This window comes from Durio zibethinus, chromosome 25 (genome assembly GCF_047325235.1).
Source record: "Durio zibethinus cultivar Kanyao isolate XHJ-2024 chromosome 25, ASM4732523v1, whole genome shotgun sequence".
NCBI classification, from domain to species: Eukaryota; Viridiplantae; Streptophyta; class Magnoliopsida; order Malvales; family Malvaceae; genus Durio; species Durio zibethinus.
Genome location: NC_143186.1, coordinates 80,817 through 152,905, shown reverse-complemented (window position 1 = coordinate 152,905; position 72,089 = coordinate 80,817). Strand labels below are relative to the sequence as shown.

At 30.6% G+C, this 72,089-nt stretch overlaps 2 protein-coding genes across 9 annotated transcripts; one reads left to right on the top strand and one right to left on the bottom strand.

Moving 5' to 3' along the window:
* Positions 1–9,508: 9,508 nt before the first annotated feature.
* Positions 9,509–10,663, top strand: LOC111276668 (small ribosomal subunit protein eS19x-like). The gene is made up of 4 exons (XM_022862423.2): positions 9,509–9,694; positions 9,900–9,990; positions 10,083–10,266; positions 10,400–10,663. The coding sequence occupies exons 1-4, from the start codon at positions 9,611–9,613 to the stop codon at positions 10,470–10,472; spliced, it is 432 nt and encodes a 143-aa protein (XP_022718158.1). The 5' UTR covers positions 9,509–9,610; the 3' UTR covers positions 10,473–10,663.
* A 22,530-nt stretch (positions 10,664–33,193) lies between these two features.
* LOC111276104 (uncharacterized) lies at positions 33,194–47,515 on the bottom strand. 8 transcript variants are annotated; one of them, XR_016333476.1, is made up of 13 exons: positions 47,188–47,463; positions 46,658–46,719; positions 43,593–43,676; positions 37,494–37,630; positions 37,079–37,137; positions 36,917–36,940; positions 36,275–36,357; positions 36,088–36,152; positions 35,805–35,854; positions 35,307–35,435; positions 34,699–34,758; positions 33,690–33,891; positions 33,194–33,521 (listed from the first exon to the last, which is right to left on the bottom strand). XR_016333476.1 is itself a non-coding variant. In XM_089754081.1 (13 exons), exons 4-13 carry the CDS (start codon positions 43,631–43,633, stop codon positions 33,402–33,404), a joined length of 768 nt encoding a protein of 255 aa, XP_089610207.1. In that variant the 5' UTR covers positions 43,634–43,676; positions 44,029–45,051; positions 46,658–46,719; positions 47,188–47,514; the 3' UTR covers positions 33,194–33,401. The 8 variants fall into 8 exon arrangements, 6 of the variants coding, with proteins under 6 accessions (XP_089610207.1, XP_089610204.1, XP_022717651.1 ...); XR_016333477.1 differs by having other exon boundaries at positions 33,690–34,400; positions 47,188–47,461; XM_089754081.1 differs by lacking the exon at positions 33,690–33,891 and adding an exon at positions 44,029–45,051 and having other exon boundaries at positions 47,188–47,514.
* Between the last annotated feature and the right edge of the window lie 24,574 nt (positions 47,516–72,089).

Genomic DNA, 72,089 nt, shown 5'->3' with positions numbered 1-72,089 from the left:
TAAGATCAAAAACCAACTTTTTCACGTTTAAAGAATGTTTTATACAAGTTTGAAAAGAAGGGATCGATCCCCTAATTGACCGGATTGATTTTTTATTGAGAAAGTCACAAGATTGCAAATTGTCTAAAAGAGATCAATCCCCTACAAGAAGGGATAGATTGAGCCCAAAAAGGGATCGATCAGTTCTTGCCCAAAAAGGTTTAAACGGCTAGTTTTTCAAAAGTTCAACGGGTATTTTCATCAGCAATCCATCCTTAACGGCTAAAAACTCATTTTCTCTATAAATAGGGCATTTCAACACACCATAAAGCAAAAAAAAACAAAAAATCAAGCACCAACAAGTTTTACATTTGTTCTCTAAAAAATCAAAAGTTCTTAAAAGTTTAATTCCATATCTTTTAAATTCCTTGTATCCAAACTATATTTTGTTATTCATTCTTTATTCTTTGTACTTCATTAGGCAAACTAAATCTTTGAGAGGTATATTTAGTTAGCAAAACATTAGAGCTATTTTATAATCAAGAGGTGAGGCATTCTCTTAAATAGTTTGAGAGCTTTTGTAGAAACTCATTTGGTGATATTAAAGGTTACTACCTTAGCCTAGAAAGGTAGGGAATTAGAAGTTCCTATCTTAATCTATATAGATAGGGAATGAGAAGTTACTATCTTAGTCCTTTAAAGATAGGGATTGTTTTTTGATTCAACTAGTGGATTAATCTTGGCTTGAAGAGCAAAAGGGAAAGACATAGGTGTCTTTGGAGAATGATCAAATATCAATAAATCATTGTGTTTGATCTCTCTATCCCTACACTCTTCACCTTAATAGCTTCAAGTTCATTAATTGTTGATAGTTGCATCATATTTTCATATTAATTTTAATTTTTCATTCAAGTTTATTGAAATTTATTTTTGGGAAGAATTTGAAGAAAATCCAATTCACCTTCCTCTTGAATTACTATCTACACTTAAGCTAACAATTGGTATCAAAGCTTAGACTCTAAATTTGTAGATCTAACAACCTTGAGTAAAAGATCCTATGGCATAACATATTTTTCAAAATGGTGAGGAAGCCATCAAAGTTTCCAAGATAGAAAAATATCAATTTTATGAATGAAAAATGAGAATGAAAGTACTCATCATGACCCAAGATTTTAGAGCATAGAATGTGATAGAAAGAGGGCTTGGTACTCCTTTAAATATTGTAAAGTATATGAAGTAAATGATATATGATGCCAAGACTAAGTGCATTCTATATGATGCTCTTAACTCCCACAACTTCAACTTGATCTCAAATTGCTCAACCTCCAATAAGATATGGGAGAAAGTAGATGAAATTCATGGAAGACAACAATCTAACCAAAATGCATCATGTCTCATGGCTCTTGAAAAGCCCAAGGTAATCTCTAACTTTAATGATTCAAGCTTTTATACTTTTGATGAATTGCAAGATGCATTTGATGATTTAGTTATGGAATTTGAGTTAATAAGTTTGAAATACATGAAAATAATTTCAAAATTAAATGTTGATAATGATTTTTTGATGAATACAAAGAATGACTTAGAAAAACAAAATTAAAAATTAAAAATGAATTTTGAAGCTTGCCAAAAGAAAAATGAAATGCTTGAAAAAGAAATTTTTGATTTGAAATGAATTTTGAAGAATTGATAAATGAAAAAAAAAATCTTTTAAAAAATTGTTTAAGTACTAAAATGACAAAATGCAATTTTTGTAATTTTTATGGTCACACCATATCCACTTGTCCTATAAGAAGAAAATTTTCATTTAGAATTAGGCAAGTATGGGTTCCAAAAGAAACAAGAGATTTGGTCACTAACTCTTAAGGACCTAAAGTAATTTGGGTACCAAAAATCAAATGAGTAACTTCTTTTTTAGGTGTACTAGAGCAAGAAGCTACAATATAAGTTTGAATAATTGAACTTTAAACATACAATGAAGATGGATAACCTTTAAGCTTTTATTTAAAGCAAATTTGAAATTTGGTTACGTACTTTTGATTGAATTTTATGTGCTTTATATGTTGCCTAACAGTTTTAGAAACTTGTTGATATATCTTGATTTTTTTTAGATGATATATGAAAATGTGAGCTTAAGTTAAGTATGCATTTGTTTTGCTCTTAAATGCATAATTGTGATACTTGTTTGAAATTGTGAGTTTGAATAATGGAATTCTTGATACATAATGGAGATGAGTAATCTCTAAACTTTTATTTAAAGTGAATTTGAAATTTGGTTACTTATTGTTCATTAAATTTTATATATGCCTAACATTTTTAGAAACTTTTTGATATATCTTGATTTTTTTAAAAATGATATTTGAGAAAATATGAGCTTAAGTTGAGTATGCATTTGTTTTGCTCTTAAGTGCATGATTTTGATGCTTGTTGAAATTGTGTTTGGTGTTTATTTGCTTGACATATATTTTTAGGAAAATGTTTGCTATGGCTATGAATATATTGAATATATTTGCTATGAATATGTGCTATTGACACAAAGAGGTAGAATTTATGAATGCTTTTGAGAATGGGATTGCATGAAAGATCCTGATATATTCTTGTAGTTAGTGAAACTGGTTTTTGATATATATATATATATATTTATTTATTTTTAAACTTGTGCTTAAGCATGAATTTTTTTATGAATGTTTGATATTGATGACATCGTGCTTTGTGATTGTTATTGGTGCTTGATGTGATTAATTATATGATTAATTGTTTTCATATTTATGCACAAACTTAAGGGGAGCATACAAAGCTTAATGATTTTGAAATTTTATGTTTTACTTTGAAAATAATTTTTGCTAGAATCAAGCTTTCAAATGTGAAATTTGGTTTTAACAAGTTTTTAAGTGTAAAATGAATTTGAATATCTTGAGTTCAATGTTTTAAACTTGCTCAAACAAAGAAAACTTGATAACTTGCAATTTTTTTAATTTTTCATAGTGTTACATGCAAGTTATAAAGGATTTTGAAGCTTAAAAAAATCAAATCTCGTTTTTGAGCATATGTGAGCATAAAAACCATTTGGACAATTTCAAATTGTGATATAAAACTTTTCTAAATGGTTTAATGAGCTTAAAGATGAGTTTAAACATATTTGCCCATGTTAGTAGCCTTTTCAAGGAAATATAGGGTTTAAGAGTTGACTATTTGATTTCCTTGTTTCTAAAGCCAAATAACCGCTTGAATAATTTTGTTTTGTCATTTGAAATTTGTTGGAATAGTTTAAGATGGTTAAAAATGAGCTTGACTTGTTTTGAAATTTATCAAGGCCTTTTTCAAGCAAAAATGAGCTACAAAGTTTTCAAATATCAAAATCTTTGACATATTAAATTTTGAATGGTTTATCCTATTTTACCTAGTATAAAAAAATTTGCTTACATGAGTTTGGTGCAACAAATATGATTTTTATGGCTTTAATGCATTTTGTATGACATATATTGATGTTTGAATTATACAAGGCCTAAAGAGCTTACTTGAGAAATTTGTTCATATTACACATGTTTTATGACTTAAACAAGTTTGCTTATATGAGAAAAATGTTTATGAATTCTATATCTAATGCCATTTGAATTTGCATTCAATGCTTATCTGACCATGATTCTTGAAATTGCTTAACTTGTATCATAATGCTTGGATTTTGTAAAATATGCTTTATTAAATTTTGTGAAATATATTTGAAATTTGCTTGATCTTGTGACTCTTGATTTGTGATTTGGATTTGATGTATGATGAACTACTTAATTATATTGTTAGTTCATGTGTTATTCTTGTCAAGTGTATGCTTAGATGAATATGATCTTTCTTGACTTGACATGCTTGCAACATGGCTTAAATGAACGATTTTCTTATGATGTTTATCTTAAGTCATTGTTCATTGTGGCCATAATTTGTGTAGACATATTTATGCTTTTTGTGCTAAATTTTCTTGAATATGTCTTCTTTGTATTCATTATTACTTCTATATGGCCTTGAAGGATTTATTTTTGCATATTACATGAGAACTTTAGCTTTTGTGCCATTCTTAAGCTATTTGATGTTTAATTTGATACATAACCTTTAGCTTAAGTTTATAAAGTATTTTTTAATATATCCCTCTTGCAATTAGCAACTTATACTAAATGATCGAATTTTCTTTTGCATATAATGACTTAGAATATGAAATTCATTTCCTAACATTGATATAATTTTTATTAATTGATATTCTTGATATTTCTAATGAACATTTCTTGTAAAAAATTTTTCTAAATTTATGCAAGGAAAACTTGAAATGATTATGAATTGGTCAATATTCTTTTTGGAGTTTCAAGTATAACAAGCAATGCATATTATCTTTATCAATCATGCTCAAATACCTTAAAGACTTGCTCAAGATATTTGGAATAGAGAACTCAAAACCAAATGAGCATAACAACAAAACTTGACAATGATGGAGGTAAATGTGTTGAATTTAAACTTTGTAGGTCAATGATCGATTCATTGTTTTATCTTGCTATAAATAGACCATATATAATGTTTAATGCGTGATTTGATAAATGTTTGCTTTGATAAGTGCTTAAAAGATTTATTTGTTTTGAATGCTTTGATTTTGTGTAAAAATGAGATTTTGTGCTTGAACATTAAGCTAAATTCATCAAACAAATTTATCTTTAAGTTTGGTCAAATAAAAAAAAGGGAGATTGTTAGCCTTGAATTGATCCTTATTTTGAAATGACGAAACATTAAGCTAAATAAGCTTGATTATGATTTTGCAAATAGATTTATTTAATACTTTTTTTAAAGTTTTATTATTTGTGTACTAAATGTATAATATGTTTTTGAAAATGATATTTGATTTGCAAAAACTTGGAAAACTTGGAAAAATGTTTTGAACTCAAAATGAAAATGCTTTTAAATAATTTACAAAGTGAAAAATGATATAAGATCAAAAATCAACTTCTTTCCATGTTTAAAGAAGGTTTTATACAAGTTTGGAAAGAAGGGATCGATCCCCTGAGATATAAGATTGATTGGGTTTAGAGTTCAAAAAAACCAATTGATCCTCTAAGGAAATGGATTGATCAATTTTTTATCCAAAAAGCCACGAGATTGCAAACTGGCTAAAAAGGATTGATTCTTACAAAAAAGGATTGATTGAGTAAGGTAAGGGATCGATCGGGTCCAAAAAGAGATCAATTGGTTCTTGCTTAAAAAGGTTCAAATGGCTAGTTTTTCAAAAGTTCAATACGTATTTTCATCACTAATCCATCCCGAACAGCTACAAACTCATTTTTTCTATAAATAGGGCATTCCAACACACCATAGAACAAGAAAAAATAAGAGAACAAGCACGAACAAGTTTTACATTCACTCTCTTAAGAAATCAATAGTTCTTAGAACTTTAATTCCATTTTTTTTTTTTGTATTTCTTGTATCCAAACTATATTTTGTTATTCTTTCTTTATTCTTTGTACTTCATTACGCAAACACCAAACCTTTGAAAGGTGTATTTAGTTTGCGAAACATTAGAACTATTTTGTAATCAAAAGGTGATGCATCATCTTGAATAGTTTGAAAGTTTTTGTAGAAACTCATTTGATGAGATTAGAGATTACTAACTTAGCCTAGAAAGATAGGGAATTAGATGTTGCTATCTTAGCCTATAAAGATAGGGAATGAGAGGTTGTTATCTTAGTCCTTAAAATATAGGGATTGTATTTTGATTCAACTAATGGATTGATCTTAACTTGAAGAGAGAAAGAAAGGACATAGGTGCATTTAGAGAATGACCGAACCTTTATAAATTATTGTGTTAATTGTATTTTGATTCAACTAATGGATTAATCTTAGCTTGAAGAGCAAGGGAAAAGGACATAGTGCAATTGGAGAATGATCGAACCTCTATAAATTATTGTGTTTGATCTTTCTATCCCTATTTTCGACACTCTTTATTTTGATTGTTTCTTATAATTGCTTCAAGTTCATTAATTGTTGTTAATTGCATCACATTTTCATATTAATTTTAATTTTTCATTCAAGTTTTATTGAAATCTTTTTTTGGGAAGAATTTAGAAAAAATCCAATTCACCCACTTTTTGGATTATTATCTACACTTGAACTAACAATGATCAATAAATGAAAAGTGTATAGTGACGTAAAATGCAAAGATACTCGAGAAAATGGATTTTTTTTATGTATAATGCCCAAATGATTAGAATCATATTATTAATGAATGCAAAATGCATTCAAAAGATTGAGGAAAAGAAAAAGAAAAAAACTTCTAACATGTCATCAAACTACCTTTTTTAAATTTTTTGCTAAATCATTTTTTCAAAATTTTCATTAGATCAATCCAAATTTCCTTTTCTTTAAGTTGCAAAGACCTTTGAGGAGGAACCAAATTAATTCTATTGTGTCCCTCAACCATTTTCATCAACTTGGTGAGCTGTTGTTCATCTCCCAAATGTCATGTCAAAAGTTTTCATTATTACCTTCTAAAACAATGATTCATTCCTCCGATTGATCCCTATGTTAAAATTCTTTTGATGTGAACAAAACAAATGTCTTCTTTCTAATGAGATTTAGCAAGAAACTTACATTATTGTACTCTATGTATTGAAAGAAGTAAAATCAAACCGAACTTGCATAATAATAAGTGCACATGAATGTTCATGAATGATGAATGCAATGATGATTAATAAATGAAAAACGTAAAGTGATGTAGAATGCAAAGAAAATGATTTTTCATATGTATAATGCTCAAATGATAAAAAACATATTACTAATGAATGCAAAATGCATTAAAAAGATTGAGGAAAAGAAAAGGAAATAAACTTCTAACTAGTCATGGAACTACATTTTTTAAAAATTTTTTGCCAAATCATTTTTTCAAAATTTTCACTAGATCAATCCAAATTTCCTTTTCTTTACTCCTTCTTAGACTTCTTTTTTCACATTAGATCACTTTTTCTTTTTTGAAAATTTTCACTAAACCATTTTTCAAAGTTTTCATCAAGTTATTTTAGCATTCTAAAGTTTTGTTTCAAATTTTTTTAACTTTATTTTTTCGCACCAGATTATTCTTTTGAAATTTTCACCAAAGCATTTTTCCAATATTTTCATTGGACTAATTAAGCAATCCAAACTTTTTTGTTTAAATTTTTTAACTCTACCTTTTCACACTAGATTATATATATATATTTTAAAAATTTTCACCAAATCATTTTTCCAATATTTTTACTAGACTACTTAAGCAATCCAATTTTTTTTTCTTTTTTACACTAGATTGATTTTTTTAGAAAATTTCCACAGAAACAATATGAATTTTTTTTTTACTTAGACTCTTTTCATTCTCTCATTTTTTCCGTCTCTTTATTAAAACAAATTGCTTTTTTCTTTTAGGTTGTTTTTGTCTTATTTTAAGCATAAAAAGGAATAAAAAAATTTTTCTTTCCTTTTTGTTGTTTTCTAATGGAAATGATTCATTTTTTGACATACAAGTTAGAAAAAATGAAAAGAAAATCTTTTGCAAAAGTAGAAACTCTATTTTTTTAAGAAAAATGAAAACAAGTCCTATTTTTCTTTTTTTTTTTTTATGGAAAAAATTGTTTTTTAGAAAGAAATTTTTATATAAAAAAGACTTTTTATTTTTTTAAACAAGAAAGAGAAAAATAATAAAAGGATTTTTTATTTTAAAAGAAAATGTTTCACTTCCCGTTTGAAAGGATAATGCTTTTTTGTTGAATAAAATAAAAAGAATGAAAGAAAGTTTTTATTTTGTTTTTGACTTTTAAAAAGTGCTCTCGATATGAAAATATTTTGTGATTTCTTGTTTTATTGATTTTTTAACAAATAAGATGTTGTGACAAATACATGGTTCCTTTGTGTTCCTTAATTTCAAATACCCTCTATAAAAGGGATTGATACAACTCTACTTAAAATTAGCACCTTAAGGTTCTTTATGTGATTGATTCAGGTTACACATCTAAAAATTCTTATATTTCTTATCGCTAATAGCCACACAAGACTACTAAAGCACTTCGATTTTCACTCATTATAGGTTGCAAATAAAAATGATTGAATTTGAATAAGAGTATTTCGTTAATCATTACAAAATCTATAATTTCATGAAAACGTAAGTACTTTCTTTTTTAAAAAGGAACAAAATTCGAGTATAGAGCTTCTGCATGAAGTATAATGTACCAGTGTGTGTAAAGGAATATGTCAACATTTTATTAAGAAAATTAAATAATTAAGATCAAAGACTTAGGTGATCTTGGGCCTTTTCAACCCCAAAAGCTAGCTCTAGAGGTGAGGCTTTCCTTTACACACTTATAAAGTGCGACTGAGCCCTTTCACAATCGATATGGAATAATCTCAACAATCTCTCATTTGACACATCATACCATGGGAGACAGTTTTTATACTTGGTTCACAAAGAGATTTTGGTAACTTGACTTTGATATCATTTCTAGGTGATCTTGAGTCTTAAACCTAAAAGCTAGCTCAAAAGGTAAGGCTTTCCATCGCACCTATAAATTTATCACTAGCTCTTTCCATAACCGATGTGGGAGAACCTTAGCATATTTAATAATTAAAATGAATAAATATAATATTATTATTCTATCCCTAAATTATATTTTTGTTTAAAATTAATAATTAATTTTTATATTTATTACTTATTAATAAATATTAATAAATTAATAAATTTGTATATATATAATTAAATTAATTCATTTATCACCTTTGGTCTTTCTATATTTTTTTCTTTCCGAAACTAAAAATGTAAAATTTCAACAAAAACAAAAAAAAATCTCCAATTTAATTCCAACCATAAATTTAAGGACGGATTATTCCGAGTGTAGATTTGATAAATCTCACATAATTTTAAATTATGATTAATTAATTATAATATAATTATTATAAATGATATGCTCTTAATCATTTCAAATTTGAGTTAATTTTTATTCATATCAATTTAATTTCGTATTAGACCAAATTTGAATTGTTAGTATTTTAATCTAATCTAATCAAATCATTTAAATATAAATTTGAGTGGATCAACTTGTACCACCTCTAATATTACGGATGCGCTAATAAATTGTCTAAAACTACAATATTGGAGTGACATGCCTTTCTCTAAAAAAAGTTCACGGACACAATAGGTCCTATGCCTGCAATTATTCATTTATTTCACTTATAATTTGTGTTTGTGTAGTGAGTGTACATATATAAATTTATTATTAACAATGCAATTTAAAAACCATATTAAATGCCTAAAACTTAAAAATTTGATTATCAAAGCTCAAATGACATATTCTAATTGTTTTTTAAGTTCTTCTCATTTGAATTTAGCCAAATATATATATATATATATATATATATATAGAGAGAGAGAGAGAGAGAGGGGTGCTCTTTGTCCGTTTTGGGAGTTCGGGTAGGAAGGCGGGCGGGGAATATGGAAATGGTTTTAGGAAGGGGTATTTAAGTAACTGAGACAGACAGGCAGCGCAGCTTAAAACCCTAATTCCCTCCAAATCATATTTAGCGTTTTTTCTCCTCCCAGCACGCCGCAGAAAACATATCTCGCAAGCCGCAGCGATAAAGAGAGAAAATGGAGGCCGCAAGAACAGTTAAGGACGTTTCCCCCAACGAATTCGTCAAGGCTTACGCCGCCCATCTCAAGCGCTCTGGCAAGGTTCTTTTGCACTTCTTCCCTCTACACTAATCTTTCCAAATTTTATCTCATTTGATTGTTAGAGATGCAACTTAGGGCCTTTAATTAATTTGTGATTTTGCCACACTGAATCTTGGAATCCGACATGTCTTGTTTATTTTTCCTTGACGTTAAAGAGAATGGGGTTTGTTTTTTCTTCATAAAAAAAAAAAAAAAAAAAAACCAGATCGAGCTTCCTCCATGGACTGATATTGTCAAGACTGGTAAATTCAAGGAGCTTCCTCCCTATGACCCTGATTGGTACTATGTCAGAGCTGGTATGCCTATTTATCGCCTCATCAATCATAAGTAATGTGCCATTATATGCATATTTATGTTGTAATGAACGCCATATTCTTTTACTTGGTAGCTTCCATGGCAAGGAAAATATACATGAGGGGAGGTCTTGGTGTTGGTGCCTTTAGAAGGATTTACGGAGGGGCTAAGAGAAATGGAAGTCGCCCACGCCATTTCTGCAAGAGCAGTGGATCTGTTGCTCGTCATATACTTCAGCAATTGCAGAATGTTAATATCATTGATATTGATCCTAAGGGGTGAGTTTTCTATGGTACGATTGTTTCATTCATAATCTCTGATTGCTACCGTCATCATGCGTTTATTGTATTGCATGTTATCAACATATGTCATCTGTTAATATATCAAACTAAAATTTACCCGGTGTATCAGCGGTAGGAGAATCACATCAAACGGCCAACGTGATCTGGATCAAGTAGCTGGAAGGATTTCGGTTGCAATATGAGAAATTTTAACAGATGCTTTCCTCTTCTTGATATTTAGTTGTTTGAAAGGACAATCACATCATTTTTCTTCCTAGTATACACCGCACTGAGATATGATTTTTTTATTATTATTTTAAAAACCAATATGCTAGTTGTTGAGTATCACCGTCGATTTTGAATTCTATTGAAAACTCGATCTCGAGATTGCTCATCTGCTTGTTCTGTCGTCATCATTTCATTGTCCAGAACTGAAACCTTCGTTTTGATGCCTATTGGTGTTTTATAAATATCGGGCGGTAATTTTTATAGGCGATTTTTGTCGTCTGATTTGTTAGGGGATCTACCCTGTGAACGAATTTTGTTTGATCCGTTGGTAATGAACTTGGAATTAGTGATGAATGGAAAATTTTCTTTAATGCTATGGTTGGTAAGAAGAATGAAATTTTTTTAATCTAACAATTGATAGCTAGTTTTAAGTGTGATGCACGTAATTTTGTATAACAAGAACTTTAAGTAGTGTGATATTATTTTCAAAATCGTTCGTAATCTGATTATGAGGGTGATAAAATATTTTTTTAATCTAACAATTGAGAGTTAGTTTTAACTGTGATACATAGCATGTAATTTTGTATAAAAAGAACTTAAGTAGTGTTCGGTATCATTTTCATAGTTACTGTAGTAATTTAATTATAGTGAAAAATCAATAAGGTGATTTGATCACCAGTGATCATATATCATTATATTTAGTACAATATTATAAATTACAAGTGATTTTAAATTATTATGTTTAGTTTTATATAAAAAAAATTATTTAGTACAAAACATCCAAAATAATGTTGTAAAAACAAAAAAATTTTTATATTTATTGAATCAACAATTTATAAAATAATTAAAAGATATTTTATAAAAAGATTACAAAGTAAAATTCAATTTCGATAAAAATAATTTTTTTAAAAATTATTTAATAAATTTATTATCTTTTTTCTAGTTAATATAAATTTATAATATAAATTTTTTTTTAGAATAAGTAATTAAAAATTTTTAGTGGTTAGCTTGTTAGAGTAGTGTAAAACCTTTCCATCCTATAAGTTGAGAATTAGATTATTCCCCAAAGAAGTCATTTTATCACCACAATAATTTAAGATCAATGACACAAAATTTTCAAATTACTATAGAATAAAGTAATATAATTATTGAATATAAATCATCATAATTTTTAAACGGATCACTTCATATTACTCTCTCAATGTAAAATAAATAAGAAAAAAAATAAAAAATTAGATATTAATACATAGCTATAATAAATTTTAAAGTAACATTCTTTTGGATCATGTCATACAATAGTATTATTTACACAAAATTTAATAATGTCTTTCATTCCAAACAATTGGAATTTATTCTTTTTAAAATCAATTCCATTTATGAACTTTTTTTCATAATTTTTTTATAAGTGCTTATTTTATAAAATCAATTTTGTCTATAAACATTTTTTTTTATGATTTTTTTTCATAAGAGATTATTCTATAAAATGTTGCAATTGATTATTTAATGATTTTTATTATTTGTGAATCATTTTATTTGATGGCCCCATAGATAAAATAACTATAAATGATAAAGTCGAATATTTTTATTTATTTACTTTAAATTAGCCAAATATGCTCTAATTAAAGTTTTATTAAAAATTTTTTAGTAGAACTTTCTAAGACATAATCTTAATTAATTTATACCTACTTTTTTCAATAATTTTCCACTCAAGTTAAGTATTAAAACTTGATAAACATGAATTAGCTTATAAAGTAAAATAATTTCACAAAAACATCAATTAGTTTAAAGTATATAATGAAAAGTAAACAACATAATAAATATTAATTTATATAAAATGGAAAAACTACTATTAGTTTATGCAAACTATTATGATAAAAAAATGCTAAATCTAAAAACCATAGGAACATATATATAGTAATACGTGAAATGCAAACTAAGGCAAATGGAGTGTTTGAAGATTTGATGCATGTTAGTAGAAATTTTTGGTGCTCAAATTTTATCAAAATAAAGGCCGTAAGGTTTTTTCCAGTTAAAAACCTTGAATTGAATGCTAAAAATATGAAAAGTAAATCAACTTTATCATAAGAAAATGTTAAGGATATTAATGTTATCTACACTTAATGGAGAACCTGACTTTTTACAGGAATGGAGATAAAGATAGGTATTTCATTGTGAGGATGAGTATAATTTTAAATTTTTTACGAGGTATGGGATGGGGATAGATGATATAGCATCCATCTCGTACCTATATCCATATTTTACGTATATATATATATATATAGTAAATAGATTTTTTTATTAAATAATAAAAATTATTATTTTGATTAATTAGAACTAATATATTTTTATTATATTAGTATATTTATAAAAAAAATTACATAAATATGCAAGATAAAATTTTTTTTAATAAAGTTAAAAAAAGTTGTTTTTATTATTTTTTTAAACTATAAATATGGAAATTGCTCATATTCATTAGATACCTACAGGGATTCCATGGGGATGAGAATAGAGATAAATTTGAAATATCTATGGGTACGGATATGAGATGAATGTAATATAAAAATTCGAGAATGAGATAAGGAATACTTTATCCACCCTATACCCTAGCCATTAACATTTATAGAAAATGTTATAGTCCCATTACTTTTATCTCGAATGTTTTGTATTCTTTGATAGGACATATAATTATTGATTTGATTATATGTTAAAAAACTAAAAAATAGGCTAAATTAAATGTTAGAAAAAAAGTACGCTACACAAATATTTAGAAGCGTGAATAGAGAGTAGTTATAGCTAAAACTAAATAAATGTATAAACTAAAAAGAAACATTTCGTAAGTGTGATTATTGTTTTAAAGGCTATTGAAAACACTTTGTACATAGTTGCATGAAAGTACTTGAGTAACAAATATGAAAGAATATCACTATAGACATTTATTTTGTCCATAAAACCAAACTTGTGTCAAATAAATTTGAATCGATTTTTTTTATTTGGTTTCGTTCAGATATCTTAATTGAGTTTGTCAAAGTATTTTTGAGGTCCAATTAAATTTTTAGGCAACGATCTAAATCTATTAGGCAACTCAAGTTCATTCTAAATTTTTAACCTAATCTTGACAAATTTAAAATTCAACAAAAAAAAAATAAATTTATTTTTAAAATTTACATTTTTTTCATTTATTTTTATTATTATTATTATCATCATCATCATCATCATCATCATCATTATCTTTCTTTTCCTTTCTTTTTCATTTCATTTCTTTTCCCATTCCCTCATCCCTTCCCCAAAGTCTTGGTGCATTAAATGCACCAAAAATCAACCACTTGCTAGCATCGATTACCAACCACCATGACTTCCAACCTTTGCAGCAGAAATCATAGGGTAAAAAAAACCACATTGATGCCTTAAAAGTCATTGATGATGCCCAAAATTCTACAATATTCCCAAAAAATTTGGCATCTGATTTCCAAACAAGCTTTATAAATTAAGAGCAAATTCACAAAGCAAAGAACAAGGACAAAACCTATAAAAGAAAAAAAAAAACCCAAAAAAAAAAAACCCCTCCAAATTGAAAAAAAAAAAAAGAAAATAGAAAAAATTTTACAAATCAAAGCTTACTACCAAAGGTTTTTTCAAGTTTTTTTTTTTTTTTAATTTTCCACCACCATAAAAACACAAACACACTTCCCTTTAAATAAAGATCATAGTGCCAAAAACACACAAAAAAAAAAGGCCAAAACTTTTAAGCCTGATCTACGGCTTTTGAGCCTATTTTTTATGAAACAAAGGCTTTGTGTTCAATAGGTTGAAAATAGCAAAAAGGTGAACTTTTGGGAATTTTTTTGACTATCGGAGACGGTGGTCGATGGTGGTGATGGTGATTGGCAACAACAAAAGCTACCAAAAATCGGGTTTTAGATAGAAAGAAGCAAAAGAAAAATAAAAGAAAAATTTTTTTACTTTTATAGAAAAAAGAACAAAATGACATTGTTTTGGGATAAAAGATTCATGTGCCAACCTAAGACCTAACCTAGGATCCACAGACTTGACCTGAAAACCTATACCCTATGAGGTATATCAGCCAAATCGGCTCAAACTGGGTTAGATCGGCCTGAACCACTACAAACCATATTGAATTACGAAAAATCGATATCGAACTACACTGAACCATATTGAACTGCACGAAACCACTCCAAACCAATTGAAAAGCACTAAACTGGTTGAACGAACTTTGGACTGTTGACCACATTGACCAATGGCATTTTCGATATTTTCATCATAATTTTTTATTTTTTTTTATTTTTTATTCAAAAATTTTTTATATATTTTTTATATATTTGTCTATTTTTGTGATTTTTATTTTATTTTTATGTGAGCTTTGATAGGGAAAATAAAATAATGGTGAAAAATATTTAGGAAAAATAAAATATTTTTTAGTTAAATTTTATTTAAAATAATTATAAAAATAAAATTAGGAAAAGGTTGATATATTACTTTTCCTAAATACTTTTAAACAAAAATAAAAAGCAAAAAATGAAAATTTTTGTTCAAAAATGCGAAGGAAAAAGTTGAACTATCAATTTTTCCTAAATTCTTTAACATTAAAATAAAATAAGATAAATATAAATAAAATAAATTTTTAAAAAAATCTATGGAAAAAGTTGAAATATCAAATTTTTCTAAAATTCTTTAGGAGTAAAAGTAAAATAAAATAAACAAAATCAAGTAAAGAAAAAAGTTAATATAAAATTTTCGTTATAATAAATTTTTAAAAAAAATGTTTAGAAAAATATTGAAATATTAATTTTTCCTAAAAATTGAAAAATAAAATTATTGGATCTTCCAATGATTGAATTACTAGAAAGTTGCAATAGCAATTTATAGGTAAATTCATAAGGAAGATATTTTCTAAATATTACTAAAATATTAAAGTATTTAGAAAATTGTTTAATATCAAAGATTCTAATAAGCAAATAACTAATAAAAATATATATTTTTTAAATCTAACGCCAAAGCCCCTTCAAAAGTATCAATAGATATCTTGAATACTCTTAAGGTGAAGAAATACTTTTAAAGTTTTGCTAAAATATTAGAGTAATTTAAAAATAAATTTTAATAATAAATTTTCTTAAATTAAAAAAAAACCTTTGTTAAGCTTACTGGATAACATAAAATCAATTGGTACTATTTTTGTATAGGCGTTATAAAGGTATTATAACATTTCTTAAATGTAACCATATTCTCGAATCCAGCTTTAATTCGTAGACCAAAAAAATTTTTTTAATAACTTTTAATTAAATTTTGGGTTTATTTAAAGATAAATTTTTAGGTGGCCAATCACACCTAAAAAAAAAAAAAAAACTGATGGCGGTTCCTAATTTTTACGTCTGGCGATTGAGTCTCTGGATTAATACATTATGATAGCTTAGCGACTCCACTGAGGAGATCAAGAGTTGGTTATCCAAGCCTAAGTTTTTCTAAAAAAGAAAAAAAGAAAAAAAAATCCTTTTCAATTTTCTTTTTAGTTGTCAGTATTTTAATTTCTTTAATTTGTTAATTTTAATTTCAACATTTAATATTTTGTCATTCATCTTGCATGTGCATAACATGGGCTCTATACCCAAGTTCCATCCCTCAATAAGGGAGTAGAGTACCTAAACTTTCATGAAATTTTAATGTATTCAAAATGACTAGCGAAATACTCCCACTCAAATTGAATCATTTTCGTTTGTAGCCTGTCATATGTGAAGATCGTAATGCCTTAGTAGTCCAGTGTAGATGACAGTGAAGAGCAATTTGGGAACCTTTAAAGTTTGAATTTGAACCACATGTAATAAACCTAAGAGACCTACCATAGGTAGAACCATGCCTTCTTTTTTCTTAGAATTAACCAAAATTAAGAATCATATTTTATGACATGTGTTGCTATAACTTGTTTCTTTCAACTTATCTTTACTTTATAACACTAACAACTCTCATTTTGTCTTGTCTTTGTTTTTGGTTTTCTTTTTTGCATGATTCATATCAACATTCATAGGGTTGCATCAAGAATATTTGTGATTGTTGCTTTTTGTATAGCGTACAAGTGCACAGATCAAGTAATAAATGGAAGTATTCTATTATCATCTCTTAAGGGATTATGATTGTAATAGTTGGGTAGCTTTCAAGTACCAAAGTTGAAATCTTAGAACTTTATATCTATACAAATAAAACTTTAAGGTTGATTGCAAAATAAGAAAAGAAAGAGTAATGCAAGCTTAAATCTCACTTATCCAACTATTACTTGTAAGCTAGAGACAAGAGCTAAAACAAGATCTAAATACACAATAATTGCAAATTTGAAAATAATGAAAACTTGAGATTGCCGAAAGTAAAAGACTAATGGGATCAAGAATTGTAGCATGGAACTTAAAATCTTGTAGGAAAATAAGTGTGGTTGAAACTAATCTTGCCTAAAAAAAAAATTTAAAGAGTAAGGGTTGCATGAAATTAAATAGATTAAAAGAAAAGAAAGTGAATACCAAAAACTTACAAGTAAAAAATAACAAGAATTAAAACCAAAAGTAAGAAGAAAAAGAGATCTTGAAAAATAAATACTTTGTGGATTTAAAAAAACTAATTTAAAGAAATAAGCTTTTGTTATTAGCAAATCTGTCACCTAAGCCAATAACTAAACTAAAGAAAAACTAAAGAAGAACTAAAAAAAAAAAAAAAAAAGAGAAGAAAAGAATAGGTTGATGAAACAAGTGAGAATGTCCTCTTTATTTATAAAAAAGGTTTGGTGATAAGGGGATAAGTTTACAAGAATTTAATTTTAAATCCAATGTTAAGAAATATGGTTGATCTTTATCTTCAAAGTGCTTTAACTGAATGAGACTCTTGCTTCTTGAAGAGGTGTAGCTAAATAGGTGTCTTGGGAAGCAATCTTGGCCATTTGATCAACTTTGTGCAATCTTGATTCAAAACTGCTTGGTAGATTTGGCGAAGCCTTGGATTACAAGATAATGTATTTGAATTTCATCCAATCTCTTGTAATTCAAATAACTAGAATCCTTCTTCATGTGTGACTATTCAAAGAGCAAGCAAAAAAGTCCTTGTCCATTACAAATACCCTTAACCGAATGCATCTAGTGTCTTTGTTGGTTTGAAATTACGTAAAGTCATCTTGGATTTTGTCTTAGTCGAATGGATATGAGAGAATAAGAGTCTTTGTGCTTGTCAAATTCTTTAATTGAGTTTTTTCTTCTATTAAATTTGAATTGGCCGAATGGTGTAGAAGTCCTTTATGGATGCAAATTCCTCTCCTGACTACATGAACAAGTCTTAATGCAATTGAAATTCTTTGAATGTGCATGCAATCTCCATGTAAATGATTTAGGTGAATGATGATAAAGTCCCTTAAGCATACAAAATCTTCCTTTTGGTTGAATGGATCAAATGTTGTAATGCCACATAGGCTGGGCTACATCTTCACACATGGTCAAAAATCAACTTTGTATATGGGCTTGCATGAAAATCACGTCCTAACAATTTAAATCCCTAAAAATCATAAAATTAGCATTAAGGCAAAAAAATAACCAAAATTTAAATTTTTTACACCATTTTAATATGCAAAATCACTATATAATTAGGTGCTATTATATACCCCCACACTTGTCACAAACCTAAAGAAGAGTCTTGAATCTTACATCGACTGCGTACTAGAGTTGGTCATAGGATATAAAAGTTTACATTACTTTCAACTTGTAAGGCACCTTTTATGAGACAAAACTGTGAGACTAAAGGGGTTGAAATAGACAATACCTCATAAGGGTATGAATTATAATAGTTAGGCTAATCTAAGACACCAGATGAGTCCATGCTTGGATCCTAGAGCCACACGAGCTTAGAGGTTGAGTCTCAACCCATAACAAGTGGTATTAGAGCCAATTTTAAGGGTACTAATAATGTGCCACCAAGGATGATAGGCCTTCGTAAGAGTGGGAGAGGATGTCATAAACCTAAGAAAGAGTCCTGAATCTCACATTGACTGTGTACTAGAGTTGGTCATAGGATATAAGAGTTTATATCACCTTCAACTTGTGAGATGCATTTTGTAGAATAAAATTATGAGGTCAAGGGGGTTAAAGTAGATAATACCTTATAAGAGTATGAACCGTGACAGTTAGGTTGATTTGAAAAGTTGATGAGTCCATGCCCAAGTCTTGGAGTCACGTGAGCTTGGAGGTCGAGTCTCAGTTAAGCTTATAGATTGAGTCTAAACCTGTGATAAGTGGTATTAGAACCAATTTTGAAGGTACTAGCGATGCACCCCTGAGGATGGTGAGCTTTCATTAGAGTGGAAAAAGATATCATGGTCCTAGAGAGGAGCCATAAATCTCACATCAGCTATGTACTAGAGTTAGTCATGAGATAGAAGGGTTCACACCACTTTCTCATTGTAAGTCACCTTTTGTAGGATAAAATTATGATGCCAAAGGGAGCCAAAGCAGACAATACCTCACAAGAGTGTGAACCATGACAGTTAGGCTGATCTAGGATACTAGATAAGTTTATGCCCAGGTCTTGGAGCCACATGAGCCTAAAGGTTAAGTCTTGGCCTATGATAAGTTAAATCTTTGCTTATCCTTAAGCAAAATGCTGAAAGCAACAAAATTAAACATCATTATACATACTCACAAAGTCAAAAATTATATAAAATTCCTTTCATGTACTATAGCATAATACAGAGCTAAATTATAAATATAGACTTACAAAAAATTCCTTAAAAAACAAGCTTCCAATATCTTATGCTTCTTACATATATGTAGTTACTCAATATTTAATTCATGCATATAACTCAAATAAAAAGAATGTAAAACATTTCATTACATTTCAACTCAAAGACATAAGAGACTTTATATGTTCACTTTCCCCTTCCCTCTCCACTAATATTAGACTCACATACTTGACTCAAGATCAAAAGGTCTTTTAAGCTTATAATGTAAAGATTGGGTCAAGGTAGGAAAAAGGAAATTTTAGGCTCAAAACCCTTAGCTTACTTTCTTGAAATTTCTTGAGCTTGATTTGAACAATTGAGAGCTTTAAAACTTTGAATATTTGAGGCATCACTTTATTCTTTTGTCATGGCATTTTCATTCTTTTTTTTTTTTTTTGAACTTTAGCCATTTTTATCTTTATTAGTCTTTACCTTGCATTTGTCATTTTTTCCTTTTTTTTTTTTCAGTATTTGTGCCTCTATTCGTCTTAAATACATAAAAATGTCCATAATGCATAAGTCAAAACAACTGGGTTAGGTAAAAACAAAAGAAGGGATAATAATTAAAGAAAAGGCTTATTGGGCTTATTATGTGGGTAAAAAAATGGAATAATATAATAGGTTCAAAATATAGGTACTAGGGATGTATTATAACAAGTGGGCTCTAAAAAGGCTCAAACGGTCTAAAAAATTACCTAGATCATCTCTTGAGTCGAATACAATCTAGGATTTCACCTCGAGGATTAAGTAGGTGAATTCTAGAAAACTTATTCAAATCTTCAAATTTCATGCAAATCTACATCTCACAAAAATTTCATAAGAATCATAGCATTTCATTAAAAAAGAATAAAAACATATGTACAAAAATTATATCTAAAGAAAGTATGTTTAAGAATTCATTTCAAGTTCCATTATCTCATATTTAAACTTTATATCATACTCAAGTTAATTTTGAAAAATTATACAAGATCAACTAAATGTGCATATTAATGAAATCTAGTACGTTAATTTGGTTTGAAATGAAAAATGGGATCACAATTTTTGAAAAGCATTTAAGTTCACATAGTATTCTTTCCACCCTCCCTACACTTAAGTTGAACAATGTATTAAAACAAAAAGTAAGGAAAAAAGAAATACTCCTTAAAATTTTTGCTCAAGGCTAAATCTTCATTTGCATGAGGCATATCCTTACATCCATTTCTTCCTATCAAAATAAACTCAAACAAAAACATCAAGACAACATGTCCTAATAAAGATGAAGAAAACATAAACCATGAAAGTAAATCTTAGGTTACCTCCAAATAGTGCTAATTTTGATCAAGCTTGACCATCCCTAAATCTAATAAAATCATTTTATCCTTTTAAAAGGGAGTTTGCCTTGTTGCATTCTTCTTTAAGGAATGACATAAATAGAACTGGTCTTAAAAGGTGTACTAACTCTCTTAGCTGGTATAATATAGACAGAGATTGAGTTCTTCATGGGTTTGGCACTATTGGATCTAGGGGTGGTAAAGTGGTTTTGTATGAAAAAATCAGGAGGTTTACCAACTAAGTCAAAATCTCTAAGGCTTTTATTTACCTTTATTGCATTTACATCATTTTCATCCTAAAGATACCGTACATTCTAGTTACAAACTACAATTTCTTGTTTTTGAATCTAAGGGTAAGGTTAGAATTGTATGATCAATTATAGTTTTATTAGTTAATAAGAAAGGTCTTCTTAACAATAATGGAGCTTCAGCATCCTCCATATCTAATATAGCAAAGTTTATAGGGAATGCATACTTACTAACTTTCACATACACATTTTCCAACATTCCTTACGGTAGCTTAGTAAACTAGTTAGCAAATTTCAAGTTGAATCTAGCAGACTTCAACTCTGCACAACCTAGCTGCATAAAAACATTTAAAAACATCATGCTAGATCTAAGATTACAAAAAGCTTCATCAAATTTTAAATTTCTAACTTTTCAAGAAATAGTAAAACTTCTTGGATCTTTTTGCTTTTGAGCAAAAGTTGTTAAAGTTCAAGGCTGTAATCTTTCATAAATGTGGCATTTTTCAATTCTTTTAGCAACTCTTTAAGAAGGCCTTAGGGAAGGTTGGGCTATATTAAAACATTGCCTATACATTTTTATGGTTATCCTTGGCTTTGTTTAAACTTCCTATTGTTATTTTCTCCTTTTGAGCTATTTTTTCTTGATTTGCCTCCTCTTAAACTCTTCCTCAAGCGTAGGTTGAATGTTTTCTAAGAGTGTTATTCTTATTTGCAATAACATTTATCCTTTTTTAGTAGAACCTTTAATGTATTCTTCAGGGTCTTTTTCATAGTCCATCTTAGCATTTTCTTACTCAAGATCTTCCTCATAAGGTTTAATGCTTTCAAGAGCCTACAATACCATAAGGTCACTCTAAAGTTTCTTTTCCAAACCTCAATAGTTCCTCATCATTCAATATGTCTTCTTTTCCTACAAAGTCTACCTTCGGTTATTTTACAAAGTTGAAAAGGTTTATCGCTATTGGTTCACCCATGATATCATCCTCATTATAAGATTCATCCATCCTAGCATCTCATAATAAATAGATAGTATTACAAGTTTTTTTGACTTGTCTTTTGGGATTAGATTCAATATTACTAGGTAAAGTACCTATAGGGCTATTGACTATTACTTGGGCTAGTTGACTGATATGGTTTTTAAGGTTCTTGACTGATATAACTTAGCTTTGGATATTGGCATTATTAGCTTGTATCAACTAGGTCAACATAACCCCAAAACTTGTTTTCTTTTCTTAGGGCGGATTGTAGGTTTGTGGAATGGGGTAAAAGTTATATTTTAAGTGTTGGTGGTTGGGCTGATTCCAAGAAAAGTTGGGGTAATTTCTCTATCCAAGGTTGTAAGTGTTGTTATATAGGTTATAGTTAGGCTTAGATTATTGGATAAATTAGATAGATTCAATCCTAAATTGACATTTTTCACTTGAATAGGACCCTTCACAAATATCATTTGACACAAAGGGAATTTTTATTACATTCACATGGTTGGTTTGGGATTGGGCTCTTAAAGCTTTTACCTTTTTAGTTAAGGTGGCTGATTGGGAGTTTATGAAAGTGATTGCATAATAATGAAATGAATGTTCAATAGTCATGCAAATCTCAAGAAAGGAACATGTTTCATTCAAGTTCAAGTCCAACTCTAAGTCAAAGTGATGATGGTGAGTGTTTAAGTCCACTTGATGGTGATGGTGCAAATTTTAGTGGTGATATGGATGCAAATCGGACTTGTAGCCCATTCAGGGGAGAACTTGAGCTAGTTGCTATTAGTGGACTTTTCATTAACATGATATAATCTGGAGTAAATCTATCTACTAAATCTAGTAAAGGCAAAAGTGCACGTATAGCTCGATCAAAAGAAAAAGTCAAGAAGCACCATTATGATATTTCTAGTGGTTCTTCATTTTCATGTAAAGGATTTAAATTTTAGTAACTTTAGGTATAGTAAATCATCTGCTAGTACTCAAAGATGTTATTATCCATCAAAACCACCTAATTTTCAACCTCCTTATGGTTATCTGCCTCAACATGGTTATTATTCACCACAAATGTATCCTTTACCACAAATTTATTTCCTACCATAAATGTAACATCTTTAAATACATCCTCTACCTCAAATGTAAGGGATATGGATGGGGTCAACTTGGCTCTTAAAGTGAAGATAAAGAATTTGATCCTCTTCTCATTCTAACATACGGTAAAATTTGAAATTTTTATCAATAATTATAGTTCATGTAATTTTAATTATTATATTTTTAAGTTTGTAATATTATTAAACATAGATGCTTGGCATTTAACATATTGTGTTTTGTTAATATTTGATTTGTTTAGAGTTAATATTGAATATGAACTTGGCTTAAGTAAAGATTTGCTACTAAACTAAATTTAAATGCTTTATTATAATCTAAATAAAAGTGTGAATAATTTTTTTAAGAAAATAAAAAACATAAAGTGTCATAAACTATTGTAAAAAATCATAAAATAAGAGTTTTTATGATTATAATTCTAATTATTAGATTTTATAACAAATTGTGTAAAATTAAAAAAAAAATACGTGCCTCTTTTGACCATAATGGTATCCATTATATCCAAAAACGTAATAAACAACAAATGACCAAAAAAGTAACTGCAGCCATAATTTAAATCCTTGCTTGGGACAACAAGGAACACCCTAAACTCATCTTCAACCAGTTTCGATTTTAAAAAGGTAAAAACCTAGACCCTATCTCGAATTTTGTAAAAACTCACACATATTAGATCAGGGTAAATTGAACTTCATGGGATATGGGTTGTTTTGTTATCCCTACATCCATTGTCTCTTTTTCTCACAAAATATATCTAATTAAAAAAGGTCAAAACCTAAAAAATGAAGGAAATGGCAAAAAAAGAAAAGAAAAGGAAGTTAAATAAGGATGACATGTGGATTTATTAAATTAAGATATTAAATAATAATTTTATTAATATAATACATATATAAATGTAGAATTAAAATAAATAATAACATATATATTTATATATGCCTAAGTAGGGGAAACACCCTAAACTTTCATCTGATCTAATCTTGATTTAAAAAAAAAAAAAAACTTGATCCAATATCAAAATTAAAAAAATGCACTTATTGGATCCAAACAAAGTGAAACTCATCAAATACATACCTCACACATAAAAAGAAAAAATGAAAATTTATATATTTATTTTCAATTAATAATATCATATGGTCCCTCCATAAAAATTTTAAAAGTATATAAAATATTGACCAAATATTAAAAAAAAAGAAAGAAAAATAAATAAAAAAAGAAAAAATAAATAAAAAAAGCAAATGCATTGAAGTGCCACATGGCACCTCTAAAACCTATGCATATATGTATGATTTAAAATATAGACAAAGAAATCATGAAAAAAAAGAAAGAAGCCAAATGGGAATGGCACATGAATTTATTAAATCAAGGTAATAAATAATAATATTATTAATATAATACATATGTATAAATGTAAAATTAAATAAATAATAAAACATATATTTATATGATGGATTTTTTTAACAAAACCAAAAAAAGATCGAAAAAAAAATTCAAATCTTGATGTAACAATAACACATTCGTAATATCATTTTTTAAAATTATCAAACCAAAAAAGGAAAAAAATAAAAAATATATCTTTTTAATCAATAATATCAAATGGACCCCATTTTAAAAAATTTAAAATATTAAAAAATATTTATGAACTATTAAAAAGGAAAAAAAAGAAATATAAAGTAGAAAAAATGAGAAAAAAAAAGATGCAAATGATTTGACACATGGCATACCATTATTATCAAGTGAGTCATAAAAAAATAATTTTAAAATTTTAAAATATTCTTGAAATATAAGAAAAAAATAATAGAAATTTTTTTTAAAAAAAAAGCAAATATGTAGTATACCCTTAGAATCAAGTGGATCACATACAAAAATAAATTTAAAATCTAAAAAAAATTAGAAAGGAAAAAAGAAAAGAAGAAAAAAAGCAAAAGGAAATAAAGAAAGGTATAAAGTGAGTCCTACCTTTAAAAAAATTATATCTTAAAAAATATTTATTAAATACTAAAAAATCTAAAAAATAAAAAACATAAAAATCGTAAAAAAATGCTAAAAGAAAGTAAAAGAAGAAAAAAAAAAACATAAATCAAATGAGGCCATAAAAAATAAAAAGTGACTAAGAATATATTTTTAATAATAATATCAAATGAGCCCAATATTAAAAATTCAAAATATTCATTAAATAAAAAAATGAAAATTGTAAACATAAAAAAATAAAAAGTAAACATGAAAAAAGAATCAAATTACTTGACACATAACATATATTTGATATCAAATGGGTTACTAAAAAGTTATTTATTAAATATATAAAAAGGAAACAAAAGAAAATTATAAAAACTTAAAAAAAACATACCTTTTGTATCAAGTGGGTTCAATAAAAAAATTAAAATATTAATTAAATGTTTTTACAAAAAATTCAATACAAACAAAAAATAAAAAAACATTTATTAAACATTAAAAAATAAAAATTACGTATTTAAAAAAAATTTTAAACTTAAAAATGAAAACGAATCCTACATAAAATATAATAGAAAAGTGGGTCACGTATGTAAAAAATTTAGGAATTATTAAAAATAAAAAATGAAAAAGAATTAAAAAATGAGTCCATTAAAGAGGTTTTTTTAAATCTAAAAAAATGAATATAAAAATAATGGGTCCCATTTAAAAATTAATAATAAAATAATAAAAATATAAAATAATAAAAAGCTTAAAATAATAAAATGATCCTACATATAAAAGCTGTGGCCCTTATCATTTTGAAAATTTTAAGTAGCTACAACTAATAAAAATAAGAAAAAAGAATTCTCGCTTTCAAATTATAAAACCCTAAAAATAAAAAGGTTTACTCATTACTCAATCTCCCAAGAAACATTTTATCGGTTCATCTTTCTTTTATTGGTTTATATTTTTTAATTCTTTATTTAATTCAAATAATAAAAAATAAAAAACTTTGTTTAACCAAGTTTTAATTTAATAGAAGTATGTATTCCACATGTTTAAACTTTTTTCTCTCGAATGATCTCACTTTTGAGTTTTGAACTTGAGACATCATATCAAAGTTGTGAATTATCATATAATTAGGTTTTACAAAATAAGATGAACATGGCTACGTAATTAAACTATCACATCTTATTACAGGTTACAAAAGAAGAGAAGAAATGACATTATATGTGAAAGTATAAATCCCAATGATACTTTGATCCTTTTGATTATGAATCTTATGGAACTTGTGAATCATGTTTGCTTGCAAAGATAACCAAATCACCTTTTAGTGGAAAAAAAAATACCTAGTGTGGTTTTTAGACTAATACATTCCAATGTATGTGGTCTAATGAACACAAATGCTAGAGAAGATACTCCTATTTCATTAATTTCACTGATGATCATACAAGATATAATTATGTGAATTTAATGAAACACAAGTCTAAATCCTTTGAAAAGTTCTCAAAGAATTTAAAACAGAAGTTAAAAAGAAAACTGGTAAAAGTATCATGACACTTGGATCTAATCAAGGTGGTGAATGCTTAAGCTAAGAATTTCTAGGTTATTTGAAAGATAATGGGATTCTCTTACAATGGACTCCACTTGGAACACCACAACACAATGGAGTTTCAGAGAGGTGAAATAGAACCTTATTGGACATGGTTCAATCCATGTTGAGCAATTTGAATCTTTCTATATCCTTTTGGGTTATGCACTTGAAAAAGCCACTTATCTTCTTAATATAGTTCCTATTATATATGTTGATAAGACATCATATGACATGTGGAAAGGTAAGAGACCTAACTTGTCATACATAAGGATTTAGGGATGTGATGCTCATGTGAAGCATGCACAAGCCGACAAGCTTGGAGCTAGATCAATCATGTGTAAATTTATGGGATATCCAAAGGAAACTATTAGATATTATTTCTACAACTCAGAAGAACAAAAAGTGTTTATTTCTAGACATATTGTTTTCTTGGAAATAGTTTATCCTTAAAAAGAATAATGGGAGTAAAATAAAACTTGAAGAAGTTCAAAAAACAACATTTGACACAAAGATGGGACTTGAGCTAGTGCCTAAGGCATCAAATGTACAATCAAAAGCTCAAAGTATAAAAGAACTCTATAAATCAAGTAGGACTCACCGAGCTCCTGAGAGATATGAATTTCTCGTGGACAGGGATAAGTTAACCATAGATGATGATCCTACTAAATACCAAGAAGCAATGTTGGGCATTGATTTTGAAAAAAGGCATAAAGCCATGAAATCGAAAATGAAATTCATATATGCAAACCAAGTATGAACTTCGGTAGAACCACTTAAAGGGATAAAACCTATAGGGTGCATGTGGGTTTTCAAAAAGAAAATTGACATGAATGGCAATGTACAAACATACAAAGCTAGGCTAGTAGCAAAAGGTTATAATAAAAAAATAATGAGTTTATTTTGATAAAACTTTTTCTTTGGTAGGCATGTTAAAATCCATTAGGCTTTTGCTTGTTATTGCAGCATACCATGACTATGAGATAGGGCAAATGGATGTCAAAATGGTATTCCTAAATCAGAATTTGCAAAAAGATGTGTACATTACACAACCTGAAGGTTTTGAATCTAAGGAAAATGCAACATGGGGTGTAAGCTACAAAAGTCTATCTATAGACTTAAGTTTGATAAAGTAATTATAGAATTCAGATTTGCCAAAAACATATATGAACCTTATGTATACAAGAAGACAAGTAGGAGTGCAATCATTTTCATAATGTTTTATGTGGATGACATATTACTTATATAAAATGATATACCCATGCTACAATCTATTAAGATTTGGTTATCAAACAAGTTCTCCACAAAGGATTTGGGAGAAGCAATATATGTGTTGGGTATAAGGATCTATAAAGATATATCAAAGAAGTTGCTTAGTCTCTTATAATCCAAATACATAAAAAAAAGAGCTAAAGAGGTTTAGTATGGAAGAATCTAAAAAGGGATTTTTACCAATATGGCATGACAAAAATCTTTCCAAGGACATATGTCCTAAGACATAAATTGAGAAAGATCACATGAATAAGGTTCTATATGCTTCGACAATTGGATCCATTATGTATGTAATGCTATGCACAGTACCTAATATCTCATATGCTTTAAGCATAACAAGTAGATATAAGTAATCCAGGTGAATGTCATTGGAAGGCTGTGAAAATAATCTTTAAGTATTTGAGAAGAACTACGGATGTGTTTCTTGTCTATGTTGGAGCCGAACTCCTAGTTAAGGGCTTTTGTGATCCAAGCTTTTAATCCAACAAGGATGATAGCAAGTCTCAAAGTGGCTATGTTTTCACTCTAAATGCTAGAGTAATGAGTTGTAAAAGTTCTAAATATAGTACAACTATAAACTTTGTAACGGAAGCCGAATACATATCTACATCTTAGGCTATAAAAAAGGTCATTTGGATTAAAAAGTTCATAACGGAACTAAGTGTTATTCCTAGCATTTTTTATTTGATAATATTTTATTGCAACAACAATGAAGCAATCGCTTAAGCTAAGGAATCAAGGTCTCATCAAAGATGCAAACATGTATTGAGGTAATATCACCTCATTAGAGATTTTGATTCTAAAGGTGATGTTAAAATTGAATGAGTACTCACTAAAGATAACATTATTGATTTTTTTACTAAACCTATGTCCCACCAAAAACACGATAAACATGTAATCAAATTTGGTATTAAATACATGATTGATTGACTTTAGTGGAAGTGAAAGATTGTTGGTATTTTTCCTTCAAGCTGAATCATATTTTGATTAAGACATTGTCATATTTATAGTATTTTGATATTTTATATCTTATAAAAGTCTTGTTTATTAATCATTGAGCTTATTTACATGTATTTTATTGTTAATGCTTATATGATTAAGTCCTTAGAATATAAATTAAACTTTGCAAGAGAATTACAATGACATTGTAATTATGAGATTATCATTTGCATAAAAGCCATACATTCCAAAATAGTTCCTAGTCAATGCTTTATCAATAAGAAGACATTGACAAAAGCTATTGAGGTTAACACATGGTTATGCTCTTACTTATGAAGCAAGCAACCAATCTCATAGGTTAAAATTTGGGTAAACTTAAGTTAACATGTGGGTGTTTGTTAAAGAACAAGTTCACTAAACATAATCCAATATGAAAATACTATATGGTAGTTCACATAATGCTTATAGCTACATTCTTATGTGATGGTTGTATAAATGATCTTTTAACTTGAGATTACTTATGATCTTATATGATGAATGTCATACTTTGACTTAACTTATGATTCTAACTAAGAATGCTCTAGTCGAGTATTGTTAGGTATAATATGAGGCATATGAAGATGTATGAAGTAATCAAGATGGGATTCATCACCTTGTGTGATTAATATAGTACCTTAACTAATCTTGATTGAATTAACTGGAGAAATCTTTTGGCAAAATGTAATAAAAGTTTAGAATTGTTCTAAAGCTTATTTGTGAGTTAATGTTAAAGACAAGACTTAACATGGTTGAACAAGATTAACTAAACACTAAACCATACTTAATGTTCAAACTAAGATACTATGTGATGAAAAGATATTAATTATAAACTAAGACCATTCACGGATAGGTTGTCAAGCCATATTAACTTTTCTTTAGCAATTGAGGGTCATGGCAATGAAGCTAGCATTGATCATAATCTATAAACATAAGATTAGCTAATTAAAGAATTAGTGAAAAAGTTAAATAATTATTTCATCCATAGCCGAATACTTGGCTCACAATGCTTGTATTTATTACCAACATGCTAAATAACCTAATGGATCACACACAATAGGACAATTGTGAAAGATTAAAATTGAGATAAATTAAGTTTGACTTAATTTGGTTTTTGTATGACTAAAAAATAGAGGAAATAAATCGAAAGAAAAAGACTTTCCCCATTTAGTGCATTCGGCCAAGCATGGGATATTTATGAAAATATGCATGCCTTGTAATGTGGCTGGATGTCCTTCTATAAAATAACATCAAGCCTCTATCCCTCTTGCAAGTAATACTTAACACAAGGCATACATGATGCAAAAATAACCTAAGAGAGTCTAAGCAAAAACTTGAGAGAAAACAAGAGGTTTTGTAAACACTCACTAGCTAGAGTGTGGTTTATGTTCTATCATACCTTAGAGAAGGTTCTTTCACAAGCGTTTGTGTGAATCACTATTAAAGGCTAAACACTTGAGCAACTTTTTTGGCTTGAGAAACTATTTGGAAGGTTACCAATTTGAACCAAAAAGATTTTGGCATTCAAGATAACACCGAAGCTTAAAACCATGCATGCTTATATAAATTGTGTATTTGTTTGATCTTGTTGATTGATCTTAGCTTTAAATAATTAAAATTTTTAAAATTTTGTCGCTTTAACTCTATATATTGATGCATAATTCCCTTCACTCAATGTGTAGATATCAAAAAGTAAAATGCATAAGATGTAAAAGGAAACTCCCTTATCATTATGAAAGCAAGATGGTCAGCCATTAAAACTCCTAGTCTTCAATCCTTTATCCATCCTACAAAAAAAAAAAAAAAAAATACATACAATAAAAGCAAACACATTATATATAAAAACATATGCAAAAATCACAATATTGAAAGGATATTGTAAATAATATTGTAAATTGGCAACAACAATATCCAAAAATCACTACTGTTATGACTTTCTTGAAGTTTAGTATAGAGAATTGGTCCATTCTCTCCAAAATCCATTTAAATCATAATCCTCTATGGAAGGTATTTCTTGAGGAAGCTCAAAGAATAAGGTATCTAAAGTTTCAACCATAGGATAAAATGAAGAAGCTACTAGACAAGTAAGTTCTTTGTTAAACAGTTCCTCCTCATCCTTCAACTTAATATGGAATTTAATCGGACAGATTAGGAATGCTACGAAATTGAGTTGATAATCAAACCTACTCAACATTGTGTGGGTCCCAAGGTGAAGAAGTGTGGGGTTCGAATAGTGTACATCAAAGATTTAGAAGGGATGGAAGAAATACAACACCAGTATAGTAGTCCAACAACTTCTGCAAATATTGACAATATCCAGCAAGACATTGTTGGTGATCAGGAATCAACAAGGAATGGTGCTGCCCTTGTAAAGCGACAACATAACATCCCAGAGAGGGCAGAACCAAGTGATCAAAGTGACAGTCCTGAAGAGAGACCCCAACCAAAACAGCTGGAAAAACTTCTAAATTTTATAATTGAGAAGAAACATTTTGGTAAACTATAAACACAAATCACTACTTTTTCTGGTCATTCTTTTTGCGAAACCTTTACACTGTTGATTTGATTTATTCAATTAACTTTTTATACTATTGAAAACTTGGACTTCAACGCATACTTTTATTTATTTATTTATTTATTTGCATGGTATTCAAGAAAAAAAAAGATCTATGCTATTGTCCAATTTGTTTCCGTTCCCTTTGCTTATAGGCCTCGTTTATATGATTGGTTTTGCAGTTAATATTGTTGTTTTGTTGTGATTGAGTGCTTGCTTTAACAGCACTGAAATTGTGTGGTTTAGAGGGTCTCTAGTAGCATTTAAATAGCTTTAATTCCTGTGAATAAAAATATCATTTAAATTACTCTATTAAATTTTAATTCTTGTTGATTTTCAGTTTTGAGTTTGTTATTTATATTTTGCTCTTGTGCTTTCAATAGTTTCTTGGATATTGTTGTTGCCAATTTACAATACTTTAACACTATTCCATCAGTGTTGGGGCTTTCCACTAGCGCATTGATGTTAACATTTGCAAATGTAGGCTTTTTGCACTCAAAAAAGTTAATGTGAAATTGTTTGCTGTCCAAAGAGATATATCTCTAATGACTCCATTGCTAATGAAGTTGGATCTTACATTCTGTGAAATTTGAACCTGCAATTTTATTATAACTGTAGAAGTAAAATGCTGAAGACATTTAAAAAAAAGCTCTATATGATCTTAAAACGGGAAGTTTGTTGCACCTAATCGTTTTCTTTGCAATCATTTAGTGCCCAAGCAGTATTTGTTTCCTCCTTGGCCATCAAAGGTTCCGGAACCAGATAATATGAATTGATCGATGTGCTGGAAGGTAACCCAACTAGGCTCATCGTTTAATGTGCCAGGATCTTCTGGAGCCCTTAAATTTTTCTGTCGAACATGTCATCTGCGGCAGATGCAGTTTTTATTCCATTTTATAAAAAAATTACGTTAGCTTCAATTTCTTTAACTACCACATTACCTTTGTTCCAATTTTAATAACATTTAAGGATAACATTTGTCTGCCTTACTTTCTACATTCACACTTTCTGTAAGATTAAGAATCAACTTACACAAAAAAATTTTATACTTTTAACTGTTAATTTTAATTAATCCAAGTGATCAAAATTACATTATTTAAATCTCATTTTCATTTGTCTCTTTCATCTATTAGATATATTAAAATCAATAATTAATAAAATATAAAACTTTTAAAATTATTTTATAATTTTATATTGATATAAGTTGACACCTCCCCCATACATAAATATATAAAGAGAATATGGATCAACTTAAACAATATAAAACTAAAAAAGTTTTAATTTATTCTAATCCCTTCTCTTAATATTGAAATCTTGGATCTATAGGCCTCAGAAAATTTATGATCATTTTAATTCAATTATGCTATTGATTAATAAATTACATTTTGAATTTATATTAGATGCATTATTAATATTTAAATTTTAATATAAAATTTATACACTATCAATAAATTAGATAATATAACTCCTTTAATAAAATAATTCAAATGATAATATCTTATTAATAAATAATTTTTTTAAAATATTAATTTTTATATATTTATTTTAAGAGATTATATTAGTTCCTTAATAAAATAACATTTAATTCACTAACAATATATAAAATTTTTACATTAACAACACATCAAATATAAACCCAATCAAAGTATCAAATATGCAGTTATTTCATACTTTAGATTAATACTACATGCAATAAGTTCAGAACGCAATTGTAATTTGTTTTTTAAGCATTAATTTATACATTTTATTTGCACTCAAGCATCAAATAACTCAAAATCCAAATCAATGCTTCAATAGATCATCAAATCCAACCGCCACCTTGGATTTCTTTTTTTTTTTTAATTCCTATTTGGAAAATAAATTACAGATCCTAGGATTTGAACCACAAACTACTTAATGTCAATTTTGCCAATTTGTAAGGATCCTTGTTATTCATTTAGTATCATAGAAAACATCTACTTCAAAGAATTTTCAAGCCCAATAATAAAACTCAGACGATTAATTTAAAAGAAAATGCATATACCACATCAACTATCCCATCGACTAAAAATGTTCATGCATCTTATTTTCAGAAAGATCAAACAGTTACTTCACATTGCCATCACAACACAAATCACACTAACGACAGACTCTGAAAATTCCAGGATGATATATTATCACCCAGCAGTGTCCTTTCATCGTTCTTGGCTTCAATCACTCACCTCGCCATTTTGAATGATGCCATTCTCGTTCAAGTATTCCACAAATTCATCTATAAGATAGGGCCAAGCACCTTCAGCATCGTAATTTGATAGTGCAGGGTCTACCGTCTGCAAGATAACAAACATTACAAGAATTAGCTTTTTTTTTTTTTTTTTATTACTAACATTGCATCATCACCATTAATGATGACACAAGCTCTACACGTACTCCCTGTCGCTCTGACAAAATTTACAGAATAATACACACTTCTCGTTTAAACTTTTACAAGTACACACCATATATACAAAACCTCGAGAATTCCTTTCCTCATGAAGGTTGATAAATATATTTCATGCTTAACACTCTTGCAGGTTGAGATTTATGTATACCCTCTTCTCCACCTCAGACTTAGAAATGATCAGATTCCATATAGACCAGTTGACTGAAAGGATAGCTCTCTCTCTCTCTCTCTCTCTCTTTTCTTTTCCCCAATTTTCTCTGCAGCCAAAATGCAACAAATGATTGCAGCAAGTAATTTGGACAGATCATTACAAGTTCCAAACTGTTTCTGCGGCAAGAACTCAGTAACAAATGCCAGTGCGTACTACCCACCAATCAACAGCTTCAACAACACAGATGAAAGATTTTAACAAGACTGGCATGATGAATTAATGAACCATCAATATCATGCACGTGCAACTAAGGAACGGAAGACAACACAAACTTTTTGTACAAATGAAGCAAATATTCTGCCCAACAGCCTACTTGTAAGCTCTGTTGCTCAGACTGACTGTTCCCCTAATATGCCCTTTTCATACAAAGGAAACATAACATCAGTGTGGAAATGGCATTGAAACATCATACACCTGCTCGATATGTTGTGCTCTTGTAAGCAAACCGTGGTTGTTTGCAGATATCTGATGAGTAAAGGGGTGGAGAGAGGGACAGAGATGGAGACTGCAATTTGCAATCTTTTGGAGAAAAGAGAAATGCTATGTCATCAGTGCCTACACAATGAAATGAAAAGCAGCTACTTAATCTCGACCGCTATTTTGGAAGAACAAATGGATCCAAGTACATCTGACCAGTTTTCAAAGAGAACCCCTGTAAGATTTTGAATTTTGGCAAGACAGACTCTTAGATCTTATATCAATGTATGACACTTAGAACTGAGTTGGAGCAACATAGTCTGGTAGCATTAAGTTTTTAATATAATGTGTGGTTTATGACAGGATATAGCTGATTCAAACCGCATATGCAAGCAGGAATATCCCAGGCGCAATGATGTTAAACCTTTTAACATACCCTAGCAAACTCCAGAAGTTGAGACCACGTATCCCTAGAGATTGCTTTATTATGTCGGGCCTGGAGTGGCATCAGAGCATAAAATGCAGTTAGAAAAACAACTAAATGTAGAGATCAATGCAAGAAATACAAGCAACCTCGTAAAATTTCATAATATCTGACAAAGCTTAACAGACACTAGTACATCCAATCTTATTGAGATTAACATCAATGCAAAAAACTGCACCTTTTATGAATAAATACAAGCACAGCAAGTTCCTAATTTTTCTAAAACTTTTAGATGTAAGTTCATGCCACAGATATTCCTACTAAAGCATCTATAGGATATCTACTTAACTTTAACATTAGACCTTGGACAGCAGAGAAATTACGCATTATTACCCTTTGCAGCAGAAGTGGCATATCACATTTGTTCATAATTTAACTTAAACCTAAACTATGGATATCATACCTTAGAATTATTACCTCAAGCAAACAGTTTACTTTATTGCATGTCAATTAAAAATGATTACTCCCGAATTAGTAACTACATATTTTTCAAAAGCATAATACTACAAGATTTTCTCACAAAACTAGGAAGGAAAGAGCACAATATATTTCCATGGTACCTGTAAGAACTGGCACCAATGGTCAACCAATGGCCATTGCTTCTCAGCAAACAGCAATTGCCACATACCAATTGCAGTATCCAATGCCAAAGATTTCTGGCCCTGATACAGACAATACAAGATCAGTACCTGCATACAGCTAAAGTACCCATTACTATAAAGGGTAATGTATATTTTCACCACATTGACATTATATTAAAATACTGAAAGCATTAAATCACATTTTAACATAGATTATTAATAAACATACAGCCGACAACCAAAAAAATGACACTAAAGGCTGAAACTTTGATTTTTGTAAACAAATCCAAAAGTGGATCTAACACTCGATTATAACTATGTCAGACAATCAGTTGCTTACAAGGAAAAAGAAATATCATTCACGAACTATGTAATCCAACAAAATTTACTGAAACTATTAATTCATTTAGCAGCAAATTATCTATCTTCCTAGAGATAACTTACAGTTAAGGATGTTGACATGAAAAGATAGTATACCTTTTCTTTTGCCCAGCCAAATGCAAAGTTATATATCTCACGAAACTTTTCTGCAGTCACAGTAAGCAAAGATGAAAAAAAATTTGCACTACCAACAACACAATATGTTTTACTTACGGGTTGCAACGTATTAATAAACCTGACCTATTTAACAAAAGATAATTGTCCAGCATAAATATCTAAATAAAAGAAGCTTTTACTTTCAAATGCAGAATGCATGACAAGTTACAGTAAATTTTTGATTGAATACGGAAAACTATTCTCTATGAAGCATTGAATGTACGTTCATCTTTCAGCTCAGCACGCATAAATGATATCCTCTCACGAAACTTCTCCAAAGAATCTATCCTGCCATGAAAATGTATAACCTTCTGTCAGTATTCTCATCATAGTATGTCAAATGTCCAACCTAATATCATTTCAAGTTAGAAGATTTAAATAAAAAAATAAAATAAAAACTAAATCCTCACCCGAGTGCCTGCAACCCAATGAAGAACTCCTGCTTGGAATATTCACACATGGTAGCAGCCTTCATGTGCCATGAAAGAACTAACTGCAGTTTACTACAATATTAGCATAATTGTCCATATTTATTGAAACCAGATAGTCCATTGACATCTTGTGAAACCTCCTACAAGATTCTAACTATTTATGACGATGTCCATATTTCCTTTAATAGTTTAGTATAATATTTAACCTCAAGTACCCTAAATCTATCATCATTTTCATCAGTCATCAGAACGGGAGATCGAGCAACTACCGGAGCCAAAATTGATAACTAAAAAGTTCAGAACCCTACCATTCTTATACCTCATTAGCTTCTACCAAAGCCAAAATCCTGCTGTTACAGCACTCTAAATTGCAAATCGTTTAATTCCAACCAGGTATTTAAAAGATAATTTAGAATGATTTGTATCACCATTTGTCAAGATCAGAAGAAAAGGTGATAAACATAGCCAACAACATTAGTAAGATTTTAAGACCTTTTGTTAAAACTTTGGAAAGTTGGGCAAAACGTAAAATAAAAAGGAGTATATATGCATAAAAATAATAAATCTTCTTCTTATGAATGCCTTTTATCACAAGAGATACACTTCCGGATGCAGACATACCATAACAATATCTTGGGGATCCACCTGTCAAAAAATGAAGGCTACCACATGTCATCCAAATTTCAAAACAAAACAATTTAATCTATCCATGAAATAATAGAAAAGTAAAGCAAAGGATCTAAAAATGTCAGGCATCAAATCTTAATAGAAAAATAAGGCTACCTGAAGGTCATTGCATAGGAGAGTAATGCCATCAGCCAGTATCATATCTGTGTAGGGATCTGCAAAATATATTGAAGTATGTATTTTTTATGAAAAGAATTGTACAAGCTACTAAATACAGCCAAGTTATTAATATTTACAAGGTAAGCAGCAGATAATGAATTTCTGGTCATCAAAATGAAAATACAAATATACCAATATCTAAAGCAAACAAGAAAAGTTCAGCGGTATTCTCTGTTAATGTTACATCTACAATACTAAAATCAAACAAAACCACAAAATTAAGGCAAGTCTCCATCCGGACTATCCCCACCTTTATAGTATTATTTTTTAAGGGCCTAAAGAAAGCCATACAGCAAGTACAAAGTACGAATGGGAAGTGAAACAAAATAGACAAAAGAAAAGAAAAGCTTGCCTTTATATCTGTTATAAAGCTCTTCCAAATATCTAGTATCAGTATAACTTTTAATGTGAGGCTGGTTGTAGAAAACATCAAAAGCTCCTTCAAGATGCCAATCACTGGCTTTCAAAGCTTGAAGAGCAATCTTTTCACTGGAATTAAATAAAGAAATGAATGACATTTGTGAACAAAAAAAAAAAGAAAAAACTGAAAAGTAGACCACCCGCTGACACATACAGTCTTGATTACAGACTGCAAAACCATATATTTAATACAGTGACTTGAGAAAATAACATTGGCATGCATGTGAAGATAGAGTGAATAGTATTACAAACAGAGAAGTAACATAAAGCACCAATAGTAAAGCATCTATCTGTTTTCTAGGAATATGTTATCAGTGTTAGATTTAGATGATTTCTTTTCACTTAAATCTAAATCAAATGTGAATAGTGTGTTTTTAAGCTTCCAAAACATGATCCAAAATCAATTTGGAGTGAGAATCAAGAGATTTAGGTGTGATAATGCAAGAGACTATTTCAACCAGAGTCTATCCACCTATTTTCAAAAAGAGGAGATTATCCATGAGTCATCTTGTGTCAATACTCCACAACAAAATGCATTGGTAGAAAGGAAAAACAGCCATTTACTAGCCACAACCCAAGCCTTACTTTTTCAAGCAAATGTACCCAAATCTTACTGGGGAAGCTGTTTTCACTGTCACACATATTATAAATAGGTTACCTTCAAGGGTTTTGGGATTTAAAACTCCAACAAAATGTATTGGCAGAAAGGAAAAACAACCATTTTACTAGACACAATCCGAGCCTTACTTTTTCAAGCAAATGTACCCAAATCTTACTGGGGGAAGCTGTTCTCACTGCCACACATATTATAAATAGGTTACCTTCAAGGGTTTTGGGATTTAAAACTCCTATGGAACTACTATAATAATTCTATCCCAACCTTAATACCACAAACAACCTCACACCTAGAATATTTGGTTGTACATCATTTGTTCATGTTCACAGTCATAATAAGGGAAAGTTGAATCCAAGATCGATTAAGTGTATATTTGTGGGGTATTCATCAACTCAAAAGAGGTATAAGTGCTATTATCCTCCTACCAAAAAATTGTGTTTGCAAATGTTACTTTTAAAGAAAATAAACCATTTTTTACTCAACCTTATCTTTAAGGGGAGACTTCATTCATGGAAGATAAGAATAAAGACTTCTTTTTGCTTGATTTGTCCCATTCTTCAACATGTTCACCCATTAATTCTTCTGAATCGAAACTTGTTTCTGCTGAGCCCAAGTCAAACACTGAATTTGAGTCTGAACCTATTCCAAATACAAAAGATGTGACAAAGGATAATATTGTTCTTGATTCTACGAAGTAATTACAGGTGTACTCAAGAAAGAAAGTTCCAAATCCTGAACAATGCCAGTTCAAGAACCTAATCCTAACTCTGAAATGAGGTAACTACAGTTTTTGACTCTGTTTCTCAAAATGAGCATGAATCTCCTCAAACTATATCTAGTGATTATGATTTGCCTATTGCCATTAGGAAAGGAACCAGATAATGTACTAAGCATCCACTATACCCAATCTCTAATTTTGTGTCATTTGAAACATTCTCACCATCCCACAAAAATTTTCTTGTGAGCCTAAACACTATTTTTGTTCCAACTACATTATCCGAGACATTATCCAGTGAGAAATAGAGGCAAGCCATGGAAATAGAAATGGAGCCTTAGAGAAAAATAAGACATGGGAACTGGTAGAGTTGCCTAAAGGAAAAAATCCAATGAGGTGTAAATGGATTTTCACTGTAAAATACAAGGTCGATGGTACTGTTGAAAGGTATAAAGCCAGGTTAGTGGCTAAGGGTTACACTTAAACCTATAGAGTGGATTATCAGGAAACCTTTGATCCAATTGTCAAGATGAATACAATTAGGATTTTGTTATCATTGGCTGCAAATTACAATTGACAACTTCAACAATTTGATGTAAAGAATGGTTTTCTACGTGGTGATTTGGAAGAAGAAATATATATGAAGGTTCCACCGGGATTTTGAGGTCATCTAGAAGCAAACAAAGTACGCAAGTTGAAAGGCTTTATATGGCCTTAAATAGTCTCTTAGGGCTTGGTTCGAGAGATTTGCCAAAATGATGCTAGCAATGGGAAATAAACAGAGTCAAAGAGATCACACATTGTTTATCAAGCACTCTGATTCAGGGAGAGTCCCAATTCTATTAGTGTATGTTGATGATATAATTGTAACTGGAGATGATGAAAAAGAGAGAGAATCTCTAAAACAGTGTTTGGCTAGAGAATTTGAGATAAAAGAGCAAGGGAGATTGAAGTACTTCCTAGGAATTGAAGTAGCTCACTCGCAACATGGTATTTTCCTCACAACAGAAATATGTGATGGATCTTCTGAAGGAAATAGGGAAGCTCACATGTAAACCTGCAAATGCCCATATAGATCCTAATCATAAAATTGGAGAAGCTAATGAAGATGTTGCTGTAGCTAAAGAGATGTACCAAAGATTAGTTGAAAGACTCATTTATCTCTCACACACTAGACTTGATATAGCATATGCTGTGTGTGGTAAGTCAATTTATGCATAATCCTAAAGAAGTGCACCTACAGGCTGTCTACCATATATTGCACTATTTGAAGGCCAATCCTGGGAGAGGTATTTTAGTTAAAAGAAATTTAGGGCTAGCTCTAGAAGCATACAGATGCTGATTATGCAGATTCAGTAACTGATAAAAGATTCGCCTCAGGCTACTGCACATTCTTAGATGGTAATCTTGTGACTTGGAGGAGTAAAAAACAGAATGTGATGGCAAGATCAAATGCTGAAGCAGAGTTCAAAGCAATGGCTCAAGGAATTTGTGAACTACTATGGTTAAAGATTATCCTAGAAGACTTGAAGATCAAGTGGGATGGACCAATGAAACTCTACTGTGATAACAAGTCTGCAATAAGCATTGCGCACAATCCTGTGCAACATGACAAAACAAAACACATTGAAGTAGACCGACATTTCATAAAGGAGACACTAGACAGTGGGTTGATTTGTACACCTTATGTATCAACCAAGGGTCAACTTGTAGATGTGTTGACTAAAAGTTTCAGCAGTGCAATATTTCAAGAAATTATTTTTAAGCTGGGAATAAAAAAAACCTATTCATCAATATCCTGAAACATAGTGCTTGGCAGCCCCTTTGTGAGTACATCTACTAATTGATCCTTTGATGAAACAAATGGAGTACATATTAGGCTACTATCAATTTTCTCCTTTATAAAATGTTTGTCAACTTTTATATGCTTCGTTTGATCGTGTTGTACAAGATTATGAGCAATATTGATGGCAGATTTGTTGTCACAATATAATCTCATTGGTCCTTTCCATTTTATCTTCAAATCATCAAGAATTATCTTCAACCATAGTAGTTCACATATTCCCATTGCCATTGACCTAAACTCAAACTCTGCACTTGATCTTGCCACCACGTTTTGCTTCTTACTCCACATTACAAGATTCCCTCCTAAGATGGTACAATAACCTGAAGTTGACTTCTTGTCCACTAGAGATCCTGCATAATCAGCATCGGTATAGGCCTCTAATGTCATGCTTTCTCCTTTCTTGAACAAAATACCTCTATTAGGGTTGCCCTTCAAGTATTGTAATATTCTATGAACTACCTTGAGATGCGTTTCTTTAGTATTGTGCATAAATCTATTAACAACACTCATGGCAAATGCAATATCTACTCTCGTATGTACCAAATAAATCAGCCTCCCAACTAGCCTCTAATAAAAGCCTCTATCGACCACGAGATCCACTAAAAACAAGATCTTTTAGCAAATCAAGCACGTACTTCTGCTAAGAAATAAAGATCCCTTGTTTTGAATGCGCCACTTCAATACCTAGGAAGTATTTCAATTTCCCAAGTTCCCTAATGTCAAATTTTTTCAGAAGGCATTGTTTTAAATAGTCCATCCATCCCACATCATTGCCTATTACAATAATATTGTCTACATACACCAACAAGGCTATCACTCCTGAAACAATCTCACAAATAAAAAATAATCGTCTTGACTCTGTTTATTTCCCAAGTTATTCATCGCCTCGGTGAATCTTCCAAACCAGGCTCTCGAAGATTGTTTGAGTTCGTAGAGAGCTTTCTTCAACTTGCACACCATTCCCTCTTTAGATTCAAATCCAAGAGAAACTTCCATATAAATCTCTTATTCTAGGTCACCATAGAGACGCATTTTTAACATCAAACTATTGTAGATTCCACCCGAAATTGGCAGCCAACGACAAAAGAACCCGCACTGTATTCATCTTCACAACAGGGGCAAATGTCGGCAACCAGCCTTGCCTTGTATCTTTCTACGAAACCGTCGGACTTGTACTTCACGGTGAAAACCCATCTAAATCTAACCAGTTTCTTTCCTCTTGACAATTTGCCCAACTCCCATGTCTTATTCGTTGCAAGAGCTTCCAACTCAACTTTCATAGCATCCTCCCACTTTTTGTACCCTAATGCCTCGGATAGATTTCAGAATGGGGATTGTGTGAAGGTTGCTTAAGGATGCTCTATGATTTTGGGATAGGTTTTGGTAGGTTAAGAATAGGTACAGAGGATGTTTAGCATAGGTTTTAATTCCTTTCCTAGTAGCAATTGGTAGATCGGCATCACTCGGTTTTTTTGGTTTATCTACTAGTTCAATGGGCTCAGCGGATGGTATGATATTTTTGGTAGGTATGGAAATGGTTTTGGGAATCTAAGCAACTGCACAAATAAGAGATTGTACCTGTATCGATCGAGAGACTGGAATTTTCTTCCTGGAATAGACCTGTAGTGGTTGAATATTGTCTTGTTTCCCCTTATCTTTCATCACCTCACACGATTTGGATGACTCAATAAATGGTACAAACTCAATAGATGACTCAACAAATGGTACAAACTCAACAGATGAGCCAACAAATGGAGTAGTAGGTTGAACAAGTGACTCAACAAATGACTCAGCAGATACGGACTGAACAACAACTGAAACGGGTTCAAATGGAGACTCAACAAGCTGACTGGGAAAATCAAGGAGAAACAAGTCCTCTGCTCTATCTTCACTCAACTTCTCCCCCTAAAGATAGGAATGTTGGAAAAAGGACTCATTTTCAACAAAAGTAACATCAACGAAGACAGTTTTTTGGTAGGTGGATGGTAACACTCGTACCCTTTTATGTAAAAGAACACCCAATGAAAATACACCGAAGAGCATGTGGATCGAGTTTTCCCATGTTTTGAGCATGGACATGAACAAAGGCAACACTTCCAAAATTTGAGGAATAAGATTGTTTGAAGCATTGAAATTGGGAAAAACTGTGTGAGAATTTCAATTGGACTTTTGAAGGTAAAGAGCCGAGTTGGAAGTCTATTAATTAGATGGGTAGCAATTAAAACGGCTTCTCCCCAATATGTTTTAGGAACATTTTTGTGAATCAATAAAGCTCTTGTGACGTCTAGAAAATGGCCATTTTTACGCTTGACCACTCTATTTTGTAGTGGGGTACTAACATAAGAGGACTCATGAATGATTCCTTCTTTTTGAAAAAAATGAGAAAATTTGATTGAAATAGTCCCTGGCATTACCAGAATGAAACCACTTAATTCTCACATAAAACTGTATTTTGATCATGTTGTAGAAATTAGGAAAAACAGTGCCAACATTAGATTTATTTTTCAAAAGATAAATCCACGTTTCTTGTGTACAATCATCAATAAACGAAACAAGCCACTTAACACCAGAAATATTTCGAACCGTAAAAGGTCTTCAAATATCACTATGAATGAGAGAAAAAGGATTAAGGGTTTTTGTATTGCTTATTGCAAATGAAGCACGTTTGTACTTGGCAAGTTCACAATCATTACAATGAAAGGACTCAAAAAGTCGACCCTTTAAATAACGAAGGAAACATCAACTTAAGGACATTAAATGATGGATGACCTAAATGACGATGACAGAGCCAAATTTTATTTTTATTTGACATGACTGACTCAAAAAGAAATGATGTAGATAAAGGATTCTCAACTCTAGTTCTTCCATTTTGCTTTCCCAAGTAGTAAAGACCATCACTCTCACTAACACATCCAATCGTGCTCCTCGTGTCCTACTCCTGAAACACAATGTGAAGGAAAAAATGTTACACTACAATTGGAATCCTTGGTAAGCTTTTGAATGGAAACAAGGTTCGTAAACAATTTTGGAACATGAAAGACATTTTTTACCGTGTGAGAATCACTTATATAAATGTCCCCTTGACCTGCTATAGTGGCAATAGACCCATCAATTATAGTTATTTTCCTATGACTAGAACGAGGAGTATAGGAAGAAAAAGACTCAAAGGAACAAGTCATATGATCAATGGCTCCAAAATCTATCACCCACATCTTTGGAGAAATTTTTTTTGAAACATTAGCAACACAAGAGGAAGAAGAGATATCTGAAAAAGCCCAGAGAACATGTACCTGCCGAGGAAGGTTTCTCAAGGGTCCCCAAAAAATTCTTCAGTTTTTCAATCTCTTCCATGTTGAAATTAGAGATCAAACTCTGGACACTCCCTTCACTGCTCGATTGAGTGCTTGCCACATGCGCTTGACCTCTGTCATTTGCACTCCAATTGGGCCTGCCAAGGAGTTTCCAACATTGCTCCTTGGTGTGGCAATGCTTCTTCCAATACATGCAAAATAAGGACTCTCAATTGGTGAGCTTGCATTGATTTTCTTGGACAATAGATTGCAACGGGCTGGATTCCTTCAAAACGATTGTTTTGGTCACAGGGGCAAAACTATCTCCTCTGTAGGTTTCAAGCATAACACTTCGTCATCCCTCTTCAGCTCATATGATCGAAATTGTCTCATTCAAGGAGGGCAGGTCTTTTTTTCCCAAAATCTGCACTTTAATAGCATCGAACTCGACATTTAGACCGGCAAGAAAGTCATAGATACAATCCTTCTCCATGAACCACTTCACAATAGCGGCAACCTCACTACAACGCGTTTGAATACATTGATAATGGTCCATCTCATGCTACAAGCCTTCCAAGAAACTCGAACATTCCTTGACAGTTCGAGTCTCTTGTTTGGTTGCAAAAATTTTTGTCTTAATTTCATAGATTTAGGCAGCGTCATGAACCTTGGAGTATGTTTGTCGAATAGCATCCCAAATCTCCTTGGCAGTTCCGAGAAACATATGCATATCACTAATTTCCGGTAGCATCGAATTCCATAACCACGATATCACCATGGAACCTTGTTCGTCCCATGCTGCAAATTTGGGATCATCCTTCAAAGGACCTGTGCCCAACAAATGGCTCAATTTCCCTCTGCCCTTCAAGAACATATGGACCAATTGTGACCACCTCAAGTAATTTTTTCCGTTCAATTGATACACCACTTGAATGTTTGGTAAATCCCCAGTTGATACAGCAGTATTCTCAGTTGCAAGGGCATTCGAGACGGGGCTAGTTTTGGTGGACTTTGACATATTCGCTTGAAAAGAAAGAGAAGACCATGAACAGGAGAATATGAGTGAAGAAACGAAAAATATTGGGATGAACAGAGATGAAGGAATTTGGCCAGAATAGAATAGAAGTGAAAAAAAGGAAATTGCAAGAATTCTCAGGAAATAGCCAAATGCTCTGATACCATGTTGAGAAACGTAATTAGGAGAAAGAATGTTTTCTAACTTAATTGAATAGGTTACAACAAATAATTATATACACTATCGTAGCCTAAAATCAGTAACAAAATCCCTATAAAATAGGAAACTACCCAAGCAGTATAAACACCTAACCAAAATCCTAAAAATTAAGAAATCACACAAAATCCTTAACAGTCACACGACTTTCCTAATAAAGCCACATAATTTGACAGGTAGGATTCCAAAGCAATCTGAAGCAGTTCAAGTTTTGCAAGGAAAGTAACAAACAGATTTATCTTAAAGAGTGGCTATAAGATGGTTGTAGCGGATTTTATATGTTTTAGAAGGTGAACTGCCTAGCAGAAGAATGATGTACAGAAGTTGATGGAATTTAGAAACAAGAATTTCACATATATACCTAGCTCCTGGAGGATTATACACCAACAACACAACACAAAAAAGAAACACACACACACACACACATATGTATGTATGGATGCATGCATGCATGCACGTCTGTATGTAGATATAAAACTTATTTAAGATGTAAACGATAGTTTAAAATTCACATAGATACAATGGAAATGAGTAGGCTTAAGCAATGTAGAAAAGTTAAAAAACTTTGATCTTAATGAGAGCATAACTAGATAAGGGAAGCATAGAAGAATAATAATAGACTAACTAGAAAGTTACAAGTCATTAAATTATATTTTTAAGCCAATAGGGAAGCATCCCAATAGGTTCTACCAATGTAATCAAAAAACAAAAAAGTGTAATAGGCAGCTTTATTCCCATTAATTGACTCCATTAGAAAATTGAGTAAAGACAACATCGATAAAACAATTTTGTTCCAATGATGATCCCAACAGCGTTCGTTACTATTTCAAACTAACACCATTTGGAGCAATAAAGAATATATATTTGAATTAAGAAAATGTATTTTTGACGGTTTAGTGAAACTCCGTTGTCAATCAACTCATGAGGCTAAAATATAAGGACAGTATCGCAGTCACAATGGGTTTTTTTTAGAGACAGGCAGTCAAGCTCAATCCAAATTTCCATCAATCTGATATTGGAAAAGACTAACGAAAAAGAGGAAAAAAAAAAAAAAAGAAAAGCCAGCATTCCTCATTTGTAGCAGCCTGTAAATCCACCAAAAGGCCTGCCAAGGCTGACTATGAAGGGCTCACTAGGAAATCTATAGTCATTAATAATTAGTGAGCTACTTCTAAGTTCTCCAGTCTTAATTTTAATTCTTTTAGGCAATAAGTTATCCTTCCATTACCATCCTCTGAATTTTTTGGCTGTCTGCTGTTCCTTCTTTTTCATATTTGGTCCTAAACCCTTTTTCCAGTCCATTTTCAAACTAACTCTACGTTAAAAATGTTTTAGAAAGTAAACCCCAGAAGCACTCAAATATTAACAGTTAAAACCACAAAAAGAACATCAGGTTACCTCGCTCCAGTTATTGTCATGAACTGCTGGACTTTGTCCCGGTGACCTCTGCCCAGTTTGTGCTGTTACAAACCATATCACATGACATAAGCTCAGAAGATTTGTTACACACTACATTCATGCGGCCAAATAGTTAAAAACAAAAAAAAAAAAATTTATTTGATAAATTTTATTTGTAAGAAAACTGAGGTAGAGTTGAAACCCATATACAAATCAACAATCTAAGAAGAGAACATTGAGTGATAATTTCTCTTACTTCTTTTTAATTCAACAAAAACCCAACCTTTTATTTGAGTTAGTTTCCTCAATTATCCTTTCCTAGAACTCAAATTCCTTCGATTTTCTGGTTACAGAGAGATATATGTCTATATAATAATAACCCAGAGGCAGAATTTGAGCAGAATTTACATCTTAATTCGACCAAAAATAGTTTCTACATAAGAAGCAAGAAACATAAACCAACACAACAACTTTTTTGACGAAAATAACAAGAAAAAAAAAATGAAATGAAATGAAAAGACAGAACTAACCATAGTATCGTGGAAAATAAAAACCCTAGAATATTTGAGAGAGAGGAGGATGAGGAAATGACAGGATTTTGTTTCAGTTTTGGGATTAATCTCTTCCTTTCTTTTCCTCTCTCACAGGAACTCTCTGTCTCTCTCTCTTTCTCGTCAGAAATTGAGAGGATTTGAAAGGACTAACGAGAAGAAAGAGAAAATTAGAAAAAGAGTAGCCTTTAGTACTTGGTCTTTATTAGTTTTTGTCGACCAAACTGTTTCGAGCAATTGGCTTGGGGAGTTTTGGTCCTTATCCGTACCTCTTACATTATAATTGTGTAAGGTAATATCATGACACTGTCGAGGCCGCTTTTTCCTATGAACACCGATTATATTGTGTTTCTCTATTATTTTCATTTGATTATTATTTTTTTTTTTTAGATATGTCAAAACTATTTTTTAAAAATATCTAAAATTTTTATTTTTTAAAATTATTTTTATGATTTTTTTTATTTTTTGATGTTAAAAATCACTAAATTTTAATTTTATAAAAAAATTAATTTTCATATTAATTGTATTAGAGTCAAACCTTTTTTTAACTTTATAAAAATTAATACATTCTAAATATTTTGAGATGAAAAAGGTGTTTTTTTACATTCGATTTTTTTACATTCGATTATAAAATTGAGTCTTAACATTGTACTCTCAGTTCATTTGTAATATATTCCATTTACAAGCATTATTATTTTTTATAATTAAAGTTTTTTGTTGTAATATATTTTATTGTAAGCATTATTATTTTTTTATAATTAAGGGTTTTTGAAAAGGTTTTATTTTGTTGTAATTCCTTTTTCAAATAATTTTAAACTTGTCTTTTTGCAAACCAACTTGAATTGGATTTAAAAAATAGTCACCAATCGATTTATACGTCTCATATTTCATCCGATTGATATAAAAAAGAATCCATTTTGAATCACGAATTAGTTGGATGCATTCTAAGCTTTATTTAAAACAAAAAGGTAGCCAATTAATCGATAATCACATCAATCGAGTAGTTTGGACATGTGAATAAGGTTTGGAGATAATACTCTGAATTATTTCCTTAATAAATTCTAAAAGGAATGATGTTCCATTTAGCCCATGAGTTATTGTATTTTTTCTAATGTAATACCTAAACTAAAAAAGTTCTAATTAAGCACCTAAACTACATTTTCGAATAGTAAACTACCCTAACTATTAACACCATTAACCCTAAATGCTTATATGACATGTGTTGTTAGTTTAGAATGTGGTACATCCCACATTGGATAGAAAGATTTAATTATTGATGAATAAAATTAATTTTGTATTAATTTTATTTATATTTTAAATAATTATGTTTGAATAGAAACAATTATTATATGACAAATGATCATAACTATTTGAATATAAATAGATTACTATTTATAAAGGTCATGATTATACAAAAGTCATAACCATCTGAATAGAAGTTTATGTCTGCTCATACATTATAAATAAATATTTTAGTATAACCATTTTCATTATTTCTGATTGAAGAGTTTGCGACTTTGTTATATCCTAAAGGCATAATTGCCTTTAAGAAAGTGTTCTTCACATCTCAAAGCTAAAATTATTTTCTATTATTTCTCTTCTCTTATTTATTTTTTCTAATAATTTAAAGGTAATTATGAGAAATTTATATTTCGCATAACGAAGATACAAGAGAAAGAAATTATCATGATTTAAAGATCAATATTAAAGAAAACTCAAGGTGTCAAAAGATTAATATTTCTATGGACCAAAATATTAATTTTTATAAATATCTTCGTTAGAAGCATACGTTGGTGCAAGCAATTTCATAGGTTGATCACGAGTAATAACTCGAGCTAGGAAAACATTAAGCAAGAAAAGGCTTATTTACTAAATAATGCTACTTCTCCTAAGCAATTAAAGGGCTACGATTTTTACGAGCTATCATAAGTCAAATCAACAAGAATGGAGATAAACCTATTTAAATGAGGTCTTGGGGACGTCCATACTTAAGTTGAGTTTTACGCTCCGCATAAAAATAGTTTTTTGCATTTGTCGATAGCATCACAGCTTGTTGACGAGATCAAATAAGGTCTGTATTGCGCAGCTTGGGGGTGCTGAGTATTTAATTGGAATCCACTCCACCATTCTTTGACTCAAGCTCTAACCCATGTTTCCACCCCTACTGGTAAAAGAAGAAAAGAATAGGAAAGGCCTAAACACACATATTCAAGTCGAAAATAGGCTCCAAGCTAGGATAACATATTGGCTTCATTGGCTTAAATTCAACAATTTTTGAAGAGGTTTATCATAAAGGTAAAAGGCAATCAAGACTGAAAACACCCGCTATAGCTCAAAATATGCGCTTTGTTAAGAATTTATTTATTGGAACAAGTCGTTCCATTCTCTTTGAGTCAGGTTCTATCCTCAAATGGTCTGTTAATCTGATGTAACCAACCAGTGATGTAATATACGGATCTTTAACTTTGATGAGACTTTTCGATTTGATGTCTTTTTGGTGGTGCTATTCCCCTATCTCTTGGTTTTTCGCAAATGTGTGAGATTGGCTCAATCTCGATTGATCTGAAGTTCAAATAATAATGCCAGCTCGAACTTCAATCATATTTCTATCTCTAGGCAAGACTAGTCCTTTCTCTATCGGTCTTGGCATGGAATAGAGTCAAGTCAAGAGAAAAAAAGTAAGATTCATAGCTTTCTTACATCCCCAGCTCAAGAAAATCAGTTAAATCATTAAAATTTAGTGAAAGTGAAAGCAGCAGTGGAACCAATTGAGAACAGATACCAATAAGAGCAATCATATGTAGAAGGCCAACATAGGACCAGGAAAAAGGCTCAAGAGTACCATAAAGAGCAAAGAATCAAACCAGAGGAAGAGATATGATAGACAAGAGAACAGATCCTTAGAATGGGAAGTACACTCAAGGTAGTGAAATGGAAATATTCTCTCCTTGAATTAGTAGTCAATCCGAGTAAGGCCTTAGCCACGATAGCCTAAATGCTTTGTTCTGATGTTGAAGAAGATCATCAGTTGATGCGAAAGAAGCTATCTGAGCATGGTTTTCCCCTAAATAAAAGAAGTGTACGCATTGGCAAACATACTTCAAAAGAATAGGGAATGTCTTTGTTGAATCAATATTTGATAAGTAACCAAACAAAAAATATGAAGATGAAAAATAAGTTATTTAGCTCTTCTCTATCAATCTGATGACCTTAAATGGGAACTGAACTTAGTCTTGCTGTGGAGGTATAAGAAAAAAGGTCAAGTAGTAATCCTCAAGTCGAGGACTAGGTCTATCAACAAAATAAATTCATAGACATCAGTCAACAATGGCTTTCTACCTCAAAGATGAGTCGATCTTCTATAACCTTTTAGATAGGCTCTGTCAAGACCTTAGTTTCTTCCCTTGACTCAGTCTAGTTCTATTTTTTATAGGTTGGGAATTCATTTATTCCAAAACTTTAGGCAATAGAGAAAATTAGCTAGCAATCACATGAAAGTTAACAAAGACTTCGGTCTCGAATAAATAATTGGATTAATGACCAATTCATCCTAAAGTATTATTACATGTTACTTTTTATTGATTTTCTATTGTAATCGTCAGGGCCCAAGATTACGGTTAAAGCATAAGCTATTAGAATCAAAAGAATACAGTGCGTAAATGACTTAGGAGTGAAAACTAGGCAAAGTGCTTGCCTTACTTACCCGGCTCAAGGGGTTCGCCAGTTGAATCCATTTTTTCATCTTTCATAAGGACCTCATATCCAAAAAAACTTACATCGACCATAGGAGATGGTCCACGAAAAGATAATGATGTAAATAGTGGCATTCCTCTAAGTGGTAGTTTTAGAAGACATCTCTATCGAATTCAGTAAATGTTTCAGACTTTATAGAAGCCACTGTAAGGGCATGTGATGTTTCTGTGGAAAGTAATCATAATGCATCAAGAGGTAGGTTATTTTCTTCTAACTCTACAAAAGATGATTCTTTAAAGTCAATATTCAGAAGAAATAGAACTAGTGGTAAGAAAAAGAAGTGGGTTAAGCAAAGTAGTTTAGTTGAAAAGGGTTGGGAACAGAGTATTGTAAATTCCCATAAGAATGTTTTGCTTGACCATGGGGACAATGTTGGGAGCAAATGTTACCAGAATTCTACCCTTTTAAAATGTAAGGAGCATTCGATGGGTGTGGCTCATTTTTATCTACTTATGAATCATGTCCAAAGACACCACAGAGAAACTTCAACACACCAAGGTCTCTCATCAATTTATCTATGGAGGTACATAGGCAATATCCTTATTATAGTTTCTTTGGAAAAGATGTCCATAGCTGTTGTATAGACAATTTATGAAATTCTAGTTTACTTTGAGTGCTATGGCTGTGTTACCATACAAGGTGCATTTCTAAATTTGAAAGCTCCTTCAAATGCATCCCTAACTGGGAGACTTGAAAACTCTTTTTACCTAAACAGTGATATAATGAAATTTTCAAAGTATGTTTACTTTGAAAGTCATGAGTGATTCAAAGATTTTGTGAATTTGAAATCTTTTATAATAGCAAAAAGAATGCTATTTGATCCATTTTGGTGATGAAAATGGTTTTGTTCATGGTAATAAAAAAAATGATTAATAATGTCCACAATGAAATAGATTTATATAAATATTTATGAATTGACATAAAAATCTTAAAAGAAGACTATGAAGCATGATTATATTTGAAACCTGCTTATTGATGTAAACTTTTATATTGAGTTAAAATATAAAAGTTTTGAAACCTTTATTGAAATATTAAGATATCAACTAGTTATCTTTCACTAAGGATGAATTTGGAGACCTCTTACTTAAAAAAAAAATCACCAAATAGTGAAAAGATAAATGAAATGGCAACTTGATTAAGTATATATGATATCTTGATAATTGAATGAGATATTCTTTTAATAAAAGAATGCATACTTGCATATGGTAAGGGTGATAAGAATCAAAAGAAATAAAAATTACTACCATAGTGTTGTAAGATTTTAGTATAATTTTATGAACAAATTATACAAGCTAATAAGTTTAAACACTTATTAAAGTCATAAAAGAAAGTCCTTAAAATCTTAAAAGGACTAAAATCATTTGGTTTATTCATTGAGTTTATCCAATTGTACTAAAAATATAATTGCATTAAAAATGTATAAAAATATGGAAATAGAATGGTTGAAATTGATAAATATAGAGTTATGGCTACAACTAAATCCAATTATTTCTTAAAATGATAAGTATGAGGCAACAATGTCTCAAGTATCTAAATGATATGCAAAATGAAAAGTTTGAAAATATTAGCCTAAAGTGATTATATTAGAGATTTAATCTCAAGTTGGGGTAATTATCATAAAAGAAAAAATTGAATTCCAAGATATTTGGTTAGTAGTACTACAAGTAGAATGGATTTAAACCTTAACTATTAGCATTAATAATAGTAACCCAACTTTGAATTAGTAACGTCTAATTACAAAGTTTAATGGGTAAAAATAAGTTATTGTTATGTGTCTATTAAACACTAGTAAAATCCATTCAAATTTTAGAAACTAGTGTGATCCGTTGCCTGGAAAAGGATGAGTTTTTGTACTCTTAATAGAGTTTTAAATGTCTAAAACAATGGAGACATAATGAAAACTCTACCTATATAAACATAGAAGTGGTGCCACTTCAACAAGAAGAATCGGGGTCTCTCTTGTAAATGATTATGAATAGGATAAGTACATGGCCATAATAGTGCTAAAACAGTAATAAACCTCTAATAGAAGAATAAATAAGTATTATGTATGTTATATCTCCAATTTTAACACTAAAAGTTGAGGTTTAATCTATGGACACCGTCAACTTCGTTAGAATTCTAAGATATATACACTAATTGAAGGTTTAAATCGAGAGATACTTCTTGTATTCATAATATTTATTTGTGTGAAAGGTAAAAAAAATTAAGCACCAACATTTCAAACTAGTAAAGGATTGTTGGTAGTTTAGAATGTGTTGTATCCCACATTGGATAGAAAGATTTAATTATTGATGAATAAAATTAATTTTTGTATTAATTTTATTTATATTTTAAATAATTATGTTTAAATAGAAACAATTATCATATGACAAATGGTCATAACTATTTGAATATAAATGGATTACTATTCATAAAGGTTATGATTATACAAAAGGTCATAACCATCTGAATAGAAGTTTATGTCTTTTCATATATTATAAATAAATGTTTCAATATAACTATTTCACTACTTCTGATTGAAGAGTTTGAGACTTTTTGTATCCTAAAGGCATAATTGCCTTTAAAAAAGTGTTCTTCACGTCTCAAAGCTAAAATTCTTTTCTATTATTTCTCTTCTCTTATTTATTATTTCTAATAACATGAACATCCAATAAGAAACTAACATGTGTACAATAAAAGTTCATCAACACCACATTATCAATGCCATGTCAACATTAAAAAAAAAATTTAAAAATTTAAATATTTTTTTAAAAATTTTGACAGATTCCTAGTTCCTTCCATTTTTTTTTCTTACTTCATTTCACACTTATCTTTAAAAAAAAAAAACACATAACTCTTTAATAGGAAGAACTAAGACTCTTCTCCAAAACCTAGGTACGGAGAGTCGATCGCTACTTCTATCACTAATACCATCATTGGCCACTGTTGGCCAGTGTCCTTTCCTTTCTAAAATTTCTTCACAAGCTCTCATTAGCCCCTTGTTACAAAACCAAACTCGGATTTCCACATAATACCTCTAAACTAATAAATATGACATAAGACACTAAGACTTCCAACCATCGAAACACCACATCCTATTGTCCAATCATCTTAAAACCGAAATGTCTTTTTTCTCTTCTTATTGTACCTTTTCACCATTTGGACTCTTGAAACTTAGTCGCTGCTACTAATGTTACACTGTCGTTCAACCACCATGAGTCACTTAAAATTTTTTTCTTCTCGTCCTTACTTGAGCCAAAGAGATCTCTTAAAAATAACCTTTTTAAACCCAACAGAGACATTCATTCCCATTTTTGGATTTTTTTTATTGTTTTTGGTTTCTAATTTTTTTGTCGATGTGGCTTCCTAACGAAGAATATGGTTAATATTTTTTTAGTTTTCTTTTATGGCTATTTTTGGTTTTTCTAATGCCTCTACTAGCTACTGGTAAGATGACTTGTTGAATTATCATTGTCATGACTCAGAAGATGAATGAATGGATACAGTGGGTGATTATGTTTCGAGCCTTGACTATCATCTTGGGCAACCTCAAGACTTTGATCACTATCATTCAATATTGTGACAACTTTGTCCAAAATGCAAACTGTACATTTATCCTTTGTTATAGAATAGCCAACACTGTCAATTGATGAAAAATAACATTTTATGGATATTGATAAGGTTCCACGAATAGGTAAAAGAAGATCATTAGAATAAGCTAAAGGGAATTTCGTAATTTTGTCAATTCGTGAGGCATTAATAGAAACATCCAGGGAGTCCACGTTATGAAACACACCAATATTGACTCTATAAGAGGTCACCAAAGTTGTAGTCCTTGTTGGCAATGGAAGATATACTTTGCGTGATGATTAGATAATTTATTTGCTAGCATATGTGATATTAAACCCTGCACAATTTAGTAGCAAAAATCATCTTCCAACATAATACAACCATAAAAAGATTCATTCTCAGTTCATAGAAAATTTTCACCTCCAAGTTCAACACAGAAGAATATGGCCAAGGGTATGCACTTATATCTAGTTACAGTATTAATATGAGTTAATGATTTTTTTAGTTTTAATAGAAGTCCATCTATAAAGAAAGAAGTTATTCATTAGTAGTATTGGCTCATATCATTTTTTGCACATCACAAGTGCTGATATTGTCTTGAACTAGCTATAATTTTTTTTCTTTGTAAAGTGGAAGGAAGAAATGAAATTAAAAAAAAAGTTTAGATTTTATAAGTTTAGAATTTTTTAAGAATTTTTAAGAATATTTAGAAAATTTTTTAAAATTTTCAAAAATTTTTAAAATTTTCAAAAAATTTTAAAATTTTTTAGATTTTTTTTTTGAAAATTTCTTTTAATGTTGTATGGCATTGATGATGTGCTGACTAGATTTTTTAGACATGTGTCAATATCTTATTAGATGTTTATGCTATATTAGTATTTAAAGTTAACGGTGTTAAAGGTTGTGACAATTTAATGCATGAAAATATAGTTTAGGTACCTAATTAGAAACTTTTCTAGTTTAGGTACCACATTAGAATAAATGCAATAATTCAAGAGCCAAATGGGACATTATGCCATTCTAAAATAATTATCCCAATGATTTATTAAGTTTAAAGGATTCAGTTCGACCCTTGGACTTATTCTTTGCTTATCTTCATCCTTCCTTCAACACATTTTTATAAATAGCCATTGTTCTTCATTTTCATCAACCAACAACAATTCAATCTTAAGCCATCTCTAAAAAATCTTCCAAAGTTCTAAAGCATAGCTCTCCATTTTTCTCATTTTTAGCTACCACAACACTTTATCAGTCATCCTAATTAAGCCATTCAAATAACCTTAAACCTCAACCTAAGCTTTTGCTTAATCTAGAACTTTTGCTTAACTACTCATCGAAATCCTAAAAAGCTTTTCACAATAAATCAATATTACTTTAAGTTAATCAGCTCAAACTTATCGTTATGACTAGAACCTTGTCTTTAAGACTCAAAATACCCTATCTCTAACCAAATCTTATATACAAGAGTTTTAGTCCAACTAAAACTTTTATTCTAATGGTCCTAGTCTAACAAAAACTTTGCAATAAAAATACCAATCCAACCAAAACTTTTATCCCAAGAGTCTTTGTTTAGAAAACCCTTTTTTAAAACGTCCCAGTTTTACTAAAAACTCTTAGATCCTATTCAAATTAAAAGTTTTACAAGAAGTCTTAATCCAACTATAATTTTTATTTTAAGAATCCTTGTCCAGTTGAAACTTTCCTAAACAACCTTAGTTTTACTAATTAGACTAAAATTCTTACAAGAAGTCTTAATCTAATTGAAACATTACTTGAAGATTAAATTGACCTTAAAAATCCTAGTTAAAATGAAACTTTAATAGATTAACCTAACTTACAGACCAAGATTTACAACTGTTATATCGAATCTCATATCAAACGGATCTAGTAAAAAATATTACTTGATTCCTTAGGCATTTTAAACCTTTCATTATCATAATAAGCATGTGGCATATCATTAATGATCACACATCATGTAATCTTAGGAATGCATGATGTTATGTTTTAATTATAATTAAGTCTTTACTTATTATAAAAGGCAGTGGACATTTTGCAATATAAACCCATGTCTAGCATGTTATGCATAATCATGTCATATAGATTAAGTCTTCAAAATAGGTTGTATTTAATATGCATTCAAGGCATCTTATAAATTGTCATTTAAGTATGTCGTTTAGACTAGGTTTTATTACATGTTTCTTTAGTTGCATTTTCCTACTTTTATGATTAAGATACGAATTGCTTTATTTTTCAAGTATACTTGTTTGATAATACGGTGTATGTATCATTTAATGGTTGATAAATCACCCGATACTATAAGCCCACAATATTGTAAGCCTACATCTATCTTTCTAAATGGATGAATGAGAATACAAGATATATAATTTGCTCATATAAATTATGTGCCATTTAGGAAATGAAATGAAGAGATATGACTTTTAATTTCTAAACCAATTGGGTATGATTTGAATTGAAAAAGTAAGGCTAGGTAATCCCATATAGGATTTAAAACTTTGATTCTTTCAATATCTTGTTCACTATCTTCGAACCAAGTTCTTTAGTAAAGACAAAAATGTGACTTTAAAATGACATCGATTTATAGGAAATCAATTGGTGACTCTTAATCAAACTATAAATCTCAATATTAAGATGAACACTTATGGTGAAACTTACATTACTTATAATAGAGACTTTGTTGGGGAGATTATGTAACTTTTTTTATCCACTTATTATGATCCTTTTTCTAAGTGATTATTTTAAATCATATCTATCTATGCATCATATAAACCAAACCTAAAAAGGGATTCTTTAATGGGCTTGCGCTCACTCAACTAACCAGCTTCCTTTGGAGTTTTATCCCACTTATTGCTCAGTTCGACCTATAATGAGTTTAAGTGATGCAACAGCTCTACCTAACAATTCATTATGGTGATAAATGCTATAATGTCGGGATATGGTTGGTCATTAGACCTTCATGTTTATAGATGAACCCTAGATATTACCTTTAAGGTTGATTTTTGATTGTATGTGTTTACATATTTTTAAGTTGTTGATAACCTAGATTCTTTGTGTCATAACATTAACTTCAAAAGTTCTTATCCATTTTCCTTTAACCTTCATTTTCTTTGATATCCTTTCCTAATTTAAAAAAAAAATAATGTCTTTAATCCTTGTCACTCATTGTCATTCATTCTTAGATAGAGTTACCATTTTTCTTTGCTCATTCATTCTCATGTCTCCATTTTTACAATTTCTATTTTCTCTTTTTAATCCTATCATCCACTTTTTCAAGTTTTCAAATATTCATGCCTAATTAGAATTTCCATTTTCCTTTATTTATTCTTTCAAAAAAAATTCTTTTCTTATGCATTTTCCTACTATTCTTAATTAAAATTTCCATTTTTTTTTAAAGTTTCCAAAAAACATTGAAATAATTTGTTGAATGACTTTTGATTATACTTTTGCTTGATTTTTTCTTATCTTGTCTATCAAAGTCTTCACATCATGTTAGTCTCCATTCTTTTGTCAACCAATATGAATGTAGACAAAATGCTAGTAGACATCTTTAACCTACTAAATGCCATCATGGACCTGGTGAATGTTACCATTGATAAACTGAAATAGACCAATGACAAGGTGAATCACATGAATATTAAGTTAACCTTAACCTTGAGTTGTGCAACCTAAACACTTCCCCACCAAAAAAAAAAAAAAAATAGCCAAGCCAATAGGAAATCCAAAAATTTCATACAATGATGAAAAACTAGTCCATAATAGATAGCTACCTCATGCATATTGATATGTTTTCCTTAAAGCTTGAATATTGTATTCACCCAAATTTCAAAATGACTTTTGTCAACAAGTTTATTGAAATAGAAGACCCTAAATTACAACTCATAGCTACTCTTAAACTTAAAGGTTTAACCAAGTAGCAATTAACCGTAACTTTTCTAATAACCATTTTTAAGCCATATCCAATTAGTTCCATAGTCAACCTGAAACCATAATAGGGACTATGAAGAAATGACCAAAGTCTTTGCTTGCCAATATGCCTATAACAACCAACTAGATATAACTTTTAAAAACTTAGAAACCATTAAATAGAAAAAATATTGAAACCTTTGCTAAGCTCCTAACTAGATGAAGGGGTAAAGCCATCCTAATGAAAACTCGACCTATTAAAAAAGATCAAATCCAAATAGTGATAATGAACCTTCTTCTAATACACTATGACCAACTCTTTGCCTCCTCTTTAGCCACCTTCAAACAATTGTATAACTCGGCATTCAAGTATATAAAAAAAAAACCTTACAAAAGGATCATGAAACTAAATATACTTTGCTAGCGGATTCAAGTAGCAAAGAAAATGAAGCAAATTTATCATGAAAGTAATAATTTCCCAATGGCCATATGTTAATGATGTTCTAGACTTTCTTTCTACTAATTCGCCATATTCAAAAAATAATTTTGCTTAATTTTGATAACCAATGTTGTTTTAATAAATTTTATGAGATTACTTTTTCTTTAAAATGATTATTAATTATTCTTGCATTAAATATTATTCTTTAAGAGATTTATTGATTTTCTTCTTTTAAAAAAAATATGCTTAAACAATCGAAACCATTATAACTTTACATGACTCTATTGTTTCCCATGAGGATCACTATACTTTGAAAATGAATTCCTTTTGCATTATTGAGCCTTACATCAAGGTAGCTAAGATTATGCAATCATGGTTGAAATTATAAGAGGTCATGTTTTTTTAATTCTTTTAAACAAATTATCATTTGTTAACCAGTTTGAGCCTAGGCATAACTCTTTCAAAATGATCCATGTCAAAGATTACCCCGTTATTATACATCATGGAAACAATTAACAATTTAATGATTATGAGGATAGAAGGCCATCTTTGGCATCCTATATCATATTATCAACCATCCTTACACATATAGAAATCTCTTTATAAGCCTTTAAGCTTATACAATTAAACCTTCATTTTTTTAAACCCATTGTTCACCAAAGTTTTGAAGCTTAGTCATATGTGCATTATCATTATATGTTGGTCCTATCATTAATTAGATCCTTAAGTACACTTTTTGAAAATGAAAAAGAAAAAAAGAAAAAGAGAGATAAAAAAAGAAAAAAACTAAGAAAAAAATATTTTAACTTTAAAGATCAATTATTCTTTTTATAAAACAAGATGCAGCATGTCATCTCTTACATACACATTAGCCTTGATATCCCTTCCAAAATTATTTACCTTGATTGATAATTAACCTTTAAAAAGTCCTTTTTCTAGAAATGATACATCTTATGAATTTAGTCTACATGGTGAGCATTGACACAAATTGTGCATGTGCATATGATTGTTGACATTTAGGAACCTATTGAAAAGAATTTCTAAGCTTTAAATATCCTTTCGTTTAAAGCCTTAGGAACCACTAACCTCATTACAACCTTGAGAAAAATCCTTTTACATCAGTCAAGATAGTTAGGTCATCTAAATCATTTTTAGGCAATGGTAAATTGTAAAAGAAAATTTTCTACACAATAATTTCCAAAAGAAACAAAAATATAAAGAAAGAAAGAAATGAGCTTACTAGGTTGAAAAGCAGAAATGAGGCCTAAGTAAAAAAATTAAGACATGAAAGTCCAAATAAACAATCAAGGCAAAAGTTAGAAAAACTATTTTGCCTAAAAACATTGAATAGGGGAAAATCCATAATCATGAAAATCAGGTCTCTAGTGAAGATAAATTCATCTTTTCTCTTAGGCAAAAAAATAAATTTAATTTCAAGAAAAATGATTTTAAATATGAATTTAATGTTGATTATTTCGAACATAAAAGTTTCAAACCAAAAGATTTTTCAACATTTTGTTTAATGTATGAGTCGTTCAAAGTCATGCAAAGTCATTTTGTTTATTAATTGTTTTAACAAGATATCTTTGACCAAACATTTGCAAACAAAGCCTTAAGAAATATTGTTCACACCAAATTAGTGTAAAGCCAACTTTAAAATAAAGTCATTCATGAAATTTTTTTCTCAATTTTCATTGTAAAAAATTTTCATATGATTTTATCAATTAATTATTCAAACACTTTAATTCTCGATGGATGCGTTATCTAAAATTTCAAGGGAAATGTTTTTTTCAAAGTTTCTTAATCTTGGAAATAAATTCTTTCAAGAGCATTTCTTGAATTGAGAACTCGTTTGCTTAAATTTGCATTTCAATCATCCCATTAAATATTTTTGCAAGTACATTTTTGCATTTTTCATTCAAAATTTTCCCACTAGAGGGCATCATTGATTTGAAAACATTAGTCTTCATCAAAATTCAACTTCTTTCATTATGCCCCAACCACGAGGCATCACAAATTAGAATTCATCACTTTCTTTTAGAATTCATCTTTTCAATCTTCTTTAAGGGTCATGATTCATCTTTTTTTAGCTTTAAGGATGGATTTCATTCAATCTTTCCTACTAACTAGCATCATATGTTTTTTGAGCTTTCAAAATTGATATTCATTTATTCTTTTCCCTTCAAGGGACACCATTCATTTAAATGCACCAGTAATCCTTTTCAAGCTTTGAAATCAATCACCCATATTAAAGGTTTTATCGATTTGAAAATGTCATCTTTTTCCAAATTTTAAAGATCAATTTAGGACATCATATTTGGTTTCACTCTTTTTTTGTGATAAAGGGGCATTCTTGATTCAAAATGCATCATTCAAGCCTTATCCACTATGAGGCATAGTTAGTTTCGAAAACATCACCTTTTGCTAAAGAAAATCAATCTTAAAATTTTCCAATATGGGGCATCACTACTATAGAAATATTTAAAATTTAAATACTAAAAGACATTTAATATTAATATTTAAATTTTTTAAATTAAAATTAAATATTTTTTATTAATACAATAATATTTTTATTAATATAATAATATTTTGGGTTAGATCAAATTAAGTTCAAATTTAAAAAATATGTTCAAGGTTCAGCTTTAGTAAAATTGTGCTTATGAGCTTGGTAAGTGATTTATATTGGTACATTTTTTTTCAGAAATTGAGTTTCCTTTTTTAATATTGAAGATAATTTCCAATAAAATGGCTTCATTTTTAATTGTTCAGTAAATCATTTTCTATTGATTAGTCAATTTTCTAGTAAACAAACACAAAAAATGTATAAAATGTTTTTCTGAAAGTCATTTTCTATAAAAAAAAAAAAAGGTGAACCCTTTTATTGTAAAGGAATTTCTTAATATGTTCCCTAAAAAATTACTTGGTTTGCCTCCTAATAGGGAAATTTTATTTTTGATTTACATGTTACTAGGCATAGGACCAATTTCATAGGCTCTATATAGAATGGCTTTTTTTAAAGTTAAAGGAATTGAAAGCGTAATTGCAAAAGTTGTTAGATAAGGGTTTCATTAGATCTAGTGTGTCACTTGGGTGCTCTAGTATTGTTTGTAAATAAGAAAAATGGGAGTATGAGACTTTGTATTGATTATCGAGAGCTTAATAAAGTCATAATTAGAAACAAATATCCATTACCTCAAATTGATGAGATTTTTTATAAATTGTAAGGGGCATAAATGTTCTTAAATATTGATTATGGACACCTTATTTTGTCCAGGATTTTTCTAGGATGAAAGATGGGTTTTCGATCATAAGTTGAGCTTGATTGTGAAGCTTTAGACCTAATAGAATTCTTTAAGTTTGATTTGATTTGATTTTTAATTTAATGTTTTTTTTTTTAAAAAAGAAGTCAAAGAAAAGGGGAAATCAAAATAGGATTATTGTGAAAAAGGAAATTTATGGATATAGATCTTGGATCAAATTTAGAAGTTCATAATTTGATGATCTAAGGCTTAATTTGTGTAAAATCAAATCACCAAAAATCAAATCACATTCATTCAGTTGATTATTTCCAAACTAAAAGGATTCAATCCTTATAAACAAGGCAGCAATCGAGCAATTAGAAAAAAAAAAACAAGGAAATAATTATGGAATCAATTCTGTAAAACAGCGGATCATTCAGCAGTAATTTTTTTTTAGGTAGAAAGCTTTCAAGCAATTTGAGAACACAATAATTCAACATCTATTCAATCATGCAAATTAGAGGGAGTATCATGCTGCCACAACAAACTAAAACAAAAAAATCCCATTCACCCCTAAGTTCATCAATCAAATTTAAAAAGAAGAAAATCCAGAATCTATCAGTTCGTCACCATCCTAACCAATCTGTAAATAAAAGTAAGATCAGACAACCTCAAACAGAGGTAAAAAATGAAAGCAACATGCAATCGGATATCCATACCTAGAACATTAGCAATTATGTAGCAAAAAGGAAAGTTCCAAAAAAAATCCTAAATAGGATACATGATTAGATGTTTAATTTACTTGTAAGCTTATGTATTGTCTTTTTTGTATATATATATATGTTTTACATACTAACCTTGTATATTTGTCTTTGTATTTATATATTATTTTTATGCTTACTAACCCTTTTCTTTTACTATGCATTCGTATCATTAGATTTATCATAAGAAATATTTGCCACAAAATAATTTTAACAAGGAAAATCTTAGTTACATCCATAGAAAGCCTAGCAAAGTCTTCAACTGGCTTGAAAAGGGAGTTTGAAGAGTTGAAGCTTGCAAACAAAAGGCTAAAAAGGAAAGTTTAAGCACTTGAATAAGAAAATAATGAATGGAATAGTTTGTTCACTAACCTTAACAAAACACTATCATCCTCTAATCAAGAGTTGGCTTAACTTTAAAAAAAAAAAAGACAATTGTAAGTAAAGTTACAAGAAAAGTATGAAATACTCTTTGAAGCCTAAAGGCACATCTAAATGTTGAATGGAGTGGTGGTGAAAATCAGAGCATAGATGGGGGCTGTGATCGAAGAATATGAGCTAATGAAAGAAACATTTGTGAGAAAACATGACCAATTAGAGTTTCTGCTTGATCAAATTATTGTGGATATTTACAAAGCCAAGGACATAGTAAAAAAAATTGAAAAATGAAAGGTAAGAGTGCCATTAATGGGACTACATGGTCAAGAATTGATAGATTTCCTTAATGAAGTGTAAAGCCAGTATCGACGAGTTATGGATTTCTTTCTCCAGTAAATTCTAAACTTTTCATCGATGTAATGTTAGATTTGGTTAAAAATAACTTTCTTTAATAACAATTATTATGTGAAAATTTTCCTTATTGCGTTCATGCATTTTATATTTGCATTCATTCTCATGCATAATCTAATAGTTCTATAGACATCATTCTAAATTTACACATTATGGGAAATCAATGCTCGAGGATAGCTCAACACTAGTGTAACATTTGAGAGTTAGGCAAAAAAAATTTAATAAGATACTACAAGCTACATTAAAAAGTTGAAAAGGGCCCAAAAAGAGTTTAAAAATGAGTTGAGTAAAATTTTGGAAGAACTAAGTAAGCTAAATAAAGGAAAGACTGTAGAGGAAGGGGTTAGACCTAAAGACCATTCGTTGCAAGATGTTATTGACCCTTTGCATCTTCTTGGCTATAGCCTATATCATACCCATTCCACTTAAAATACATAATCACAATAGTTCATATTCCTTGTAGGGTACACTTACATAGGAATGCCATCTACTCCAATTCAAAGTTTTGCTAATCCTATCTTCATCAAAAAGGTAGTAGAGCTAGTCTTAATCTTTAACAAATGACCTCAAAGAGAATGAAAAGATGAAATTGAAGGTGGTTGAAAGTTTAAAAGACTCAAGGTCTAAACATAAGATGAACTTGCTAAAAGAGAAACTATAAGCCATCAAAGGTATAAACTTTTATGGCTTCATAGATGCAGCTGACCTCTGCTTGGTCTCAAATAATGTTATCCCACCAAAGTTCAAGGTCATTGAGTTTAGGAAGTATAATGTTACTAAGTGTTTGATAACTCATGTTACCATGTATTATTGAAAGATGACAGCCTATGTTAGTATTGAAAAGCTATTTATACATGTATTACAAGATAATTTAACTAGTTCTACTGTAAAATGGTATATTCAATTAGACAAGACCTGCATCCAATCATGAAAGTTTCGTTCTTTCATTAATCATTATTGTCATATTATAGATATGGCTCCTGATCACTTGTCCTTATAGAGTATGAAAAAAAATGATGAAATCATTCAAAGAATATGCTTAGAGATGACGGGTTATAGTTGCCTAGGTTTAGCCACCTTTAACTAAAAAAATAATAATTTTTTTATAAGCACTTTGAAATTGCTCTATTATGAGAAAATGATAAAGAACGCAACAAAGAATTTTGCTAATATGGTGATCTTAAAGGAGATTATTAAAAATGCCATTGAGAGTGGCAAGCTTGAAGAAAGGGAGGCCAGTGTGCCAAGAAAGGTGGGATGTCTAAAACGAAAAAAGTTAAAGCTCAAGTGGTGAGTTTTGAGAGGAAACAATTCAAAAGTTATGCTTCATACCCACTATATGTTCATTTTGCTTACTACCTGACAGTCAATAATGTTGCACAAGTTCCTTACCAGTCTTATTTTCTAACCATAAGCAACATTGCTCCAAGTTCTCATCAACAAATTTTTTAAGCATCGACATATGGACCTAATCTTGCTACTACACTAGTTTCAAGGCTTAATAATCAAGCGAGTGGTTTAAGAATATCTAGGGGTAATCAAAAGAGAACTCGTATTGATCTTATCCTCATAACCTATATAGAGCTATTTTTTAAAATTGGTCAAGAATGAGCTAGTATCCCTAATCTTTTGGAATCATTGAAGCCACCCTATCTCAAATGGTATAATGTTAATACCACATGTGACTCCCATAATGGAAATATGGGTCATTCCTTATAAACCTACCATGTTTTCAAGCATAAGCTACAAAGTTTGATTCGAGCAGGCTTGATAAGCTTCAATGAATCAAAGGAAATGAATCCATAAAGGCTTTTTACCCAATCACCTAAGGGCATAATTTTAGAGAGGCTAATTGAAACTGTTTATAATCTTAAGATTCTTGAGAATATAGATCTTTTTTTATGTATTTGAATTTTATCTTATTTTTTATAATTTTAATAAAAGTGGCAGATTTGATGCATTTTCATGACATTTTCGCTTTCGTGTGAATTACTATTATATATTTTTATCATCTCACATTTTTTCACTATATCCATTCTTTGATTCTGAATAATGAATGTTTAGACAATCATGATAATAATTCAGGATTTGATTTTAAAAATATCATTCATGATGATATGATTAATGAATTAAGATTGTTGATTCATTGGAATTGTTGAATAAAAAAAGGTAAATCAGGTAAAGAAATTTAAAAGTGATGTAAGACATGATCTTTGTAATGGTTCATTCACAAGTTTATTCTTAATCAATCAATATTTTCCATTAAAAGTATTTATATTAGAAATTATAAATTGCCATTTTTGTCTATCTTTCACAAAAAGAGTAAAATTATCCTTTACTACCCTATTTGAGCCTATTGAAATTTTCTTTCAAGAGACTCTAGCCAAAGGTCACCCCACATTAGGACTAACTTTGAGATGCTTGTTTATCCTTAGTGATTTTAAGGGCAAAACCCTTTTGTGCTCAAATTATTCTTGAAAAATGATGAAAGAAAAAAAATAGAAACAATTGATGGGGTAAAATATTAAGGTGCTCTACAAAAAAAGAAGAAGACTTAAACTGAAAACCCGAAAGAGTGGTTTAAGTGAAGTTGAAAACTTGAAAAAATAACTTCATATAAGGATCCTAAGAATGAGGATAATGATTGGCTCAAAGATCAATGATATTGATGGCATGTATTTTTGAAAGAGAATTCTGAGTTAGAGTTAAAAAATGACTGAACAATCATTATTTTGGATGTTTATATCCCATTTGAACAGTCACAGTATTTTGCCCTTGTTCACTTTTGATTTGTTGTTGACTATATTTTTTTTTATAATAAAGACTTTTTTTTCTTATTCTTTATCAAATGTATATCCCCTAAATGAATTAAAAAATGTATTATATTTGTCAAGAATTAGAATGATAGTAAATAAATGAATGACAATGTTCATAAAGATTTCCCATTATTAGGGCTAGAAGTGGAATCGATACCCGATGGTGTGAAAAAAATGTTGGAAGAATTCGAAGAGGTGATACCAGGGATGTTGCCTAAGGTTCTACCTCCTCGAAGAGCTATGGACCATAAAATTGAGCTCCTCTCAGGAGTCAATCTCCCTGCTAAAGCCTCTTACCGTATGGCCCTACCAGAGTTGGCCAAACTAAGGAAACGGTTAGATGAGCTTCTACAGGCCGAGTTTATTATACCATCAAAGGTTTCTTTTGGAGCGCTAATGCTATTTCAAAAGAAGCATGATGGAAGTTTACGATTATGTGTTGACTACAGGGCCCTGAAAAAAGTCACCGTGAGAAACAAATATCCCATCCCTCTTATAGCAGAATTGTTTGATCAACTAAGTCGGGCCAAGTACTTTTCCAAATTGGACTTGAGATCTAGCTACCATCAGGTCAGAATCGCTGAGGGAGATGAGCCAAAGACTACTTATGTAATGCGGTATGGCACATTTGAATTTCTTGTTATGCCTTTCGGACTGACCAATGCTCCTACCATATTTTGTACATTGATAAATCAGGTGTTCCATGACTATCTAGACAAATTTGTAGTCATCTATTTAGATGATATAGTGGTATACAGCTCTACTCTGGAAGAACATCAAGAACACTTGCATCGGGTGCTTTGAAGATTACAAGACCACCAGTTGTATGTGAAAAGGGAGAAATGTGCATTTGCTCAGACTCAAATCCACTTTCTAAGTCACAATGTCGAACGTGGCCACATTTGAATGGACATGGAAAAGGTTAGGGCTATCAAAGAGTGGACAACACCGAAGAATGTTAGTGAACTTCACTCGTTTTTGAGATTACCTAACTATTATAGAAGATTTGTAGAAGGGTACCCATGGCCCTTATAGAGCTATTGAAAAAAGAGCATAAATGTTGTTGGACAAGTGAGTGCCAAGAGGCCTTTGAAGGATTTAAGGATGCTATTATGAAGGATCCTATCTTAGCTCTCCCTGACATTAAAAAGTCTTTCGAAGTTCAGACAGATACATCTAATTTTGCTATTAGGGGAGTGGTTTTACAACAACATCACCCAATAGCATTTGAGAGTAGGAAGCTAAGCGAAGCTAAGAGAAAATATACAGCCTATGAAAAAGAGCTCTTGGTAGTAGTTCACTGCCTGAGGTCTTGGCGATATTATTTGTTGGGTTCACACTTTGTCTTAAAGACAGACAATGTGGCCGTTAGCCATTTTCTCACCCAACCAAGGCTTACAGTGAAACAAGCTAGATGGCAAGAATTTTTAGCGGAGTTTGACTTTTGTTTTTAGCACACTGTTAGAAAGACAAACCAAGTGGCTGATGCATTGAACAGACGAATAGAGTTAATAGCCCTTAAAAGAATTGCCCCAATAGCAGCTAGTAAAGTCACGATAGATATTCATAAGTTAATTAAAGATCATTTAGGGAAGGACCCGCAAGCCAATGCCATCCTGAAGCTAGTTGAAGAAGGGAAGTCCAAGTACTTCTCACAAGAAAATAGGGTCTTATGGACCAAAAGGCCCTAATTGTTTGTGTCAAAAGCAAGAGGTCTGAAACAGATGCTGATGAGGGAATGTCATGACACACCACAGACCGAACATCCGAGCTGGCAATACGCTTTGGCTCTATTGAAACAAGGATACTATTAGCCTCACATATGACAAGACGTGATGGACTATACAAAGACTTAACTTATCTGCCAATAATACAAAGTTGAAAAGAAGAAACCTACAGGCATGCTTGAACCACTACCGATGCCCGCTAGACCGTGGGAAAGCATCTCTCTCGATTTCATTTCGGGCCTTTCCAAGGTTGGTGATCTTGGAGCTATTTTGGTAGTGACTGACTGTTTCCCTAAGTACGCCACATTCATTCCCATCCGAAAGTATTATACTGCGAAAGACACAGCTCGACTACTATTTAAACATGTGATCAAATATTTAGGCCTCTCTCAAAATGTTGTAAGCAATAGAGATCCGAGATTCACAGGGTCCTTCTAGAGAGAACTTTTCAAGATATTAGGGTCCCAACTTAATATCTCCTCAAGCTACCACCCTCAAATCGACGAGTAAATGGAACGGTTCAATGGATTACTAGAGGAATACTTAAGGTATTTTGTTCAAGCCAGTCAGAAGAACTGGCCTTCGTTATTAGTTGTTGCTCAACTTTGCTTTAATTCTAACAAAAGCTCTTTCACTAACAAAAACCCGTTTGAGGTGGTCACCAGATAATTAACAAGGTTACCCCATACTTCTTTAGAGCAATATAGAGAAAAGAATCTGAAAGCCTTCAACATCGACAAGGAGTGGAAACAAAACACTGAGATTCCATAAGCTTGCCTGGAAAAGGCATCGAAGTAAATGAAGAAATGGGCAAACAAAGGTCACAGGACGCAACAATTCCAAGCTGGTGATTTGGTTCTTGTTCGACTAGTCCCTGAACAAACTAGATTCTTAAAGAAGAAAGATCATAGATTAGTGCACAAATATAATGGTCTAATAAAGATCCTTTCCAAGGTGGAGAATGCTTCTTACAAAATCGACCCACCAAAGTGGATGAAGGTGCACCCAGTATTTCATGTGAGTAACTTGAAACCTTTTCATGCAGATCCTATAGATGCTAGCCGATGGGAGCCAACTAGAGCTGCCATCACCATGAAGCCACCCTCAGAGTGTCGAATCGAAAGGAACTTAACCGATAGGGAAACTAAGGTATCTTAAAGACTAGTTCGTGAAAACTTAGTGAAGTGAAAGGGATTAAGACTAAAAAAAACTAACTGGGAAAGGGAACATAACCTCCAAAGATTCAAGAGGAAGATTGAAGAATTCAAGCCAGCAAGTCGACAAGGACATCGATAGAATAAGTGGGGAAGGATGTCATGAGCCAACCTTATATAGGGCCATGATCGGGGCTAGGTTGTCATGAGCCATCCATGTATAGGGCCATGATCGGGTAGAGGTGCCAAGGGGGGAGGGTAGATCTCTTGTGCTAGGAAAAAGTGTCCCCTTTTCAAACATTGTAATGGTTAATGGTAGCATATCTCTAAAATCTCTTAGGCTCTTTAGGGGGTAAGCGGGCAGCATACTATTGGGCTATCTCATCGATCGCGATACGGGTCTAAGCCATCCGCCAAGGGCTGCTCCCTGGCCCTGACGAAGGTGGAAAGTCCTGATGTACTATCTCGATTATAATAAAATACACCTCTAATTCAAATGTCTCGAATGCTACCTTGATGTGTTTTTCTTTTTTTTCGATGTGAATGTGTCTTCTTATGTGTGCTTGAGACTGATCTCGATACGAATGTATCTTTTTGTGTACGCTTGGGACTAACTGTTGCTTATGGTTATGTGTTCAAATATCGAACTATTAGTGACTGACTTGGGTGGGAGCGTCCATTCAAGTGTCACACGATTTATTGCTTGTTAAGAGAAAGACTAGTCCGCGACACCAGGGCTAGCACGAGGCTAGGTTGGTGAGGGTGGTAGCTTGTGTAAGGACTATGAAGCATGGGTTTTGGGGCATGTAAGGGTTTATATGGTTTATATATGGTGTTTGGCATGAAAAATACCTTTAATAATCCCTTATAAAAAATTGAATAGGGTTATTAAAGGTGTTTCTGACAAAAAACGCATTGAATAATTCTTTTTAAATTTTATGAAGGGATTATTCAAGGTGTTTTTAGGGGTTATTAAATGCTTTGAATAATCTTCAAAAAAATTAAAGCGAATTATTGAAGTATTTTTAGCCAAAAATGCCTTAAATAATCCCCTCCAATTTTTAATAGGAGGGGATTATTCAAGGCATTTTTGGTTAGAAATGCCTTGAATAACCTTATTCAATTTTTTATAAGAGATTATTCAAGGTGTTTTCTAGCAAAAAATACCTTGAATAATCCCAAAAAATAAGGAGAATGGATTATTGAAGGCCTTAAATAATACTTTTCAATTATAAAAATACTGGAGTAGCTCAGTCAATTAGAGTATACGGTTGTTAATCATAAGGTCGTAGGTTCGATCTCTTCCAAAAACTACTAGAACCTAAAAACTAAAAACTACTAGAGGGATGGATCAAACCTACAACCTTATAGCTAACAATCATAGGATTTTCCAAAGGGATTAATTAAAAAACCTAAAAACTACTAGAGGGATTAGTTATAGTTAATAGTCATAGCATTATCTAATGTGTTTTATGTTCAAAAACACCTTCAATAAGGGATTAAGGGATTATTTAAGGCATTTTTGAATAACAAATGCCTTGAATAATCCCAACAAAAATGGAAAGCGATTATTAACGGTGTTTTTGGCCAAATACCTTGAATAATACCCTCATAAGAATTAGAGGGGATTTTTCAAAGTGAACATCCTATTATTTAAACAAATTGAACACAAACAAACATGAACATCCTGTTATTTAAACAAACCAAGCTCAGATAGAATTAACAAATTTTTTACCGAGGATGAACTAAGCTCGAACAACTTTAAAATTAAAAATAAATGAACAAATCATGAACATATTGTTTGTTCATTCATGTTCAGTTCATTTACAACCCTAAAGGCTCATTTAAACAGAGGCTCATGACTTTTGATAAATGAATAAAGCTCCTTTAAATAAAGACTCAATGACTTTTTAAAAATAACTAAGGCTCCTCTAAGCAGAGGTTCAGTGACTTTAAAAAATAAACACTTAATTAGAAAGTATGGAGGAAACTCAAAATGAGCTGGTAGCATAAGTGTGCCATCTTAGAGCTGACTTTGAGCAAATAAGGTCTATAACACATCAGCACATAGGGTAGCATTTTCCTCACTCTTCTTATCCTCATCAATCTTCTCATTCTCCACCTCTACCTCAATGAGCTTTACTAGTGCCATTCCTTATGTTTTACCACATCTTTGTATATTGTAAATCCATCTTTACATTATGGTTTGTAAACTTTGGTACTTGATATTTATATTAATGAAATTTATCTTTCATTCTCATATGGCTTGTGGCATGTGCATATGACATTGATGTGCTGTTTGATGATTGATATGTACTTAAATGGCTTTGAATTGATTTACTTCATCCTTTTTGCTATGACAAAAAGAGGGAAAAATATTGGTATGAAAAATTGCTTTGATGATCCTAATGATATTGATGGTTTTGGTGATATTAAAGTTTAGGGTTTTAGGGTTTTAGGGTTTAGGGTTTAGGGTTTAGGATTTTAGGGTTTAGGGCTTAGGGCTTAGGGCTTAGGGCTTAGGGTTAGAAGTGGAATCGATACCCGATGGTGTGAAAAAAATGTTGGAAGAATTCGAAAAGGTGATACCAGAGATGTTGCCTAAGGTTCTACCTCCTCGAAGAGCTGTGGACCATGAAATTGAGCTCCTCTCAGGAGTCAATCTCTCTGCTAAAGCCCCTTACCATATGGCCCCACCAGAGTTGGCCAAACTAAGGAAACAGTTAGATG

Coding starts and splice junctions, on each gene's coding strand:
- LOC111276104 (XM_089754078.1), bottom strand. Junction 35,436..35,804: donor TTGGCTGGGCAAAAGAAAAG/GTATACTATCTT, acceptor AGCTGTATGCAG/GTACTGATCTTGTATTGTCT. Junction 33,522..34,698: donor AACTTCTGGAGTTTGCTAGG/GTATGTTAAAAG, acceptor GTTATCTTGCAG/ACGGTAGACCCTGCACTATC.
- LOC111276668 (XM_022862423.2), top strand. CDS start 9,611: ATGGAGGCCGCAAGAACAGTTAAGGACGTTTCCCCCAACGAATTCGTC. Junction 9,695..9,899: donor ATCTCAAGCGCTCTGGCAAG/GTTCTTTTGCAC, acceptor AAAAAAAACCAG/ATCGAGCTTCCTCCATGGAC. Junction 10,267..10,399: donor ATTGATATTGATCCTAAGGG/GTGAGTTTTCTA, acceptor CCGGTGTATCAG/CGGTAGGAGAATCACATCAA.